This window comes from Dendropsophus ebraccatus, chromosome 12, assembly GCF_027789765.1.
Source record: "Dendropsophus ebraccatus isolate aDenEbr1 chromosome 12, aDenEbr1.pat, whole genome shotgun sequence".
In the NCBI taxonomy this organism is placed as follows: Eukaryota; Metazoa; Chordata; class Amphibia; order Anura; family Hylidae; genus Dendropsophus; species Dendropsophus ebraccatus.
This window is the reverse complement of record NC_091465.1, coordinates 14,573,455-14,645,543: the sequence shown is the minus strand read 5'-3', so window position 1 is coordinate 14,645,543 and position 72,089 is coordinate 14,573,455. Positions and strand designations below refer to the sequence as shown.

The 72,089-nt window shown below is 46.2% G+C and overlaps 1 protein-coding gene and 1 long non-coding RNA gene across 5 annotated transcripts; one reads left to right on the top strand and one right to left on the bottom strand.

The window, feature by feature from the left end:
* The first annotated feature begins 18,934 nt into the window (after window positions 1-18,934).
* Window positions 18,935-63,838, top strand: ADAMTS15 (ADAM metallopeptidase with thrombospondin type 1 motif 15). Its single transcript, XM_069948547.1, has 8 exons — window positions 18,935-20,520; window positions 45,147-45,279; window positions 50,578-50,745; window positions 53,199-53,482; window positions 56,073-56,250; window positions 57,642-57,817; window positions 59,707-59,882; window positions 60,199-63,838. The coding sequence occupies exons 1-8, from the start codon at window positions 19,561-19,563 to the stop codon at window positions 60,938-60,940; spliced, it is 2,817 nt and encodes a 938-aa protein (XP_069804648.1). The 5' UTR covers window positions 18,935-19,560; the 3' UTR covers window positions 60,941-63,838.
* LOC138769849 (uncharacterized) lies at window positions 36,199-55,776 on the bottom strand. 4 transcript variants are annotated; one of them, XR_011359327.1, is made up of 4 exons: window positions 55,597-55,776; window positions 41,958-42,038; window positions 39,505-39,625; window positions 36,199-36,854 (listed from the first exon to the last, which is right to left on the bottom strand). It is a non-coding gene; the product is annotated as an uncharacterized lncRNA (long non-coding RNA). The 4 variants fall into 4 exon arrangements; XR_011359330.1 differs by lacking the exon at window positions 55,597-55,776 and adding an exon at window positions 53,595-53,921; XR_011359328.1 differs by lacking the exon at window positions 55,597-55,776 and adding an exon at window positions 44,031-44,075.
* Window positions 63,839-72,089: the final 8,251 nt, after the last annotated feature.

Here is a 72,089-nt window from a genome sequence, read left to right as displayed (position 1 = left end):
GCTGCACATCCCATCTATGGCTGATACTAATGCCGCTAGGCCTATTTTAAAATTCAACACCAGAGTGTCTGTATATAATTTGATCAAACCATAATAGCCCCGTGTACCAACGTGCAGGTCTCCTGATTCACACGGGTCCCTACGCTAGATCCACACCGTGTCGGTCAGTGTCCGCCAACCCTGCAAAGCGTGCACATGCAGGGAAGAGAGGCCATGGAACGGCCCTGCAACCCCCATGTCACAGGACCAGACCCAAAATGCCCCACCAGAACCCGACCAGCACCACCGGCAGGGAAGGCTGCCCCCAAACCACACAAGTATGAATAAGGTATTACACTCACCACTGCTGCTCACACAGAATGGGGAAGACATAAGGTACTGACATGTGAGCACAGGCATATCCTGCTAATTTTGGTCATGTGGATCTTATAAAGGAGTGCGAGCTGTTCAAAAAAGGGAGAACACGACATGGAGAGAAAGGAACGGCTGCACATCCCATCTATGGGTGATACTAATGCCGCTAGGCCTATTTTAAAATTTAACACCAGGGTGTCTGTATATAATTTTTGGTGGGGCATTTTGGGTTTGGTCCTGTGACGTTGGGGTTGCAGGGCCATTCCATGGCCTCTCTTCCCTGCATGTGCACGCTTTGCAGGGTTGGTGGTCACTGACCGACACGGTGTGGAGTTAGCGTAGGGACCTGTGTGAACCAGGGGACCTGTACGTTGGTACACGGGGCTATTATGGTTTGATCAAATTATATACAGACACCCTGGTGTTGAATTTTAAAATAGGCTTAGCGGCATTAGTATCAGCCATAGATGGAATGTGCAGCCGTTCCTTTCTCTCCATGTCGTGTTTTGCAGTTCTCCCTTCTCACCCTGGTGTTGAATTTTAAAATAGGCCTGGCGGCATTAGTATCAGCCGTAGATGGGATGTGCAGCCGTTCCTTTCTCTCCATGTCAGATTATATTATATGCTCTCTGCAGATGATATAGCATATGTTCTACGCAGATTATAGCATATTCTCTCTGGAGATTATAGCATATGTTCTATGCAGATTATAGCATCAGCTTTTTGCGGATAATTCATTCTGTGCATTTTACAGTATATGTTCTGTGCAGATTATAGCATATACTCTGTATACTTCAGTTCCATTGAAGTGAATGGAGCTGAATTGTAATGCCACACACAACCTGATGACAGGGGTGGTGCTGTTTTTGAAAGAAAGCAACTGTGCTTGTCTAATCCTGGATTTCATTATTTCTACCAGTCTAAATTGTTTGAATCATCCTTCGGTGTAAAGGAGGCAGTGATTAAATTTGTTCGTATGTGGTTGATCACATTTTTTTAGCTGACCTCAAAATCATTGTTAATCGTTCTCAAGTCTTTCAGTGTAAACACTCACAGTATATAGATATGAACGCAACTACGATTTATCTGTTCTAAACGCCTATTGTATAAAAGAAAAATCATCACTTTTCCTTCGCTAAACGAGCCCTTAGCAATTCATCGCCATATGTAAAAGGACCCTTATGCTACGTTTACACAAAGCGATAATTTGCCCAATTGATCGTTTAACGATTTTGAAGCAACAATTTGGTTTTTATAAAGATCAGCGTTTAGACGAATAAATCGTTAGAAAAATCGTAAGGAAATTCGTAAGAAAAATCGTTAATGCGATCGTTTTTAAGATCGCTTAAGCCCATCTTTTACAAAGGGTAAATCGGTGAAAGAATGTTTACACAAAGCGATCTGCGAATTTTTAGCGAACGATGAACGACGATTTGAGAACATGTTGAAAGATCAAAATGAACCATTTCTCGCTCATCGCTTGATCGTTGGCTGTGTTTACACGGAACGATTACCGCTCAAATGCGATCCTTATTGCGAAAATTCGAACGATAATCATTCCGTGTAAACGCAGCATAAGTTTGATATCTCTCTAACCTTGTGGTTTCCTCTGGGTCCTAGTGTCTGCCTATTGTTTTTGTTAGGGTAAAGCCCCTATTACACGGGGCGATGGAGAGCTGTCAGTGCTTGCTTGCCCCTCGTTCCCCACTCACTGCTATTACACGCGTCAGCAGCGAGCGGATGAGTACAGGGGGTGCCGCGGGGGGCTGTGCGGATGATCGCTTGATCATCCGGGCAGCCCATAGCAGATAGCAGCGGTCTGCTGCTGCTGCTCCTATTCTGTGGAGCGATGGCAGCAGATCGCTGCTAAATTAGTCGTTTGTCTTTCAACATGTTGACATTGTTTATGATCGTTGCCGAATGCAGCCGATAATCGTTTTGTGTAGTAGGGCCTTAAGTTTTACTCATCAGGGTTTTCCCACAGATCAGCGATAAAAGATTGCAAAGGAGCGCTTTTGAGAATGTCCTAAAATTATTCAACTTCATGCACAAAATGATAGTGGTTAGTTACATACACACAGAAAGATTATTACTTAAATTCGAGCGATATAACGATTTTTCACACAATAATCCCCTGTATAATAGGGCCATCAGTGTCATCATTCAGCTTTCCTTTTCCTGACCGCCATCTTTATCATCCATTTGTGCCATCCTCCATCCCATCATCATTCTGTCCTGGAGACTTTATCCTGTTATGTAGACGATGCTTTGTAGAGTATTCTGCCCATCATAACATCCCTCCAATTACCCCCATCGTCCCCTCTCTGTAATCCGCTGTTACGTCTCCTTTATCTTTAGCTTATTCTTCATGACATAACAAAGTGAGAGATCTCTACTAATCCCCTTGTTATATTTTGGTTGGTAAGCGTTCAAGAAAAATTCCGTTTCCCATAAGTGGAAGGCGTCCGTCATAGTCACCGCACTACTTATCTCCTCTTAGGGGCCCTGACTGACTGATCTAATGGAGAGATTTATGGGAAGACCCCTGATCTAATAGTCATTCTTTATAACATAAAATAATTCTTGTTTATGTAATAATGGCCATATCTTAGAAGAGCAGAAATCTAAAATTCGGGAGGGTCGAACTCCATACACAGCAGCTAAGGAGGCTCTCAGACGTGTGAGCGGTCGGTTTATTTTACATTGGTGATGGGAGATTTATCCAGTCTCTAGGTTTAGGCCCTTGCAGAGTGATGAGCATTCTAAAGGCCCTATTCCATGGAACGATTATCTGATATCGTCCGCTACGGCCAATAATTGTCCCATGGATTAGAAGGCAACGATCAGCCGACATTGTTCATGTCGGCTGATCGTTGCGTCGTTTGTCTTTCAAGCATGTTGATTAACAAACGACTGGGATAGCAGCCATCTGCTGCCGTCGCAACGGGGAATAGGAGCGGCGGCAGCAGACCGCCACTATCCTCTATGGGCTGCCCGGACAATCTAGCGATCACCCAGGCAGCCCCCCTGCACCTCCCTGCGGCCCCTCCTTCACTTACCCGCTCGCATGGAATAGCGGCAGCAGCAAGCGGGGAACAAGGAGAAAACAAGCGCTCATTTGCTCCTCTTAGTCGCCCCGTGGAATAGGGGCTTTAGGAGCGCTTGTTCTCGATAAAGGGCCATCGATTGCCCAATAAACAAGCTAATTGGCTTCCTTGTCAGCTGATAGTATCTTGTGCCTAGTGTATTGCTATGAGGAAGGTGGGGTTTAGGAAAATATCTAATGTCCTGTCTAGGGATGAGCGGATTTACAGTAGGAGCGAAGCGCTTCCATACTATCTGTATTCCGCTCATCGGGCTGCGGGGCTATGAAGCTCTTCGCTTCATTCCTACTGTAAATTCGCTGATTCCTAGTCCTGTCTTATCACTTTCTCTAGAAGGGGAAAAACATTCCTTCATATCCTTCCCTTTTTTTAAATCTTACGTTATAGCTGATTCTCTTTTACAAGTGTAATAATACATGTATTGTTATGAATCTGATCATGGTACCTAGTATACAATGAAAATATCAATTTTATTTTCATTTGATAAGTTACAGTTTGGCATTAACCCTGTAAGCCCATGGAAAGAAAAATCCATTAGCCATGGTTCCCTAGAGGTTTCCTCCACAAAGGTTTTTTCCTCTCTTGAGTGCTGGAGGGATATATGTGTGCCTAGTGTATTGATATGAGGAGGGTGGGGTTTTAAAATAGATATAATGTCCTGGCTTATCACTCCCTTCTCTGCTTTCTCTCAAAAAGATCTGTAGAAAAACATCTGCTTCCTGCCCTCCCTTTTTTATTCTTTACTTTTAACAGGTTTCTCTTATGAATCTGATCTGATTGTGCATGGTACCCAGTATACAATGACAATATCAATTGTATTTTCATTTGAGGAGTTACAGTTTGGCATTTACCTTTTAAGCCCAAGGGAAGGGCAATCCTTCAGTCATGGTTCATTAGAGGTTTCCTCCACAGAGGTTTTTTCCTCTCCTGAGTGCTGGAGGATGATTCTTTGTCGAAGATTAGCTTTGTTTAGCAAATTTTCTGCAAGTTACAAGTTTTTGCCTGGAATTGAAATTCCTAATTAGAACTGTCACAGGTTTAGTTTGGCGGTTCAGGAATCAGGTATAAGTTGCAGACAAGTTATGGTGGACTCATTTTAATGTCGTAATGGTAATGTCACCTAGGAGCAGTCATTGTGCTTAATCACAGGATTTTCAGTAGGGTCATTGGTGCTCTTAAGGTGTTTTGGTTCTAATGGATGGCAAGTCAGAGAATACCACCCCCTTTATTGCTGTCTGGCTGGATGCTTTATGTCAGACAGCTGGGGATCTTGTTTTCGTGAATCTAAGTTGCCCAGCACTTCACCTGACACCTGTGATTGTTATAGTCCTATGATCTAAATAAAACTGTGGTCATTTTAACACCAAACAGTACATTTTTTGCATTCATTACATAGTTTGTGTTTATTGTAGTTGGAGTTTTAAGGGAAAGCGAGAGTCCAACCCATATGCAAAAGTCATGACCGCTCTAGGCTTTCCCTGTACAGCAACACTCCAGGTCTCTCCGCCCCATTTGTATCGGATTATACTTCAGTTTCCTGAATGGCAGATGGTAAAGCCGCACTGTATTGGGAAAAGAGTGACTGTTACTCAGCACTACATCAGTGTTATGGCCCTTCATTCTCAGGATCAGTGGAGGTTACAGAGGTCAGACCCCCTAGCGTAATAAGCTGATGGTATAGTATATCACAGAAATAGAAAAACTTTAATCTTTTTCTCCACAATTGGCACCTCCATTGAACTGCGTCTCCAGAAGTTGAAGGTCCAGCTTCTAGTCATTTCAGATAAGACAGGGATGCACTTCTTGTGGTGCTGCGACCGGTCACCAGTTGTTCCGGGTGATGTCACTTCTAGGGTGGTTGGTCGGTGGAATATAGCTCAGCCGCTTAGGATGTAGTCATGATGCCAGTGCTGGTTCAGCACATAGGTGTCATGGTAGACCTGCTTTTAGTGTGTGGCTGGCTATATTGATCCCCAATGGTCGGTGACCTGCCGGGTTGTTATGGGTCCCTTGGGGTTATATCACGGTGGTCCAGAGTGAAGAGATGACCCACCCTGACTGTCGGTACCACCACCCACAGAAAGGGGAAAATGACCCAAGGATGGTGTAGTCTGTGTGTATGGGTGCTGGTGCAATAATCACTGAGTCCCAGTAGAGTAAATAACGTGATCTTTACTGACAAGTCTCTTGTAATACAGGATAACGAGTGACAGTTGAGATACAGACTTGCGTTCACTGAATCTGTGCTGAGAGATGTTGAAGTAGGGAGGTTTAGTAGGGAGTGCTGGTTTAGTTGAGTAGAGAGAAGAGTGGAGAGGAGTTTGTCGGGAGAGCCCCAAACCAGTTTAGTAATGTGCTCTACCGGAACTTGTAAGAAGAAAGACTTGAAGATACTTAAGAAGAGAAGAATACTTGTGCCCGTGTTTCGACCTTTGTTGCTATAACCACCTTCTGCCCTGCAGTGTTGGGGTACCCATCCTATGAGGGTGACCCAGTTGAGCAAAGTTTCCATGTGTGTCCCGGTGTCACCTGCGCTGCAAGATAGAGTACGTAGGCCTTGACTATGGCTGCTTTGCTCTATCTGGGTCAGTTCCTCAGTCAAGGATACCGCCCTGCACTGTATAGAGATGTTCACGGTGTGGGTTGAGGTGTTCTCTGACTTGTCCTCCCTTAAGTGTTTAGCACTGCATCTTGACTATAAGTTTTACTTTGAGGAAAAGAATCTCTGTGTTCTCCATACATGTCTGTCTACTAACATAGCTGGTCTGTTCTGGACAGGTAACCTGGCAAAGCCTGGCTCCTGGCTAAGTTCAGCAGGGATGCCTGATCTGTGTGTATGGCTCCACTGAGTATCAGAGTGTGGTCCTACACTTCCTCTCCCCATGTGACTACTTCCTACAGGGTGTGTGTAACGGCCTCTTTGAGTGGTGGAGAAGAGAGTGTATAGAAGAGAAGAGAAAAGAGATATGTAGAAAAAGAAACAGAATTACAAAATACAACAGTAACCCTTGAATGACTACAGCTGTGCAATATACAAAATAACACATAGTAACATCTTGTGGTAAAACCTGAGAGTACAACTTTTTTACCACTTTACTCTACGGTAGCGGGCTTTTACGACAGGTGCCCAAACTAGAAACACCTGTGGGATACCACATTCTTTTTTTAAAACATTTTTGCTGTCGATCTGGAAAGTTTTCACTAACATCATTATTTGAAAGTGCCCTTAAGGGCACTAATATCTGTTCCTCTTGTTTCCTGCAGGTACGAATGATCATTAAAGTCCATATTAAAAAGAAAGATTATTGTACGAAAAAACATTATATTATATTATTTGAATCGATAATCTCCCTTTGTGTAGGCCGGCAAATATCAAACGATTAACGAAAATTCATTTTTATGTCATTAATAGCATCTTTTAAGCTGACCATAAAATCATCGTTAGTTAATCGCTTGCAAATCCTTCGGTGTATGTACACATCAATTGTCTGTTATTATGATTGTTCGTATACTTATATACTAGAGTATACAAATGATTGTTCTATTGTTCTGTGTATTGTGGCAAACGATTTAAAGTCATTCCCAAAATCCCTTGTTTGCGATCATTTATCGTTAATTGAAAATTGGAGCTAAACATTACATCAGCCGGCAGCAGATGTTGGATATTCCTGGTGGTCTTCAATAAACATAACAACCCATCGGCCATCTTCTTATGACAGGTTTGACAAATGAAGGTTCGGGAGTAGCAGTGACATCTCATTGCCTCCAACCCATGGATTATCAGCCGGACCCCCTGGGCGTCATTAGCCGCTGATATCTTCTCCCACACTCCCGCTATATTTTTTATATTTGGGATATTACCTGTTGATCGTAGTAGTTACTACAGTATTACCCCCTATTACAGATATTTCTATATTCATGCACTTTGCTGGGTTTAATACAGAAAAAAATTAGTTTGTTTTCAGGAATAACTTTTTCCCCCACAGGTTGATGAATTTTTAGTCTGCAACTAACCCGAAACGAAATCACATAGATTATCCGGGAATGGAGCTCAGGGAGCATCGTGAGGTTTGTGTACTGTCAGCAATAATCACATCTGACAAAGTGCAGGACGTGATTTATAAGCTTAACATTGGCAGCTGTATGGCTGTACTCCATCATAAGAGCTCTATGAGCGGTGATTTATGGCTCCACAAGAGCGCAGAGCTATAAATTATACTGTGTCTGAATGATGGGTTAGAAGGTAATTACTCCGCAGCTTTACTGTCCTTACAGTGGGATGTCTACCATCATTGCGTAGCAGAATCCAAAGGGAGGCCCAGTGCACGAGGTTACGTATGGGTAAATGGAGCCTAAACCAGATCAAGGTTAGCACCCAGCTGTCCTGCTGGGGAGACTTTTGTTAGGCAGTTTATGTCTATTGGTGCGTTTACACAGACAGATTTATCTGACAGATCTTTGAAGCCAAAGCCAGGAACAGACTATAAACAGGGATCAGGTCATAAAGGAAAGACTGAAATCTATCCTCTTTTTAAATCCATTCCTGGCTTTGGCTTCCAAATTCTGTCAGATAAATCTTTCTGTGTAAATGCACCCTAAAAAAAACACTGAGATATAGTTGAAGCTGTGGTCTAGGGGTAACTCTCCTCTCTAGAGACCTGCCAGCAGTTCATTCTCTGGTTCAAATCCCCTAATGGGAATGAAATAGAGGTCTTTATTTATTTATGTTTTCCTCATTATTGTATCATTTTTAAGGCTAGGTTCACACACAGTATTTTGGTCAGTGTTTTGCAACCAAAAGATTGAAAACACAGAAAGGCTATGTTCACTTACAGTTGAAATTTTGTGGATGGCTGCCATTTTATGACAAATAATTACTGTTATTTTTTAAACAACGTCTGATATTTGCCATTAAATAACAGCCATCCGCTTAGTCTCAACAGTGTGAGAACATAGCTGTTCTGTGTTCTCAATCCACTCCTGGTTTTGGTTGCAAAATACTGACCAAAGTACTGAGGACTGATCTGCAATCAGAGACACTGGCTGACGGCTGAGCGAGCAGGAGGCAGGGCAGCATTGATTATTCATGAAGAGGAGGGAGGGGAAGGAGTGGAGAGGTGTGGCACGAACAACTCCTCTGTGACTCTTCAGTACAGTAGGAGACATAAGATTGTACATAATCCGCTGCACGTAAAATTACCAAAAAAGCACCATGCTCACTAGGGGGATGCCAGCTACAGCACACTGCCAGCACCTCAGGTAGGGCCCAGGAGCTGACAGATTCTCTTTAAAGGAGAAGTTCGGCGATTTAAAAACTTCCATAGCTGGCAGGGGCAGGTGGGAACATGATAAACAATCACTACCTACCTCTCCCCATGTCCCTGAAGTGAATGGTCACAGAGTTCCAATGACTTCACGACCGTGGGAAGAAATACCCATCCTGCCCCAGTCACAAAAAATTGTATTGCAGAAATCAATAGTACAGGCAATTTTAAGAAACTTTGTAATTGGTTTTATTAGCCAAAAAATGAATTTTTATCATGAAAAAGCAGTTTGAAGCTCTCCCCCCTGTCTTTATGGTTTTCCTATGGAGAGAGAAAGTAGAGGCAGCAAAACAGGACAACAAAGAGTTAATTTACATTCACATCATGGGCTCTCTCCTCTGCAGTCACCACTGACCTCTCTGACCTCTGAATAGGGCTCTGAATAGCTCCCCTGCTAAGCAATCCTTTGTTCTCAGCTCTCAGCTGCCCACTAATCTCGCTCCTTCCCCCTCCCCCCTCCCCTCTTCATAGAACAGACAGATCCGACTGATGAAAAAAACAGTCGAGATTTCCTGATTCTGAGGAGTGGATGACAGAAAGGAGAGGAGGGGGGGACCTGGGAGAAGGCTTTTTACATGCAGATAATGGCAGATTTGTCTAACAAATCCAATTACAAAGTTTCTTAAAATCGCCTGGACTGTTGATTTCTACAAAAAATTTTTTAACGACAGTGACACTTTAACCTGCATTTTGTCGTGGCCTGGGGCACTGGATACTGGATTGTACCAGCCGGTGGGCTCTGGTGTTTTGGGGTGACTTGTCATGGTGGCCAGGAGTGCTAATACCCACACACAGGCACCGAACCTTTGGTTAGGACTAGGGTGAGGTGCAGCGACAAGGAGAGGCACTGCTTAAACAGAAACTTGAACTTTACTTGAAGGCTTTAGTGCAAGACAAAAAAATACAACAGTGCTTTAGGTACTTGCAAAAATGTCAAATAAGGAGAATAGAGGTGACTTGAGATAGAGAAGTAGAAGAGTAGACAGGGGCCAGATAGGAGCCCTCACCCGTAGTTGAGCATTGTCACTAGAGAGCGGCTAACTTTCACTGTGCTCTACTGTGGATCAGTCCCTGTTCCTGTGCTTCAAGGGGGTGATTGTCCGGAGGTTAAGATCCTCGGCATGGGCAAGAATTCTCCTACTGTCCAGTTACCCCTTAGTAAGGTTCTAGCACTGCACACTGACTGTCGGTCTAAGCATACAGAAGAAAGGTATGGTCCCCGTCAAGGCTCTGTCCTTAGCCAGGCCTGCTTAGTTACTGCAGCAGAAACTCTGGTCTGTGGTCTGTCTCTCATACATGCTAACTAAAAGACTCCCTCCTGACAGGAAATCTCTATCTTATATAGGACTGTGTGACAGGATGTGTAGGTGAGAGAGAGTGGTGTACAGAGTGTAGGCACAGTTTAGTTAACACACAAGAACATACTGTAGCTTAAAGGGGTGCTTTGGCGGAGGGGCACTTTTTTGGGGGGACCCGCATCACGGCGCTCCAGTGCCCGGTTCCCGGCCGCTTCCGGGTGTCTGACGCGGGCCCGAGACGTGACGTCTCAGGTCCGCTCAGCCACTCAGTGAAGGAGGCGGGATCCGTTTTAAGTCCACTCAGATCCCGCCTCCTTCACTGAGTGGCTGAGTGGCCCTGAGACGTAGCGTCTCGGTCGGCGTCAGACACCCGGAAGCGGCCGGGAACCGGAGCGCTGTGATGCGGGACCCGCCGCTGGAACCGGGGAGGTAAGTGGACGTCTTTTATTTCAGCCACCTCCTCCCCGATCCCCCCAAAAAGTGCCCCCACGCTGGAGCGCCCCTTTAACCTTATACATAAATTGCAGCTGTGAACAGGGGGAGTGAGACACCTAGTGGCTGCAGTGGAAATAACACCATACAGTACTTGGTGTGACACCTGAAACGTTTTCTCTTTGAGCAGAGAGGAGCAGAACGATGAACAGAAAGAAACTACAAAATCTGACCCCAAACTAGCTTTCCCTGGATCTATCCTTTAACACTGGTTCTAACACCAGGCACCACTAATATTTACTGTCCCTGAAATCATCCTTATAATAAGCCTGATCTACAAACTGACTATAATCCGCACCGCAATGCAAAAGCCAACAATCTTTAGACACTATTCAAGAAGGCATCCCAGACTAAACTAGTCCAGAGCAGAGCAGTCATGACCAGATGATGCAAAGTAATAGATCAGCTGTGATACACTAACATGGCAATTCAAGAAAGTAGCTGTGTTTTTTCTAATCCCAGATATCCCCTTGAAATTCGTCAGCTGATTGCAGTCAGAATATCTGAATCCATGTCGTCATTCTTCTATGTGACTGACACATACTATAAGATGGTACAGGATGGGTCCGTATCGGTGGGAGCCTGAGCAGATCTCATCATATAAGCTTCAGGTTCAGGCAGCGGCAGGATCCTCTGTATCTTCAGTATTCTCCCCCGCATCATCATTAATGATCTCCAGCTGTTCTGGATGCAGCCCCCTCATCCTCGCGCCTTATCCTGGGCCCCTGTTATATTTTGTCATAATTACAGAAAAACGTTTATGGTCATCATCAGGATTAACATAATAGTTCATAAACGGCTTCTTACAAAAAATGATGGTAATAATCATTTTCCACCTTCCTCCCGTTTCTGGACAGTAGTGGTTGTAAACTTTCACTGCTTCCTGGCGTGAGGCATGCCTGTGGTTTCAGCCTGATGTTAAAAAAACTACAATCCCCAGCATGTAACACATCCGTTTTAGGTTTACAGCTCCACTCATGTACAGTAAGCCTGTAGTACTGGGTGATAAACCAGCGCATGTCCAGGATTTGTCATCCCCCGATACCTTTCGCTCCTGCTGACATCCTGTACATCCTGCAAGAATCTTACTCCAGGACCATTTTTTATCTGTTTTTCGATCCTGGAGCATTTGGTATAATTTTATTTTAAAGCGCTATCACGTAAGTCACATGGGGCCAATTATCGGTCAAAACAGGTGGATCTTGCCCTCTGTAACTCTAGACTCCTCTGCATCCCCGTCCTCCAGACTTCTTTGCCTTCTCCTTCAGAGACCTCTGTTCTCCCCCAGACCCTTTTGTTACGGCCCTATTACACAAAGCTATTATCGCCCGCATTTGGCTGATTATCGGAAATTACGTCCGTTATTCACCTCAAGTAATAAAAGGCAACGATCAGCTTACATGCCCAATGTCGGATGCTCGTTGTCTTTTAACATGTTGAAAGACGAAAGACAACGATAGCAATGCCATTGTTCCGTCCAACAGGAGCGGTGGCAGCAGACCACTATCTCCTATGGGCTCCCCGGATTCATTTGTCTCCAGTCTCTTCTGGCCATTGATCTCCCAGAGAATGGATGGATTCCATGGAATCCATCTGCTCAATCCTTCTCTCCCCTGGTTGGAAGCAAGTTGGGAGGCCTCTGTAGATTTTCCAGTGAAATCGGCATGGTGTCTGGCACATATCTAATGTGTATGGATAGCTTAAAGGGAACCTGTTCATGCTGTCTGAACCATGAGTCGTCCGGTTTTACCCTATGGCTTCTTCCTGCCCCACCGGCCTTGATTGATAGACTTCTCCCTATATGCGAGCGGAGAGAGATATATTAACCAAGACTGGTTGAGCAGGGAGAAGCCACCAGCGGACTCATGTAGCATAAAAGTGCTGAGATTTTGCAGGTAGTTGGTTGGTGCCGTCATCTACGTGAATAGCAATATGTGACTGACGTGGTCATGACTGGGGTATCTGGAAATACTATAACATTATTACTCAGTGAATGTTACTTAACAATCCAATGTCACATATCACACGGCATCGCCTTCTCTGAGCAGGCTGTAATGCCTCAGTGTGACCTGTAGGTGGCTCTGTGGTTTCCTTGCAGAGCAGTAAATAAATACATTGAGGTTTTCCTATAGACTGTCATAAACCAGTGTAATAATGCAGAAAATCTAACTACACAATGACTATCCATCACATGTAATGGACTTGTCTGCTTATGCAGGACGGGGGGTAAACATTGCATTAATTCTAGTTTTATCCGTCTCGCTTCGGTGTAGTTCTGTGGATTCGCTGTTGTTTTTGCTCTTGGCTTCTTGCCCTATCTCTGCGCTGTCTAGAGCGACTCCATATTTCTCTGTGAACCCGCCGGTGACTCTATATTGTTCTGTACTTGGGGGAGGGCAGGTCTCTAGGTATTATTACACATAGTATCTGTAGGATATATAGGACATGTGCAGAGGTAATTTCACAAAATTGAGTTTTTCACATCTGGGAAATGTGTGCTATTCGTGGAATGCTCCTTGTTTTCAGTAATGGACATGCTCTTCCCGCTCCTGGCTCTTCCACGTGTTGCGCTGTCTGTGCAGTGTACGCTCACGGTAGATTTATAGCTGATGGGGGGACTGACCGTCACGCCTGATTTATAGCTGTCAGCTTCCCAGAACCTGAGCACCTGATGTCAGCTCCGAAGGCTGCACAAAGCAGTGACGGACCGGCAGATTTCAGCGGCCTGTCACTTATGTGTGAACGTGCCGTCATTTTCGAGAACTCAGTTTAATTGTTCCAGCGTTATACCAGAGCTGAGTCAGGAGTCCCATCTATTCAGGATGAGTGACAGCTGCCTCCATAATATTCTGCATAGAGAGAAATCTGTCAATCATCAGCTGGATGACGGAGGAGCGAGCCTATCATTTATACACCGCACACTGCGAGTCCTCTGAGTATTTTAAGCCAAAACCAGGAGTGGAACTGACACAGAGAAATCTCAGAAATCTGCACGTCCGTCAATGCTTTATACTGCCCTCGGAGCTGACATCAGGTGTGGGGATTCTGGGAAACACACAGGTGTCCTTTAAAACTGCCTTAGGCCATGTTCACACCAGCAGAAGAAAAACTGCATACAGTTTACTACTACAGTGATCTCTATGAAGTCTAAAAGCAACTAATCCCATAGAACTGTAAATAGAATGTAATCATTCTTATAATCTATGCTTACTGTCAGTGAATGGGATCAATTCTCTGTTGGGACCCCCACTGTTCAGGACAATAGGGGTCCTTTGTCCCCCCATATGTATCAGTCCTATAGTAAATAAATAGAAAAATGTTAATTTGCTGCTGTACTATTTCCTACGATCAGTGGGGGTCCCAGCTGTCATGTGCCCACCGATCAGATGCTTATTACCCAACCGGTGAAGAGGTAATGTTATAATCTTGGGATAACCCCTTTAAATGTTCATATGTCATACGGACGCATGAAAAGTTTTGATGGTCGGGAAACTAACTGGGAGTCACACGGGATATCACATTTCACTCCTTGGCTCACAACGATCTCTGTCCAGGTGGCTCCAATAGAAGTCTATGGGTCTTATTGAGTGATGTCTCCTCTCATTAAGTTAAAGGGAACCAATCACTACTGTAATACATATAATGCTAATAATAGAGCTGCTAAAGCATTCTTTTACTTTGCGCGTCGCACTCCGTTTATATAGGGGAAAACATGGTTTTATTCCGGCGTGTGCTGCAGGGAGAGGGGCGGCAACTAGTCATCTGGGCTGTGACTAGTCAAAGCTCTCTGTCCGTCAGTGCACTCTGCATGGATGATTGACAGGCAAAGGGGCTTCTAACAGGTCTCTCTGCCTGTCAATCATCCCTGTTGAATGCGCTCATAGGCAGAGAGCTTTGACTAGTTTCTACCCTAACGGAGAACGGCACACTAAGTATGGTGAGAGAACGCTTTATCAGCTCTATTAGGAGCTGCTGACAGCATTATATGCTACTATACTACTGATTGGTTTCTTTTAAGAGTCCAGTGGGTGGTCCTAATCAATAATTGACAGCCTTCGTGGATAAGCATGTATGCAGCGATAGCAGCTAGTTACTGATAGGACCTCCCACTGGACTCCTAACCCGGAATAAGCAGAGACAATAGACCCAAATAACTGTCAGTCTGCTCTTCCTTCCCTATAACATGATGCCCAATGTAATATAAAGTCAGAAAATGGGACTTAGTTCTGCTAGCACAGCTGAAGGTTAGATTATATTAGCGTATGTTGTAAGGTGTAGGCTCCATAGACTTTAAACCCCTTCACAAGGGTCCATAATAGTGGGCGGCTCATGGAGTGTCTTCTGTGGGTTTCACAGACTAAAGAGGAACTGTCAGCAGGTTAGAGGAATCTAGCTCCTTAGTGGACATGTGGCGCTAAGGATGAAGGTATGACTGTTATCTTTATCCTCAGCGTCACTCCCGAGCTGTTAGCCCGCATTCACACGTTCTGTGTTCCACATATGGGATGCCTGTGACAGAGTCCTCCCCCCACCCGGGCAGCATCTGTGATAAGATGCTGGGAGCAGGGGAACTGTATGAATATGCGCTGTGCTGTAATAACAGAGCTGCACGGCTGTTTCATTACATTGCATATTCATACAGTTCCCCCGCTCCCAGCATCTTATCACAGATGCTGCCCTGGTGGGGGGAGGACTCTGTTACAGGCATTCCACATCCGTGTTCTGTGCGGAACACGGAAAGTGTGAATGCGGCCTTAGTTGTGCCCCATTAGGAGCATTGTGGGCGTAGCTACGGTCCCTGGAGGGGGCCGGCCAGGGCTATGGCCTCTTGATTGGATCAGTGCTTGGAGGGGAGGTTGCCACGCTCCCAGTGCTCCTAACGGATGTTGAAAGACCACGATCAGCCAACATTGTTGTACATGTCATGTACAATTATCAACCGGACCAGCTGGTATTTGGACAAGTACGGACCATAATCGTTTGGTGTAGTAGGGCCTTAAGATTTTCTTTTGTACAGTCAGTGTGTAAAGGTTCCTATAATTTACTTAGAGCCCTATTCCCTAAAGTGATTATCAGCCAATATCATTCTGTCTAATAGGAACAGCAATCTCTTTACTGGCTGATTGTATTTGTCATCCACACACCTGTGTAAATGGTGATGAATGTGAAGGGCTGCAAATATGATCCAGGGATGGTACTCGCAGTGATCACCGCATGATAGCTCAGCGCCGAGCTGTGAAATTAGCGTTTGTATCAGGGACAGGTTGGCTGCTCTAAAGAGTCTTTAGTGTGTAACGTTTTCAATAGTACAGTTGGTGCGTGGTTTCCTATAGCACATCAGTGTGTAAGGTGTCCTGTAGTACAATTGGCAGGTGATTCCCAGTCAGTGTGTATAGTACAGTTGGTGTGTGGTTTCCTTTAGTACAGTCGGTATGTGGTTTCCTATAGTACAGTCGGTGTGTGGTTTCCTATAGTAAAGTCGGTGTGTGGTTTCCTATAGTACAGTTGGTGTGTGGTTTCCTATAGTACAGTCGGTGTGTGGTTTCCTATAGTACAGTTGGTGCGTGGTTTCCTATAGAACAGTGTGTGTGGTTTCCTATAGTACAGTCGGTATGTGGTTTCCTATAGTACAGTCGGTGTGTGGTTTCCTATAGTACAGTCGGTATGTAGTTTCCTATAGTACAGTCGGTGTGTGGTTTCCTATAGTACAGTCGGTGTGTCGTTTCCTATAGTACAGTCGGTATGTAGTTTCCTATAGTACAGTCGGTGTGTGGTTTCCTATAGTACAGTAGGTGCGTGGTTTCCTATAGAACAGTGTGTGTGGTTTCCTATAGTACAGTCGGTGTGTGGTTCCCTATGGTACAGTCGGTGTGTGGTTTCCTATTGTACAGTTTTTGCGTGGTTTCCTATAGTACCGTTGGTGTGTGGTTTCCTATAGTACAGTCGGTGTGTGGTTCCCTATGGTACAGTCGGTGCGTGGTTTCCTATAGTACATTTGGTGTGTGGTTTCCTATAGTACAGTCGGTGTGTGGTTTCCTATAGTACATTTGGTGTGTGGTTTCCTATAGTACAGTTGGTGTGTGGTTTCCTATAGTACAGTCGGTGTGTGGTTCCCTATGGTACAGTCGGTGTGTGGTTTCCTATAGTACATTTGGTGTGTGGTTTCCTATAGTACAGTCGGTGTATGGTTTCCTATAGTACAGTCGGTGTGTGGTTTCATATAGTACAGTCGGTGGATATAAATGGAGTATAAGATGTTATTAATTAAGTAACGCAGAGGCTTATTTCTTTCCATGTGAAAGTTGAGGGAGTGGAGGCTGACATAGCCTTTTTACGCAATTGTAGGTGACAGTATTCCCATGTAGGATTCCAATAACCATATTCAATAGTAATGGTATAATGACAGCTGGATGATAACTTGTTACCACTGAGCAACCGTATAATGGAAGGACCGTTCATGATCTCCTCAGCTATGTGGGTCTCTCGTACTCTCAAATGCATCTCAGGAGCCCTCATAGTCTCTTCTGCACCTCACAGCACCTCATACTCACCTCTGCATATCAGAACTTCTCATAATCTTCTCTGCTCCATAGGACCCTTCATACTCTCTTTTGCTCCTCAAGGCCTCTTATTCTCTGCTCCTTAGGACCCCTTATACTCTTCTATGTTTCTCAGGGACCCTCAGACTCTTCCCTGCTCCTCAAGGGCCCTTATACTTTTTTCTCCACCACAGGGACCCACTTATTCTTTTCTGCTCTTCGGGAACCCCTTAGACTCTTCTCCACTCTTCGGGTTTCCTCCTACTCTCCTCTATGCCTCATGTCCCCTCAAACTGTCCTCTGCTTATTACAGTTCTCCCTTCTCCTCTTTCTAGTATGTTCCCCACCAATAGGCGGTTAGACTCGTTCACCCCTATATAAGTGAGTTACTTCCCAGTGGGATGGTCTTTTGTCCAGTTGTCTGCAGGGAGGAGATACATAGAGAAAGTTGCTGCTGTGGTCTGCAGACAGGCCTGGTTTAGGCCAGGACCTGGGTAGCGTTTTTTGTGTTTAGTCAGTAGTAGAGTTGGTGTGAAACAGAGACACAAGTCCAAAGGTGGGCTAACTGTCACCTAGGTTCATTCTTGCTTATGCCAGGGATCCTTCTAAAAAGTCAGGACAATCTACAGTACCAGAGATTGATCCGCTGTGGAACAAAGAGCCTAAGCTGACGTACTCCATTGACACTTGCTCGGCCTTCTCAGGAAACCTTGAGAGGTTAGCTTTGCCCAGTAGTTAAAGCCTTGTGCTACCAAACCTGACATTGGTTTGGCAAAAGGCGGTCTTCTTCCTATCCTGTCTGCTTATCTTAACCGTGAGTATGAGGTCTTCTTCTCCTACACCAAGTTATTCTACACACTATCATGGCAAGGTCCCCAAGGCAGTCCCTGAACCTATCTAAGTAAAGCAACACATCTTCTGATTACTTACTAGCTGCTACTTCAAGCACTACCAACACCTGTACCTGCACCTCCTATGTGTATTGCACTGAAGTTCTCAAGTAAAAGTCACCTTCTGTTTAAGTGCTGGACTCTGTGCTCATTTTCCCCTGGTGCCCCTGCACCCACACATTGTGCTACCCTCTACAAAGCCCAGTGCCATTGTGTCCAGGGGTGGGTGTCACCACTCCTGCCCACCATGACAAGTGCCCAAGTAAACACCAGAAACCCACCTGCAGGTGATGGCAACTTTCTTAAGCATCCCAGACCTCCTCATACTCTCACTGGCTGCACATACATTAATCATACACAGTGTACAACATAAGTGTTCCATACTTGACTGATGGTGTTACATAGGACTGCAGGTCACACCTACTTCATTATCTGTGCCCAGTTACCTGATCGTTCCTGGCATACACACAGATTATCGCTTAAATTAGAACGATTTAACGATTTTTCACACAATAATCTTTTAGTTTATTAGGGCCCTTACAGTTACCACTCTGTTACTTATGGTGTTACATAGGACTGCAGGCATCCTATTTTGCAGAGCATTACATAGAAGCTATATCTGCGATATCAGTCCATAAAGCCTGGTATTTCAGCGCTTGGCTGTGCGGAGCTGTGGGCGGAGTATTATAATATTGGTGATAAGGATAGTGGTGTCGGTGCATGTAGTAGTGAGTCACAGCCGCAGCGCTGGACCCTTTGCTTTGGTTATATGACTTTCTTTTTATTACAGCTTTAACTTGCGTAAAGTCCCGGCCGGAGTTTCATACGTATATATCCGGCCGCGGATAATATGCGGCCGGACATATACGTAGTGTGAACATAGCCCCCGGACAGAAACTGAGCAGAACTATGTAAAGTGCCTCCCGCTGCTGAGTGCCATCTACATTAGGACAGCGCCTGGGAGAGGACATGACACCAGCTCCGCTATCACAGACCCTGGGGGGACATCCGGCCATCATCCTCTTACACAATGCAGATTCCACTGCTGGGAAATCTCCTGCACCTCTGTGTCAGCTCTAATCGCTGCAGAGGAAGAAAAAGCCTGGAAACCCTGCCAGTGCAAGAACATGGAGCAGGCAGCCAGGGAGGGAGAGAACAGCTGCTCCAGAACAGATGATGTCGTTTCTGGCTCTTTAAACCCTGCCGGCTATGGGGAAGGGAGGCAGAGTATATGTGTGAGAATGAGTGAAGGCAAGTCCAATGAGTCTGCACAGCACCTCCCAGAAAAGAAAAAAAGTGTTTGCATGGGACAGGGATGTATATAAAGGCGTCCGGGAGGTTGATGCTGCCTGTGAGCTGACAGGTAGCGCAGCAGAGGGAGGCAGGACAGAGGGCAGCCCAAACATCTGCTGCAGGACCGCCACCTCTGGCTCACACTCACTTATACACTCATTGGGTTTTGCATTCTGTCAGCTCTGGATCTATGGGTTCCTGATCTGCTCTTTCCCCTTTAAGGCGATTCTTTCCAGTTTTTGGGCTCCGGGTGAGTCACGGCCACCATGCACACACATCTGGCTGTCACCTCGCTGCTCGCTCTGGATATGCTTTTTCTCAGCACTTCTCTTTGTTCCTCTCTGGACGGGGTCCTGGTCACCCCTAAAAGGCTGGATCCTGATATCAATGGAAGGCAATACTTCAAGGAAGGCAATGAACAGACTAAAGACACTGGAGTCATTTTCCAGATCTCTGCTTTCCAGGAGGATTTCTATCTGAATTTGAGCCCCGATTCTCAGTTTATTGCACCAGCTTTTTCCATGCATTTCCCTGGCGCTCTCCCCAAACCTTCTCCGAGTGTCAGACATTGCTTCTACTCGGGAGATGTCAATTCTGACCGGGATTCTTTTGCAGCGCTCAGCCTCTGTGGAGGACTTCGAGGGGCTTTTGGCTACCAAGGGGTGGAATATTTAATAAGCCCTTTGAGAAACAGCACATTGGAGTTACCAAGTAGCCAACAGGGGCCGCACCTGCTGCAGAAAAGGAGAGCACTTTTCCGGTCATCAGACACCACCTCCAGGTGTGGGGTCAGCTCTGCGTTGAATCACGGCATCATGGATGCTCTGCAGAGATACAAGGGTTCCAAGCGCCACAAAAGCCACGTCAATGGTACCAAGGCCCGAAGTGGTCACCGCTCTAGACGCTTTGCTTCCATTACCAGATACGTAGAGACATTGATCGTGGCAGATGAGTCCATGCTCAAGTTCCACGGGGACGACTTACAGCACTATCTTCTCACTTTGATGGCCACAGCCGCCCGATTATACCGTCACCCCAGCATCCAGAACCCCATCAACATTGTAGTGGTAAAGTTTATGGTTCTGACTGATGATGGGAAGGGTCCAAAAGTGACCACCAATGCGGCCATGACCCTGCGGAGCTTCTGTGCCTGGCAGAGGAAATGGAACAAACTGAGTGACAAGCACCCGGAGTACTGGGACACGGCCATCCTCTTCACCAAGCAGGTGAGTGCTGATAGGTGTGAGTGCTGATAGGTGTGAGTGCTGATAGGTGTGAGTGCTGATAGGCGTGAGCGCTGATAGGCGTGAGCGCAGATAGGCGTGAGCGCAGATAGGCGTGAGCGCTGATAGGCGTGAGCGCTGATAGCCGTGAGCGCAGATAGGCGTGAGCGCAGATAGGCGTGAGCGCTGATAGGCGTGAGCGCTGATAGGCGTGAGCGCTGATAGGTGTGAGTGCAGAGTATGCACGCAGGGTGTACAACTATCACCAGGCTGCACTGAGAAATTACCTGCAACTTATACCACAATGAAACCACTTCGAACATTATAAAAGTGAATCTTGGGCAATTTTTATTATTTCAGTGTTCCCCAACCCGTATCTCTTTAATAGTTACAAAACTACAACTCCCATTATATCCTGACATCCTGCAGTCTACCCCATTCTGGTATCCTATTCCCTAACCTATGACTCTCCAACTGTTACAAAACTACAACTCCCATCATTTTCTGACATCCTGCAGTCTACCCCATAATGGCACCCTATTCCCTATTCTGTAGCTCTCCAGTTGTTGCAAAACAACAACTCCCATCATATCCTGACCTCTTGCAATGTACTCCATCCTGGCATCCTATTCCCTATCCTGTAGCTCTCAAATTGTTGCAAAACTACAACTCCCATTATATCCTGACCTCCTGCAATCTACCCCAATATGGAATTCTATTCCCTAACCTGTGACTCTCCAGTTGGTGCAAAACTACTACTCCCATCATTTCTGGGCACATTCCACCAGTGCATCCTAGTCCCTAACCGTTGGCAATCCAGATGTTCCTACTTAGTTCCTATCATGTCCTGACAACCTTTAGTGTTCCCCATTGTGGCATCCTGTTCCCTAACCTGTGGCTCTCCACTACACCTTCCACCCTCTCTAGCTGTTACTAAACTACAACTCCCAGTATGCCTGCAGTGCATCCTACCTATGGATGTTTTTTTTATCTGTCAGAGCCTGCTGGCTGCTGTAGTTCTACAATAGATGGTTGGAGAATGCTGCTTTGCATCCCCTCTCCCTGTATATAATTCTGCTCATACATCCTCCGCTGACCCATAGACGTGCCTTCTCTTTATCTGGGACATCTTTATATTACTGTCCAGACAGAATGTCAATTAACTTGCATCCTCCCTATATGTCTTCCCTGCTGATATGAAGTCTTGCAGAAGTTGGATAAAAATCTCTATATAATTTAATATGAAGGGGTCTGTCTCCCACTCTTCTATGATCATGCAGAATTATTTATAATAAATAGTAATGAATGGTCCTTTCATTGAATCAATCCGTCCAGCACATGTAATATCCACCCCCATTGCTCCACTAGCCCTCACTTTTAGCTGCTTGTCCAGTAGAAGAGTTCCCTCCTATGTACAGAGGATTGGAGTTTGAGGCTTATCCTTTGAGGAAGTGTGACCTTCCAGTGCGGGGTATCATCTATTCCAGAGGTAGGAAACCTTGGCTCTCTAGCTGTGGCAAAACTACAACTCCCATCATGCCTGGACAGCCAAAGCTAAAGCTTTGGCTGTCCAGGCATGATGGGAGTTGTAGTTTTGCCACAGCTGGCGAGCCAAGGTTCCCTACCCCTGATCTATTCTCTAACCAATCTATGTCTCTCCGGCTGTTGCAAAACTACAACTCCCATCATGCTTTAATGTGAACATTTAGAAAAATTGTACTGTAACATTTTGTAACCTTTACATTTTTGTGACGTTTTGTCAGGTTAGGGAATATAAACTATTGTCTCACTGTTGGTGGTCTCCAATCTCAAGTGTTTTAGTGCTTGAGGTGCGAAGAATCACTACACAGTAATGAACTGGAATGAATGAGAGAATCTTTGTGTCTGTGCATCCTTACATGAGATACCGTGCAGTATAACACTATATACAGACAGGATTCTGCTTCAACATATAGAAACCTATACAAATACTAAAGGGGTACTCCGACAAATATCTTTTCCTTTCAAATCAACTGGTGTCAGAAAGTTATATTGATTTTTAATTTACTTCTATTTAAAAATCTCCAGTCTTTCAGCAGTTATCAGCTGCTGTATGTCCTGCAGAAAGTGGTGTATTCTTTCCAGGCTGACACAGTGCTCTCTGCTGCCACCACTGTTCATCAGGAACTGTCCAGAGCAGTAGCAAATCCCTATAGAAAACCTCTCCTCCTCTGGACAGTTCCTGACAAGGACAGAGGTGGCAGCAGAGAGCACTGTGTCAGAGTAGAGAGAATACACCACTTCCTGCAGGACATACAGCAGCTGATAAGTACTGGAAGACTCAAGATTTTTAATAGAAGTAAATTACAAATCTATATAACTTTCTGACACCAGTTGATTTGAAAGAAAAAGATTTTCGCCGGAGTACCCCTTTAATGTTACAAGATGTTACTGTAGCAGAATGTGGATAGTCGTGAGGGCTCTTCTATATATAAGCAATTACTGCAATGTACAGACTGTAATCACTGACATCCTGTTACCAATATGGGGCGCTGTGTAGCTGCAGAGGTGGCCGTCATCGGTCCCATTATGGGGATTAAAACCAATTACACCTTATTGTTCTTTGCTGGGAACTTTGGAAAAAGTTTCTATCATGGAGATAGTAAATTGTTTATCTTGGCCGGTTCAGCTCTTGGATGTTCTGTATAAACTTCTCATGAGAAGCCAGGGAAGAACAGACTGTAGTGACCGCCGCTGCAGGGACACTCAGTAATGGGCGGGTCGGATCAGGACATGGACCCAGATATAATGCAGATGATAGATGAAGCTGATGCTCTATTTAGCTGGTGTATATGGACAGGATATAAAGTAATGCTTAAAGTTTCACTGTCGTATATATATATATATATATATATATATATATATAAAAAATTTTTATTTTTTTTGGCAGAGATCAATAGTACAGGCGATTTTAAGAAACTTTGTAATTGGGTTTATTAGCCGAAAAATGCATTTTTATCATGAAAAAGCAGTTTGAAGCTCTCCCCCCTGTCTTCATGATTTTCTATGGAGAGGGGAGGAGTGGAGGGAGATGAGGCACCAAAACAGGAGAACAAAGAGTTAATTTACAGCTACATCACCGGGCTATCTCCTCTGAAGTCAGCACTGACCTCTAAATACCGGCTTTCACACAGGTCCAGCTGTGTAATCATTTGTTCATTGCACACTGCTGCCCATCCTTCTGTGGTTTATTTGTTTTTGATACTCATGCAATTTTTTTTTTATTATTTTTTTGGGCCTCTGATACTGAGCATCGACCGCTAAAGATCTCGATAGAAGTTGTCAGCTGAACCTGACTATTTTCGTGGGACAGGACAGCTATCTAATGTGAGGCCCCCTGACTCTACATTGATAAATGATGTTGTGGGAGGGGGAAATCCTGTACTGTACTTCCCCTGTCTCTATACAGAACACCTGAACCCTTGGCCGAGCCAAGTGTTGAGAGGAGTAGTAGATATAGTTATCAGCTATAAGGCTATGTTCACACAACCTAAAGGCCCTATTCCACGGAACAAATGTCGTTCGTATTCGGACGATATCGGCCGCTACGAACAATAATCGTCCCGTGGAATAGAGTGCAACGATCAACCGACATCTTTCATGTCGGCTGATCGTTGCTGTCGCTTGTTTTTCAACATGACTGATACAGCAACGATCTGCTGCTGTCGCTCCGTTGAATAGGAGCATCGGTAGCAGACGCTGCTGTATCCTATGGGCTGCCCGGACGATCATTGATCCCCCGAGCAGCCCCCCCGCAGCTCCCCGCCGCCCCTCCCGCACTCATCCGCTCGCTGCAGCCGCATTGAATAGCAGCAGCAGCGAGCAGGGAACGAGGAGCAAACGAGCGCTGAGAGCGCTCGTTTGCTCCTCTTAACGACCGGTGGAATAGGGGTATAGGTTCTGTGGGAATCACAGCCATTGTTACAACGGCCGTGATTCCCACGTAACTTACGTAGTGCTCCCTTCTGAGGGAATCCCGGCCGGAGTGTATACACAGGGTATACACTCTGTCCGGGATCCCTAGCAGTGCCGTAGAAAACTGACATGTTAGTTTTCTGCGTCCGCTTTTCAGTTAATAATGGCCGCAGAAAACTCTGTCAGTGCAGACTATAGAGCGAGCAGCTCCGGCCGCACGCTCCATAGTGTGCTGTGGGGAGTTCTGATGCGGGGCGCACGGATGAGCCCGCATCAGAACTCTGTGGCGATAAAGATCATCCGGCCGGTACTGCAGTACCGGCCGGGATGATCTTTTATGAGGCCGGCCATTCCATGACCCGGTCGCGGGTCACAGAACTGCCAGTCTCTTACGTAGTGTGAACATACCCTAAAGGTGTATATTAAAGGAGAAGTCCAGCGGCAGCCGGCAAGGGAAGAGGGGAAATGGAATCAAGTAACAACTTACCTCTCCATATGCTTGCGGTGAGTGGCTGGAGCAGCCTTGGGACCCCCACCGGATGTAATTTTCCCCTGAATTGTGATGACGTCATGTCTCCGGGGAAAATTCAGGAAGAAGGCAGATGGCTAGGGGTCTGGATACTGCTGAAGGGGAGCTCCATTAGGGGCTCCTTACACCCCAATAAGGAAGCTATTGTCCCATGAAGGAGCAAACACTCACTTAATGGCTCATCGCTCACTTTTGACATGTCAAGAAAAGAAGAACCTTCTGTGGGCGGCACATCCTCAATTACCCAGTAAGATGTAGCTAACAGCTGATTAATGATAAGGACGCCTGAACAGCCCTGGTAGCACAATTATCAGCTGCTGTATGTCCTGCAGGAAGTGGTGTATTCTTTCATGTATTCATTGCTCCCACTAGCCAGAAACCTACTCCACACTGATGAGGGGCAAAAAACCCTGAAACAGCTGTCTGTGGATGGATACCTTGCTGAGGTGGTTTCCTTGACTGGAGAACGCCTTTGGCTTGGTTGTTCCTTCCCGGAGGGAAGGTCTGGCTAGTTCACTGACGTCGAGACATGTGATGGTGTCTCTGCAGTGTTCTTTTGCGTATTTGATTTCCCAGGGGGGCAATGTTCTAGAATACATTGAAGTTGAGACACGTGATGGTGTCTCTGCGGTGTTTTGGTTGATCTCTCTGAGGTCAACCAGCGTCCTTGTGTATTCTTTTAAGTCTGACACAGTGCTCTCTGCTGCCACCTCTGTCCATGTCAGGAACTGTCCAGAGCAGCAGCAGCAAATCCCCATAGAAAACCTCTCCTGCTCTGGACAGTTCCTGACATGGACAGAGGTGGCAGTAGAGAGCACTGTGTCAGACTGGAAAGAATACACCACTTCCTGCAGGACATACAGCAGCTGATAAGTACTGGAAGACTGAAGATTTTTAAGTAGAATTACAAATCTATATAACTTTCGGACACCAGTTTATTTTAGGAAATGAAAAAAAATAAATAAATATCCAGAGTCCTGTCTCGGCCACAAATGTCAGCAGAGAGCACTGTGTCAGACTGAAAATAAAACCTGCAGGACATATAGTAGCTAATAAGTATGGGAAGACTTGAGATTTTTTAATAGAAGTAAATTACAAATCTATATAACTTTCTGACACCAGTTGATTTTCGCTGGACAACCCCTTTGAAGGGAAGCGACCTCCAAAAGGTGGCTCTGGAGAGCATGGTCTTGCACTGGAGAGGGAAAGATACTTTGCATAGTTTTTTCCATGGTAATTTGCCCTTATGCCAACTTGAAGAGAAATGATACCCTTTGTCCTATGTAGGGTTCCCTTCCCATGGGTCTCCCTCCTATTCCTACTCTGTTCATGAATCAGGTGGTCCTGGATGAGCTAATCTGTAGATCCCTGCTACAGAGGAGGAGGACCCCAGCGTCTGGAATTGTGGGCGAGCGCAGATGGAATAAAATTGACATGGAAAGGTAAATCCGTAAGATGAAATAAACTCCTGTAACGGGGAAGGTGTCCGTGCCAAAATGATCCAAACTCAATGTGTTCCTGTGGAGCAGCCGTACCGGTTTATTTCTCACAACATCTATAAAAAACCCAAATGTGAGAAAATTAAAACCTTTCTAATGGATTTTTCATGAAGTAAGTAGCATTGGCGCTGACAGTTCTCCCATCTGGCCGAGTGTAAATACATGCGGGCGTCCTCCGGCCCCGGCCCTGCCTCCACTCCAGGAGATTTTTCCCAGGGAACAGTCTGAGGCTTCCCCGGAGTTCGCGGAGTTCAGTCTCTTACCTTTCTCTTGTCCTTGTTTGCCCTCCTGTCCAGATAAATCCTCGTACTCAGGAATAAGGACAAGTCAGTTCATTTCCTCTCTTCCTATACGTTCCCCTCTCAGACAGCTGCTGGTTTTCCAGACCGTCTGCTTCTCTGAGATTCCCGTACGCCGGTGGATGGAGGCAGCCAGCAGTGGGGGGGCTCGGTGGCCCCTGATATCTTGAGAATATTTAGTCCCGGCTCATCGACATCTGCTCCATTGTGACAGATGTGATGATGTTTTCTTGGCTGCTGATTTTTATTGCTTCTATTGCAGCATTTAGCTTGTCCCGCATTCAGCCATGTAGTAGCAGACGCCTATGTGAGAATATTATAGAAGAAAACGGGTCAAATCGGAGCAAAACCTTCTGAAATTAGTGTGGATATCACCTGTTCCTGCCACTCAGATCCCAGATAGCAGGCCATAACCAAGGGACGTGTTAATGTTCATATTCAACTGGGAACATTAAAAGGGGTACTCCGACTGGGCCCACTTTTTTTCAGAATGCCCAAGAAGGGGTTGGCTGAAAACAATGACATCCACGTACTTCCCTGGCTCTAGAACCGCCGCCTGCATTCCGACGCTCCGCTCCCGCAGTGCCCGCCACTTCTTGGTCTGAGACAGGACTTGAGAGGTGATGTAGCAGGCCCGCTAAGCCATTCAGCAGCAGAGGCAGTACACCGCTACAGCCTCCGAGTGGGCCTGCCATGTCATAAGTCTAGTCTCAGACCAGCGTCAGGACACCGGGGGACCAGACCGGCATAAGAGTGGCAGCTCATGAGCACGGAGAGGTAAAAGGGGGCCTGGCTGGAGTACCCTATTAAATATTTCTATAAATACCAAAAATTTGGTTGCCTGGGCCAGTGACAAGGCCTATTCATTTATTGATCCCTATTTTACAGTGTTCATTTACAATTAAGCTCCAATAAAGAGAGGGATCCCTCCAGAGCTGTGCTCACTATTCTTCTGGTGGAGTCACTGTTGGGCTCCATATCTACAAGGTACAGTGGAGGGTATTAGGTTAATTAGTCCAGAATCGAAAGCAATTCTCATTATGACTGAGAGGGTTATATGTGTTAGAACCAGGGAGGAGAGGTTTAGCAAGTACCTCAATACAATCTAGGACCTATTGGGCTTCGGGCCAGGCCTAGCCATCAGAGTGGCAGAGTAAGCTACCCCAAAACTGCTTGCACCATGCAGCCTATATCATTGCAGGGGGACTACCAGTCTCAGGAAACCTTCTAGGAGTTAGTTGATGTGAACAAATCCAGTTTGGTGAATGGTTGTAGACCTGTAGTATTCAAGAGGATAAGCAGAAAAAATACAGAGACCCCCACAATACATTACAGCCTGATGTCAGGGTGTTCTTCTTCTCCGGTCATCTACGTACAAGAGTGGGATTCGTCTTCTCTATTAAAAGCAGATGGACTGTCTCCATTTATTTTCATCTATTGCATCTGGTGTTTTATATGCACATCACCACCAGCGACCTACAGTAGGACCACACCTCACATCTTTAATATGGAATGCAAAAGAGCAAAAATAACACCAACCATATCAACCATAGTGTGCCCCCCCCCAAAAAAAAAACCCTTCACTGGCCCTAAGAAATTAAGGCACACCTGCAGGACCCTCAAGCTCCTGACTAAGATCGTGGCACTGACTGCGAGCACTGCCCCTCTAGGTGGCGTTCTCCTTGACTCCCAAGGTTGCACACTCACTATTCTGTAGGTTTCAGAGCTGGAATTTCTGTGATACTTTGGCACCTGCACAGGACTGGATGGATGACAGACTAGCTGCCCCTTGTTATAGGAGCTCAGCTAGGCTAGTATCTGTATGTGCCGTTCACAGACCAATCCACATCGGTTCCGTCTTATATCTGTATGGTAAGATTGATAAGAGTCCCCTGAACAGACTGTGGCCGCGCCTCGGAAACTCCTCCTCCGGGGTCAGACATCTGTTCAGCTCCCCTTAAAATAACAAGTTATTGTCATATGACATTTTTTTGTGGGGAAAAGCTGAGATTGCCCAGGAATGTGCAGAGTCTGGACCGGGAGCGTTTCTCAGATTCTTCAGCTCCTTTCTGATGCAGGATGTGATGTCCATGTCCTGAGGAAGGGGTCACCGGCTGCAGATTACCTCGAAGTCATCACCTGGTTCTATCCTGGCCTACTGTATTAGAGATAGATACAAAGATAGATATAGGATAGATAGGTAGGTAGATATGGTAGATAGATGATAGGAGATAGAAAGAAAGATAGATAGATAGGAGATAGATAGATAGATAGGAGATAGATATGGTAGATAACTGATAGATAGATGATAGATAGATAGATAGATAGATAGATAGATAGATTTTTCTTTATGTTAAAAGGGGCTATGCAGTAAAATTTATGGTAAATCTCCCCACCCCCCAGAGACTAATAATTAATTCTATATATGTCTTTACCGTTTCTGTCTCCTTCCCTCAGTTTTGAGCAGCTGCTTTCTGCTAAAGACATAGAAAACTGTATCTGAGCAGTTCAGTTCATCTCTGCCCTCAACCCCCTCCTCACCCCTCCGTTCTGAGAGGGCTGATGTAAACAAGTCCCTATCGGGAACATTTTAGCTCCTTTGTAATGCTGGAGGGATAATCTAAGTCAGTGTTGAACTGGCCCACCAGAAGACTGGAGAATCCACCGGTGGGCCCCCAGCTTTAGAACCTACACAAACGTTGACTGACTTGTTGTTTGTCACTGGTTCTTCATTGGTGGGCCCCCCAGGATCATTGCCTCTGGTGGGCCCCAGATACCCCAGTCCGACACTGATCAAAGTGAGTGCATCAGCAACTTGACCTCAGATTAACCCTTCTAACATTACAAAGAAGCTACAAAGTTGCAGATATAGCCAGCCAGGGACTTGTTTACATCAACCGTCTTGGAAGGGAGGGAGGAGACAGAGAGAAACGCTCACATACTGTTTTTTGTGTCTTCAGCAGAAAGCAGCAGCTCAGAACTGGGGGAAGGAGACTGAACAGATAATGACATGTATAGAATGAATTGTTAGTCTCCAAGAGGGGGGTTGATTCAACATATATTTTACCTGACGAATAACCCCTTTAAAGGGGTTATCCAGCGCTACAAAAACATAGCCACTTTCCCCCTACTGTTGTCTCCAGTTTGGGTGGGGTTTTGAAATTCAGTTCCATTGAAGTAAATGGAGCTTAAATGCAAACCACACCTGAACTGGAGACAACAGTAGGCGGAAAAGTGGCCATGTTTTTGTAGCGCTGGATAACCCCTTTAATCCCATTTATAATGGTTGCCGATTCATGGTCAGCTATAGTTGCTATAACCGAGGAGATCATACCCTTCCTTGCAGAAGCAGCTCATTGCTTTACAGGACACCCATGGGACTGGCACAGCAGAGGGTGATGGGCACACGCGTTCCATACAGATCAGATGTATAGAATCTCTCTTGTTATTACATATGTGTAGCCGCTGTTACCAGGACAGAGCAGAGATGGAATTACAGTGGGACTATGACCAGGGGGATTGGTATGACGGGTTAGACCAGGTGAATGTGCTGAGACATGATGGCACCTTAAATGCAGTACAGCATCGGGCAAACTTGTGCGTGTTCTTGGCTTCATCTCAAGTGTTCACCAAGTGCAGGATCAGGCAGGTGAAACGAGAGATGCCATGCCGGTCACTGTGCCAGCCTACTGCAGTGCGCTCGGCTCTCGCTTTATAGAGGGTCTGGCACCATTCACTGCTGTATACAGCTTTAGTTGCCACATCCATACTGATAAATGTATAAAAAAGTGTATCCCCCTCCTTAAAATAAACCCACATCCATGAATAGTGAGACCTTCTTCAACTTTCTAACTGATCCATGATTGTGCTTGGAGTATAGGGGAATAGTGATTGTTCAGGGTGACCTGATAGGCCCCAATGTGTTTTCAGGGCATTTTTAAAGCTTTGGGTTATAGTAAGAAGTCTGAGTTTCTGATGTATTCCTGAGTACTGGTACAGCTCAAGGATGGTCCTGAAGGTGGAATAACAGATTATGGAGGGTGTTAGTCATAGTGTCAGCCTTGTGGTTAAAGGGGTATTCCCCCAAGAGCTAAAAAATTAAAATGCTCTAAACCTAGCTAGTCTTACTCACTAAGTCCCCCTGAGTATTTTGAGCCGTCTCCCATCTGTCTAGCTGCTTCCGTTCCATAGTTACAAGTTCTTTAAAAAGTCGATCTATATCCAACATGGCGCCGGCCAGAAAACTACATCTCCCATCATGCAATGCTTATGCCTGATTGGTTCATGATGTAGCAGAGCTAGCGACATAGCAGAGTTGAAGCAGCGACAAAGCAGAGTTGAGGGAGCGAACTATCACCTTCCTATTTTTGGCAGATCCGCAATTTTGTTGTTAATAACAACTACGGACATAATATACGGTCCTTGGTTCTTAAACCCAATAAACTGAAATACAAATATCAAGCTGCTGGAAACAGCAAAGTATACAAGTAGAGTAAGGGATCCAGCAAGCAGGGATTTTGAATATGGGGAAGCTCTCTAGATGTAGTTTTCACTATATGCTATTCTGTATATATGGACACTGCACAGTACCACTTCTCCTGCCCTGTATGCTGTGTGTAATCCTCAGTATCTGCTCTTATTCTGTATATATGGACAGTGCACAGTAACACTTCTCCTGTCCTGTATGCTGGGTGTAATCCTCAGTATCTGCTCTTATTCTGTATATATAGACAGTGCACAGTACCACTTCTCCTGCCCTGTATGCTGGGTGTAATCCTCAGTATCTGCCATTATTCTGTATATATGGACAGTGCACAGTACCACTTCTCCTGCCCTGTATGCTGGGTGTAATCCTCAGTATCTGCCATTATTCTGTATATATGGACAGTGCACAGTACCACTTCTCCTGTCCTGTATACTGGGTGTAATCCTCAGTATCTGCCATTATTCTGTATATATGGACAGTGCACAGTACCACTTCTCCTGTCCTGTATGCTGGGTGTAATCCTCAGTATCTGCCATTATTCTGTATATATGGACAGTGCACAGTACTACTTCTCCTGTCCTGTATGCTGGGTGTAATCCTCAGTATCTGCCATTATTCTGTATATATGGACAGTGCACAGTAACACTTCTCCTGTCCTGTATGCTGGGTGTAATCCTCAGTATCTGCCATTATTCTGTATATATGGACAGTGCACAGTACTACTTCTCCTGTCCTGTATGCTGGGTGTAATCCTCAGTATCTGCCATTATTCTGTATATATGGACAGTGCACAGTACCACTTCTCCTGTCCTGTATGCTGTATGTAATCCTCAGTATCTGCCATTATTCGGTGTATATATAGACACTGTACAGTACCACTTCTCCTGTCCTGTATACTGGGTGTAATCCTCAGTATCTGCTCTTATTCTGTATATGTGGACATTGCACAGTACTTTATTTTTAATTCTATATGTGACAGAGACAAATGCATTATCCCGGGGAGGGATGATGCATCTGTCTCTGGTTCCGGCCCTTGTGGCCCCTGGTATTCGGCAGCTGGTGCAGGTGCCGGTTGGGGTCTGTGCAGAGATTACCAGGCATCAGGCCCTGACAGCTGTGTTCCGGAGCCTCATCGCTGTCCCTTCTCTCCGTACAATGAGCATTAGCTAGAGACTTTTCTGCGGCTTTTGGGAAAGAAAACAAATGATCGTGTTCTCCAAATAGCTGCAGGCGGCGGGATCACCGCGAATCAGGAATGTCAGGAATCTGCGCAAGAGGAGGATGAGCCTGCGCCCTGACAGCAAGGTGCCAAGGCCGGTGTCACCATCCGCCACCATCAAATCCATCTGGTAGTGACTGGTCATCGTCACAGTGTCCTTGCCCCATAATATGTGACATCTTCCTCCATTATAGCTTCTCCACACTCCTGCACTACAACCCTCGCTGGTTGGGAAGTGATGCATAGGAGTCTGGGCGACAGATCTGTTGTCACCCTATCCACATTTGATGGATAGGATCTCTTGCTGTCACCATCCGGTCACAGTCACTGCATCTAATAAACCTGACGCCAGCAGTTGTCTGCACCGGCAGTAGTCAGGCCCCCTGATGCCCACCGTCTCTTCATCTTGCTGCTAGCGGTGCTCTTGTCTTGTCATATAGCTTATAGCTCAGAGGTGGCAGCTCAGACATCAGAGAACAATGTGCACTGGAGGAGAAGGTCGGATACCAGACCCCACTACTAATCACTTGTCCTTGTCTAATGAATACCTGTAGCTGTGTTCCCCAACCTGTGGCTCTTCAGCTGTTGCAAAATATCACCCGGCATGTTGAGAGGTAAAGTTTTGTAACAGCTGGAGAGCTACAGGTTAAGCAACCCCGACCTATAGGCTCTGAGTCGTTCATGGGGACTTTGGCTGCCAGGTTGTAGCTAAACACACTAAAGGCCCTATTCCACGGGTCGTTTAGAGGAGCAATATCGTTCGTATTCGGCCGATAACGGCCGCTACGAACGATATTCGTCCCGTGGAATAGAGTGCAACGATCAGCCGACATCGTTCATGTCGGCTGATCGTTGCACTCGCTTGTTTTTCAACATGTTGAAAAACAAGCGACTGATATAGCAGCGATCTGCTGCCGTCGCTCCGCTGAATAGGACCGTCGGCAGCAGACGCTGCTATATCCTATGGGCTGCCCGGACGATCAGCGATCCCCCGGGCAGCCCCTCAGCAGCTCCCCGCCGCCCCTCCCGCACTCACCCGCTCGCTGACGCCGCGTTGAATAGCGGCGGCAGTGAGCGGTGAACGAGGAGCAAACGAGCGCTAATAGCGCTCGTTTGCTCCTCCAAACGACTCGTGGAATAGGGGCATTAGGGCCCTATTCCACCGTATGATTATCGTTTGCATAATCGTTAACGATTAACGATCGCAAACGACCGCTATTGTGAAAGACCTGAAAACGTTCACTCATTTCCATGGAACGATAATCGTTACTTATGATCGTAATTGCGATCGTTTTTCTTCGCCACTTATTCGCTATTGCGTTCGTATCTATTGCGAACGACTGAACGCAGTCTTATGGCCCTATTCCACGGAACGATTATCGTTCGTTTTCGGACGATATCGACCGCTACGGACGATAATCGTTCCGTGGAATAGAGTGCAACGATCAGCCGACATCGTTCATGTCGGCTGATCGTTGCAGTCGCTTGTTTTTCAACATGTTGAAAAACAAGCGACTGATATAGCAGCGATCTGCTGCCGTCGCTCCGTTGAATAGGAGCATCGGCAGCAGACGCTGCTATATCCTATGGGCTGCCCGGACGATCAGCGATCCTCCGAGCAGCCCCCCCGCAGCTCCCCGCCGCCCCTCCCGCACTCACCCGCTCGCTGCAGCCGCGTTGAATAGCGGCGGCAGCGAGCGGCGAACGAGGAGCAAACGAGCGCTAATAGCGCTCGTTTGCTCCTCTAAAACGACCCGTGGAATAGGGCCATTATTCACTGCAAACGATTTGCGAACGTTTTGCGAACGAGCAACGCTAAAAATAGGTCCAGGTCTTATAAAGCGATCAACGATTTCTCGTTCGGTCGTTAATCGTTAACTGCATTTCAACCGAACGATTATCGTTTAGATTCGAACGATTTAACGATAATCTGAACGATAATCATCCGGTGGAATAGGATGATAATCACAGTTATTGATAAACACAGTAAACATTCATAGGGCAGGGAGAACAAGTAAACCTCTTTGGAGTTCCCTGGATTTCTGCATTACTTACTAATAAAATTCCATCTGTATGTATCTAAGTCACAGTCACACTTATGCTACGTTAACACGGAGCGACAATTCGCCCAATCGATCGTTTAATGATTTTGAAGCAACTATTTGGTTTTTAAAACGATCAGTGTTTAGACGAGTAAATCGTTAAAGAAAAATCGTTATTGCGATCGTTTTTAAGCCCATCTCTCACATAGGGTGAATCTTTGAAAGCCAGTTTACAGTAAGCGATCTGCGAATTTTTAGCGAACGTCGATTTGAGAACATGTTAAAAGATCAAATTGAACGATTTCTCGCTCGTGGCTTGATCGCTTGTTGTGTTTACACGGAACGATTATCGCTCAAATTTTATCGTTGTAGCGAAAATTCATACGATAATCGTTCTGTGTAAACGCAGCATTAGGCTATGTTCCTACAGTGTCTTTTTTAGGAGAAAAAACATCTGTTTTTTTAAAAGACGGACGTTAATAATGTTTATGATCGTTATTCACAGACATCATTATAAAGTAACAACCATTATTTTGCCTTAAAAGACATAGTTAGAACATAGTCTTATAGATAAACACAATGGGGCCGATTTACTAATGTGTTTCTGGTGGTAAAATGATGGGGTTTTGTCCATTTTCCCTGTCGGTTTAGTATTCCAACATATTTAATATTAGTTGTGGAAACAAACAGGAAAAGTACAGCTGTAAACATCCACAGGGCAGGGAGAGCAAGTAAACACATCCACAGGGCAGGGAGAGCAAGTAAACCCCTTTGGAGTTCCCTGGATTTCTACTTTGATTACTAATAAAATTGGGGTTACCGCATCCTTACTAAAGGTGTGCAACAAAAATTTTCAAAAAACCCAACAAACATGTCCATTTTGTCCAGAAACGCGTTGTGTCATGGGCATGTCCTTTAAAACCCACCACGACCGACAAATTTATTAAGCAAATCGTTATTTTTTGTCAGATTTTCTATTCTAAAAATCACCTGCTTCTGGTGTAGTGGGGTGGTCGGATTTAAGTTTTTTCCTGTGTAAAAAAGGACACATTTACTAAGGCCAATGGGGCACATTAGTGCATTTCACGAAAAAAACAAACAAAAAAAAAAAACAACACAACCAACAGCATAACGGCCCAGAAATGACTGATTGTTCGTAAATGAGGCCCAGGTTAACCAACCTGATAACACACATACAGCTCATTCCTTTTGATGAGTAAACATCCACAGTGCAGGGAGAACACATGGGCCCTTTGAAATTTTCTGCATTGATTAGTAATATAATATAATCAAGAGTGTGGACAAACACAGTGTAACTGAATTGATAACACCGACACTTGTACTGTTCATTCCTGTTACTGAGCACAGTGTAGGGAGAAAAAGTAAGTGAACCCTTTAAATTTCCCTCACTTTCTGCATTGATGACTAATAAAAAGTGGCCTGATCACATTGTTGTGGCATATTTATTGGTTGTTTCATACAGGCTAGGCTTTTTCGAGCTATTTATAGGTGTTTTTATGTGTTTACATGGAAAAAATGAACCAAAGGAAGCTGAAAGAAGTGCATAAAAGTGTAAAAAAAAGTTTCCATGTGAAATGACATATTTTGTCACTTTAACTAAACTAGTCACACACAGACAGTTGTACTGTTCACGTCTTTTATTAAGCACAGGTTGGGCTCATACAATAGGCATCTGTGGGGGGGCTGGTATCCCTATATACAAGACTATGGAGGGTTTAGTATTGTGCAGAGGAGGGTGACACATAATGGCGCTGTCTGTGCTGCGATTTTACGAGCGGATTCTTATAATTAGTCGTTGATGACTACTTGCACCAGGGGGTTGGGCAGAGTGGTTTGTGATGGGATTTGATGCTTGATCTCATTCCAGTCATTCTGTCCTATAAATCCCAGAACCCGCTGTTAGACCTCATCAGGGTCAGTGGACCAGGGCGGGTATTGGGCATCCAGCCATAGTCCTGTCATCATGGACAGAGCCCCTCTGTGATGGCTGCTCTGCTACGGGCAATGGGCTCCTGCAAATTGGATGTTTGGGTTTCTTATAGTTACAATAGGATTTGTCTCTTTCATTTCTTCACATCAAAGATCAGCGCTGAGTGTTGTGTCCAAGGGTCAGTCTGATGCTGAGAAGAAGGGGTCAGGAAGCGGGCGGTGCATTACAGCCGAGCACGCTCACAAGGCGGGGAGATTAAGTCTCTGGATAGTTCTGTCTGTACGCAATAATAATCGGGAATCGGGAAAGAACATAGAACTTTGTTCATCCTGGGCTTTCTGATTCACAAATGCCAGAGCTACAGTGAAGGAGGGAGAGTGCAGGGTTAATATTAAAGGGGTACTCTAGCAAAATTGTATTTATTTCAAATCAAATGGCATAAGAAAGTTATATAGATTTATAATTTACTTCTGTTTAAAAACCTCATGTCTTCCAGTATTTATCAGCTGCTGTATGTCCTGCAGGAAGTGGTGTATTCTTTCCACTCTGACACAGTGCTCTCTGCTGCCATCTCTGTCCATGTCAGAAACTGCCCAGAGCAGAAGAGGTTTTCTATGAGGATTTACTACTGCTCTGCACAGTTCCTGACATGGACAGAGGTGGCAGCAGAGAGCAGTGTGTCAGACTGGAAATAATACACCAATTCCTGCAGCAGGACATACAGCAGGTGATAAGTACTGGAAAACTATAGATTTTTAAAACAAAGTAAATTACAATCTATATAACTTAGAGGCTTTCCTAAGCTCTTAAAATGACTCTAACACCTCCTCACCCCTCTCATCCGTATCCGTGTCTCATTGACAGTCAGGGCTTCCAGGTGAGTGTCAGTCAACCAAGGACAGGGCTGGGTAGGTTGACTTTTGTTTAAAGTCTATAAAAGCCTTTAGGGCATCTTAGTCTGGATCCAGTGTTATCGGGGAAGGTGTACATAGAGAAAGCAGTATCCCATGGCAAAAATGCAAATGGGGTCCCCTTCTGGGTGCATGTTCACACCCACCCTGTACTGGAGTTGTCAGGTGTCAGGGCAGCCGCTCACCTCATCGTACATTGATCCTGCTGTACACGGCTGCTGACCCCAGATCCTTGAAGCGGCGTTCTGCCGTGTAGCGTGACAACACAATAACATAGGAGGAAATTCTATCGTATAATTGTGTATGTAATTGCTACAATGTAAAACATGCTTCCACAAACATCCCCGGAAAGCTGCAGAGCATCTCACTGTACGGGAAGGAACCACAGAGAGAAAGTGCTGACAGGTCTGGAGTGACAGCGCTCCATGCCTCAACCTGTCCACCTCCAGTCTTCCTGTCATCCTTCAAGGATACAAGAGCCCCTCAAGTCAATCAAGGGTCATGAGCAGGCCCCCCATCCTGCCACTCCTCCCGACAGTCCTGGAGACAATAGTACTTTAACCCTTCCTAGAGGTGCTATACAGAATAAGAAGACCCTGCAGAGGCCTCCTCCTTCTATATACTGTGCATCGTGCATGTCCAACATGACCAGGACAAGGACCGGAGAGCAGCCACCCACCATGCCCGACCTGACTGAGATCCTGCAGACCCTCGTATGTATGAATCAGCCAGTAAATATAGAAGCGGAAGGGTTTGTTTCTATACTAAGGCGATGCCTATGCAAACAGCTTGATGTGGTGAGACCTCCCCGGACAGAGCTCCTTCCCGGCTCCCTGTGGTCAGCGAGTGGACAGCTGTCTTCATGCCTTAAAGGGGTATTCCCACACATATGGGGGTTTCCACTTAATTCAGTTGTTTCCGAAGCATCACTAATCCTTACATGATGTCAGAATTGCCCCAGAGTGCTATTCACATTAATGGATCTGTGTTGCCATTCTCTACACTAGGTCAGGATTTGCACTGGAGAGACCACAGTCCCTTCATTATTGGCATTGGTGGGGGTCAAAGTAGTTGCATTGCCCCAAAGAATTCCTGAATGACATACCAGCCATTGATCCCCCCCCAACCCTTTTACGTCACAGTCATTCACCCCCCTCTACTCTGGTAATGTGTACGATGGCGTCTCAGAATGGCTCCAACCTCGTTACGTCTCAGTAATTCACCCCCTTCTACTCTGGTAATGTGTATGATAGCGTCTCAGAATGGCCCCAACCCAGTTACGTGTCAGTCAGTAGACCCCACTTTCTTTTACATTTGGCTGTGACTGTAGCCTCGTCCATTCTCTGTGAAGACCCAACAGCTATGGACGTCCCCTGTTTTCCGTACTACTCCCAATATCCCATCCACGTGCTTGTGGTTTAGCACCATGAGCTGAAATCCCATTTAATCATTCCTGACATCCCAGAAACTCAACTATGTGTGAAGGACATAACGTAATGGGAAGAGATGAGTGAACTGTCCATATATATCGTACAGACCCCATCAGCTGCTTTTCACCCAGAGGCCACCATAGCCTCATCTTCTCCTATTGTGGATGTAAAGAGAGGTGGTTCTGTGCTTATAAACGGTGGACTCACGGGTTACGTATTCTCAGTTCCCTGCGGGTGTCGCATCAGACGCCAGAGCTGCTTCTACGGCAGGTCCACCTGTGATCTCACCCCTTTATGTCTTAGACCCACATACCCGGGAACCAGATTTGTCCGATTATTGCACTGTGTAATAGAGAGAACGATTAGCCGATCAATCGATGATCAGCTGATCGCTTCTTTAGGGCCAAACCTAAAATATGATCATGCATCGCTATTCGTAATAGCTACTTTTAATAGCTACATGTAATAGCGATGCATGGCTGCTGGTTAGATAAACTGTTCATGCATTAACCCTCTCCATGCTCCTGGTCTCCTCCTTCCTTCTGGTCTCTTCCCGGCATCGCTGCAGCTTCTCTGAGCTGACAGGTCATTCAGCCAATCACTGGCCGCTACTGCTGCAGCAAATAACTGGCTTAGCGGTCTGTCAAGAAGAAACTTTTGTACTCACAAAATAACTCTGCAGATCTGTCACATTATACCACAAGGGACACATTCAGAAGCAAGATTACTGTCTCGGACTGGAGGCTTAAAAAGCAATGCCAGGGGACCCTTGAGCAAATTTTCCAACCCTGTAAAAAAAAGGTTGTAGAATGTAGAACTTATCCTTGCAGTGTGGACTGGAGTAGTGACTTGCTTGTAGCAGTTTCAAGGCCTTGGAGTGGCTTATTTGCTTATCTATTCCTGTCCACTGTTACTGAGAAATGTTACAGCTGAATAGATGACTAATAGCCCTATTTCACGGAACGATTATCGTTCATAGACTCGCTCCAACGACCGCTCATTAACGAGCACTTAACGATTTTTTTGAGCGAACGATAACACATAATACGTGAGGGAACGTGAACGATATCTGTAGTGTAACGATTTCTTTGCGGTCGTTACATCGTTACATGGTCGTTTAAAACGTGGGGAAATGTAGGTAGACATTTCAAGAACGACTGAGGTTTTTTATTCAATGAAAAGATTAGAGAATTATTGTTGAAAGACCGACGATTTTTTTTCGACATGTTGAAAAAAATAGTGAACAACTCAACAACGATTTCGCTGTTGTCGTTTGCTCGTTTACAGCTATTCCACAGAACGAATATCGTTAACGAGCGGTCGTTTGAACGATTTTATGAACGATAATCGTTCGAAAAAGTTCCGTGGAGTAGGGCCTTAAAGGGTCTGAGTTAGCAGACATGTGCTCTGGCCAAAAACTAGGTTCAGACTGCTTTAGACTAGTTTTACATCCACTCCTATTCTAGGTTAATAGGAGCTGGATTAGCCACTGCATTCATAAGTTGAGGGACATTATGTGACCAAAGCATCTTACTTCCATACATGGGACACTAGGTTTGGTAAAGGCACAGGAGAAACGTTGACACTTGCACTGACGATATACTTCAGCATATGCTGTTAAACAGTATACTGTATAGCAGTGTGAAAACTAAATTATCAAGTAAAAAGTATATACTAAACTATACACAAACACACAACAACCATACTACAACCTAGTATGTAAAACAACAGGACGCTGCACAATGCCCTATGTGACCTGACGTTATGATGATGTTGTTCATCCCTATCCAATAAAACATTCCGATTCTGGAAAAATCGATCTCTCTGAAATGAACCTGTCACTATGTGATGACCTCATTTACAGGCAGCTGATCGTGTCCTTTTGGGATCATTATTTTGCTGCTTTCCCCTTCCAGATGGTAAATCACATTTGTTTCTCCACCTATAACCGAGTCCTGCACCTTCCACAAAGCTGCCGGAAATAGGACACGAGAAGGAGATCAGAAAGTTATTATCCCCATGTGCTGAGCATTATAACACTATACTGCAGGAAAATAGGATTATGCCCATCATAGACCTGTAAATATGATGTCACAGCTGAGAATTTCTCATACAGGATGTAACTCAGGATCAGTACAGAATCAGTAATGTAATGTATGTATGTACACAGTGACCCCTTCAGCAGTGCAGTGAGTGCAGCTCTGGAGTATAATACAGGATGTAACTTAGGATCAGTACAGAATCAGTAATGTAATGTACTGTATGTACACAGTGACCCCACCAGCAGAATAGTGAGTGCAGCTCTGGAGTATAATACAGGATCAGTAATGTAATGTATGTACACAGTGACCCCACCAGCAGAATAGTGAGTGCAGCACTGGAGTTATAATACAGGATGTAACTCAGGATCAGTACAGGATAAATAATGTAATGTAATATACACAGTGACCCCACCAGCAGAATAGTGAGTGCAGCTCTGGAGTATAATACAGGATGTAACTCAGGATCAGTACAGGATAAGTAATATAATGTATGTACACAGTGACCCCACCAGCAGAATAGTGAGTGCAGCTCTGGAGTATAATACAGGATGTAACTCAGGATCATTACAGGATAAGTAATATAATGTATGTACACAGTGACCCCACCAGCAGGATAGATACATGAATAATTTGCTCTTTGGAGATATGATTGACTGTGCTGAAAAATTCGTTCTCTGTAGCAGAACAGCCTCTGGTGTTAATTCTTTAGTCTTAAGAATAATTGTCTCCTTAAGAAACAACGGCCTCCAGCTGATACAAGTGGATTAGTCGGCCATGTTCTGTCCTGTTTACATGGAGGGGGTGGGGGGTGCTAGGACTTGCTGCCATGAGGAATGTGTTACCTGCAGAGGGTGGGGGGTGTGGTAGGACAGGTCGGGGAGGTCAGCCAGAGGACAGCAATAGGTAGAGAAGGTGGAGAGAACCCAGGTAGATTACACCGCCAGGGGCATCCACCCAGGGGAAGAGAACTAGGAAGTGATATCATAGGAGGCATCAGACAGGAACTAAAGCAGTGTGAAATACACAGAAACAACACAACACTTACAGGATCAACACTGGGGAAAGCCTCATTACTTACCTGGTGCTGAGTTATTCCATGCCTTACACTACGATCACATTCAGTGCTGCACTATTACACTATACGAGACCGTATTCACCACTACAAACACAGAAAACAAAAATATAATGAACAATCCAAACCATAATAGCTAACAGCTGGAATAAGATTTAAAGTGACTCTGTACTCACAATCTGTACCCCCCAAACCGCTTGTACCTTCGGATAGCTGCTTTTAATCCAAGCTCTGTCCTGGGGTCCGTTCGGCAGGTGATGCAGTTATTGTCCTAAAAAACAACTTTTAAACTTGCAGCCCTATGTCAAACTGGCGTGGCCTAGATTGTGTATGCACTAGGCTGGCACCACCCCTCTGTCCCTCCTCCCCGCTCTCCTCATCATTAGGAATGCTCCAGGGATATTTTTAGCTGTGTGAATACTGCACATGGGCTGGATTGTTAAGGCACCTGAGCAATGTTCAGACAGGAGAAAATGTTCCAGTGGCATTACTTATGATGAAGAGGGTGGGGAGGAGGGACGGAGATGTGGTGCAAGGTTAGGGCATGGATACTCTAGACCACGGCAGTTTGACATAGGGCTGCAAGTTTAAAAGTTGTTTTTTAGGACAATAACTGCATCACCTGCTGAACGGACCCCAGGACAGATCCTGGATTAAAAGCAGCAATCCGAAGGTACAAGCGGTTTGGGAGGGGGTAATATGGTGGGTACAGAGTTGCTTTAAAGGGGTTATCTAGTGCTACAAAAACATGGCCACTTTCTTTCAGAGACAACGTGACTCTTGTCTCCAGTTCAGGTGTGGTTTGCAATTAAGGTCCATTCACTTCAATGGAACTCAGCAGCAAAACCCCGCCCAAGCTGGAGACAAGAGTGGGGCTGTCTCTGGAAGAAAGTGGCCATGTTTTCTTAGCGCTAGATAACCTTTTTAAAGAGAAACCACCATAGCTACCATCCTATCCTGTTAAATCTAGAACCCATAACTTGTAATATTAGATTATTCAAGGAAAGCATCCAGGTCTCCCTTAAACTTCTTTATGACATAGTGGGGGAGATTTATCAAACATGGTGTAAAGAGAAACTGGCTCAGTTGCCCCTAACAACCAATCAGATTCCACCTTTCATTTTCCAAAGAGTCTGTGAGGAATGAAAGATGGAATCTGATTGGTTGCTAGGGGCAACTGAGCCAGTCTCACTTTACCCCATGTTTGATAAATCTCCCCCAGTATGTAGAGAGTGAGAGTACCTGACTAACCACAGCAGTCATTTCTAATTTTTCTTGTTTCTTTATGACTTAAACATAACTCAACATAATAACATAATACAACAATTGCTCTACCCCATAGTATCATGTTATTCCATGTTTGGTGACCTCTAGGCCCTTCCTACCTACTACTGGCCAGAAAAACATACCTAATAGCTAAAGTGGCATGCACCATCCCTCCGCCTGGTCCCTCTCACTACCTACTCTGTCCCTAACCAGAATTGGGGTACATCACCCAGCATGCTCAGTATGTAGGACATGGGTCTCCAAACTGTGGCCCTCCAGCTGTTGCACAACTACAATTCCCATCATGCCCAGACAGCCAAAGCTTTGGATTTGGCTGTCCAGGCATGATGGGAAATGTAGTATTGCAACAGCTGGAGGGCCGCAGTTTGGAGACCCATGATGTAGGGCATGTCATAAGAAGAACTTCTCCACAAAAGAGACGCCCTACTGCACCCAGTCTGTCATACTCAAAGACTTGATGTTCCCGAGGTCACCAGTGATGTTCCCACAGACCTCTATCTTAGAGACGACTTTCCACTGTGTAGATAGGCACTAAGCTGATTAAAAATAGTCTGTCTTATATCCTGGTATCACCTTGTTTTAGGAGGGCAGCACTTTCTATTGATCCAGGTGGTCCGCACTTACTAATAATCTAAGTCAAGACTCCAGTTCCCATCATGCCTGGACAGCTAAAACTTTGGCTGTCCAGGCATGATGGGAATTGTAGTTTTGCAACAGCTGGAGGGCCGAAGATTCCCCATCCCTCATCTAGGTGGTCAGCACTTACTATTGGTCCAGGTGGTCAGCACTTACCATTGGTCCAGGTGGTCAGCACTTACTAATAATCCAGGTGCTCACCATTTTCTATTGGACTGGGCGGTCAGCACTTACTATTTGTCTGGTTTGTCACTATTTGATGTTGCGTCCTGATTGGTTGTTGATTCCAGCTTTTTGTTTGAGGGGGAGAAGGGTTCATAATGACTGTTGTCTTCCCCTCCCCCACTTTATAGACTTATAATGGGCCCCCGTAGGCTCAGACATGTTCTCCGAAAAATTCCGTTTTCAGAACTGGCCCCCAGCCACAAATAACAGAGATTCTGCCAAGGAACAGAGGAATTCACACAATGAACCTGGCAGAAATCAGATTGCTTTGCTCCGTAATGTCCACTGCCCCAGACGACACCAGTCTGCTTTATTACATAGGAAGAAACACCATGACAAGATGTACATGTATGTAACACGCCCACAGAGATCAGTCACAAGTAGAGATTCGCTAGGTTCATGAATTTTCGGCATAAAATTGGCAAGCTTGTGTGAACTGAACCGTAACAAATCACACTAAAACAGATGAACTATTGTTTAGCTATTTCACTGCAGTTTTGGTGTAATACTTACCTGTCTATGCACCCCCGGTGTCTTCCTCTGTGTCTTTGTGTCTTCAGCCGCCCCCAGCCCACTCAGCCAATTATTGAGATGGAATAACACCGTGGCCAGTGATTGGCTCAGTGGGATTTCACTCTCCAGACAAGAGGGACAGCCTTGAGGCGGCTGAAGACACCAGAAACACTGAAAAGGACACTGGGACAGGTGAGTATTGCCCCAAAACTGCACTACAACTTTTTTTGAACTTTGCTCATCTCAAGTCACAAGGTCAGGTGATATACAGTGATGCATAAGAAGGTCACATGATGTATGTGTAACACACCTGCAGAGGTCAGTGTTGTGTGTGAGGGTGACATAATGCTTGGCGGTGGTTCCATGGAACACATTTGCAGAGGTCATAGATTGAAGTGTGATATAAGTAAGGTGATGATGATGGTGTGTGAGAGTGCAAAGTAAAAATAGTAGACAGCAGACGTGTTGTTGTTCTCTGGTATCAGCCTCTAAAGAACTCAGCAGCATCTCCCCCTCCCCTCTCTCTTTTTTCAGGACCTATGCGGCGCCTCCACCTGCGACACTCTGGGGATGGCGGATGTTGGCACCATGTGTGATCCGAAACGCAGCTGCTCCGTGATTGAGGACGACGGCCTCCCCTCAGCCTTTACTACAGCGCATGAGCTGGGTGAGTTTCCAGATACTAGGTGCCATGTATGGGGAGTGCGTGAACCTCAATAATAACATTTTCCGTGAATTATCTGCATTATTATCTGCATCCAGAGGCTACATAATATAGGGAGGTAAGTGCTCGGCGCCCCATGGAGAGATGGATACCGTGGGATGAAGTAACCCTGCAGCCATTGACATGAATGGATACTGGGGATTATGCAATGATCTGCAGCCCGTGGCTCTCCAGCTGTTGGGAAACTACAATTTCCAGCATAATCGGACAGCTTGGGCATGATGGGAGTTGTAGTTTCACAACAGCTGGAGATCCAAACATATATGGGAGCGTATGAACAGGGCTCATCTCCATCTCAAGTAGATAAGAAAATCCCGGCACTCACCTATTGAGGTTATGCTTGTTTATTTATGTGCAAAACATAGTAAAGTACAGGAGGACGCGTTTCAGCATATAGCCTTCATGTTTTGCACATAAATAAACAAGCATAACTTTAATAGGTGAGTGCCGGGGTTTTCTTATCTACTACGTCTGGGACGCCATCCCGCCATGAGCACCACCACCACAGAAGTACCGTCTCCTTTACAATACAACATCTCCATCTCAAGGCGCCGCTGTGGGCTATGGCTTCTATCCAGTATCTAGAAATATCTCAGTATGGCGGAAACCACTGTCAGGCAAGTGGCACTTTTGTGTTAGCCAAAGCCGTCTGACCCCCAGGCCGAGGTGAAGAAGCACATCCTATTCATCACACCCATGTACAGAGAATAATGTAACCTGCACAGACCTACAGTAATACTCACAGCTGATGATTTGTTACAATTGCATCCAGTCTAGTATGACTGATACATTGTGATCAAAGGACAGGAGAGATCTGTCGTCTGGACTGATACATTGTAACAAGCCCTCAGCTGTGAGATGTATTCTTTCTGTATTGGGGAGAGAGAATGAGTTACACAGTGACCTCCATAAGGTAACAGGGGGGATGTCAGGATGGATCAGGCTGGATGCAGCCTGGTGGTTCTGTTTGTGCTCCATCAACAACGCTTCTATGATGATTTCCAGATTTACACCCCCCCCGCCCAGTTAGGGTCACATGACTTGGAAAAATGAGCTGTGAATCCGCAGCAGAAAGTCCAAGGATAGCCTCACCGAGTACTTGGATGCAGCTTAGACCCATTCAACAGGTTTAATCCCCTTCCTGGATTTCTATACACACATAATAAGTAACATATCACTTATTCCCAGGATTTCAAATATCGCGCCAAAAAGTCCACGTGTGCATATTCCTATAAAAACATTGCATGTGGTTGTCATGTAGTAAGCACCAAGTCATGCTGTATCCCCTAATCCTAACATATCAGACCAGTCATATCATCTGCTTTCAGCCGCTACTTACCATGCTCCTCTCATAAGATGTTCTGCAGCAGCTGACATGATTCTTTGGATCTTTTCCCCTTTTTTCCCCTGATGGGCGAGGTTCCTGTTCTTTCCAGTAAATGTTACAGTTCGGGAGGATGCGTCATCTAATGTTTATACACCAGCACTCAGTCCAAAATGTAGAACAGGGTCAGAGATTAGTCTCGGTCTGGACTGATCCATAGATTTGGCTTCAGACGCTATGACAGCAGTATGTGGGGAATGGTGCCTGAAATGGTGTATTCATAACCCAGTAGAACATTACCATTATCAGTGGTCCCATGTATTGTCCACCATGTGTCATGATGGGGGGTGGGGGAATGATGGACGGGCAACGCTCCTGATACCATTGTGTCATGGAGATTGCTGATAAATCATCGTCGTGAGAGATCTGCAAGGACCACTGGAGACAAATTGGGGTATCCACGTCCACATAAGGGGGCCTCTCCTACACAGTGACATAATGGGGGGTGAATACTTATGCATTGAGGTATGGAGCCTTTCTGCTGTAATCCACAGCCAGGGGTGTAGCAAGGATTCACGGGACCACATAGCAAAAACCTGTATGGGTCCCCATGTATCCCCCCACCCCTACACATACTCACCTTGCCCTCCGCAGTCTCCTGGCGTTCCTTCTTTCTCCCAGCTCTGAAGCATATGAGTGATGTCAATGGTGCACTGGGGAGCTCTTGTGGCTGCTGGTGTAATATTGCCCCCAGCCAATGGCTTCAGTCAGACGCTGCAGCGTTTAAGTGTGAATGTTCATCGCAAACGCTCACAGTTAAAGGGCCCCCTTAGTGCCTGGGCCCTGTAGGAGTGTTGTGGTCTGCCTTTATGGTAGCTACGTCACTGTCCACAATTTGCTTTAATTTGCAGACTGTGGAGTAAGCCAAGGTTTTCTGCCATGATCCGCAGCCTGTGGAGTGTGCAGAGCCTTCACATCATGATCAGCAGCCTGGGGAGATATTGGAGTCTTCCTGCGATAGAGTGAGCGGAGCCTTTATGACATAATCCACAGCTTGTGATGCCGCCTCATCACAGAAAGGAGCACATGGAAAATAGCAAATAACGCTGAGTCACAGCTCAAGGTTTGGTATTTTTACACAGCGGAGAATCTCTGTAACACCTAACAAATACAGAGACACCTCCATGTTTCCTCATCTGCAGCCATTGCGGCTTATTTTACTGCTCGGATCCTGATCCCCAGGAATTTACCCTTTATAAACACATCATTGAACTGTGTAAATCTGTCCTGAGAAGTTCAAGAGAATCTGTCACTGGACTCTCCATCACATATCTAATGTTCATTGCAGGGCAGATTTCAAACATGGTGGCCATGGTGGTGTATGAGGCCTGCCCACTGGGAGTATTTTGCCTGTCCTTATAGGATAGTTCTCACAGGGGCCTGTAGGTGCAGTGATGCTGCCCCCTGCCTCACAATGGTCTTAGAGAATGTCCAGTGCTCTGTGGTCATGCTGATTGCAGATTATGTGGTCCCGCCATGGGTCCATTCACACCCCTGATGCATGCTTCCTAGTTTACAATGCAACTAAAAAGAGTCCCAGCTGCTTAACTAGCAACAGCGCATCTCTATGAGCCCCCTACCCACAGTAAATCAGGGGGGAGTGAAGCACCAATAGACATTGCTAATAGTAATAACATCACAGTCATAATATGCAATGCCGAGAGGATACTAATATTATTATCACAGGCTTTAAAGGATTTCAGTTCTTTCATGCTTTATGGAGCTATTGATCATTCTTCATGAATTTTCAGCAATTTTTTAAAGTTAACATGAGCTGCGACTACTCCTGTGACATGATCTGTAGGGGGGTGGGGTCAGTTCTGGTTTTCATGTCCAATGTTTGCTACAGGTACTTTTTGCTACTTTGCTCCTTGTACTCAATGTATATACTGTAGCAGTTCTCCATATTACTTCAACCAATAGATACTTATAAATGGTTTATATTTATGTATAAGTCACTGATCATCGATAAATAATACTGATAATACCAATAGATGGTCTATAACAGGGAGCTATGTGGGTCCTCGCGTAAGCCAACGATAATTGATACAAATGATACCAAACACCTGGTAAGATACAGGATATCTGTCTGGTTGCCACATTTTGTTCTAGTATATACTTTTTTAATTGAAGTCACATTAGATACTTGGTTTTCCCAGTAAAAACTTTATTGTACCAGTAGACACATTATTGTCCCTGTAAAAAAAGAAAATATTGTACCATTAGATACTGTACATTATTGTCCCTGTAGATACTTTGTTGTCTCAGTTAAAACTTTATTGTACCAAAAGATACATTATTGTCATGGTAGATACTTTGTTGCCCCATTAAATACTTTGTTGTGCTGATTAAAACAGATTGGATTAAAGAAAACAAACAAAAAAAAACACTTTGTTGCCCCATTTGATACTCTGTTTTCCATGTTTATCCTTTGATGCCCCTGAAGATATTTTGTTGTTAATATTCTGTTGTACCTGTAGACACTTTGTTGCCCTAGTAGATACTTTATTGCCCCTGTGCATACTTTGTTGTCTTTGTAGATATTTTGTTGTCCCAGTTGATATTTTGTTGCCCCAGCAGATACTTTATTGCCCCTGTACATATTTTGTTGTGCCAGTTGATACTTTGTTGTCCCTTTAGATTTTTAGTTGTTCCAGTTGATTCATTGTTGTCCTTGTACATACTGTGTTGTCTCACTTGGTACTCCATTGTCCCTGTACATACTGTGTTGTCTCAGTTGGTACTCCATTGTCCCTGTACATACTGTGTTGTCTCAGTTGGTACTCCGTTGTCCCTGTACATACTGTGTTGTCTCAGTTGGTACTCCATTGTCCCTGTACATACTGTGTTGTCTCAGTTGGTACTCCATTGTCCCTGTACATACTGTGTTGTCTCAGTTGGTACTCCGTTGTCCCTGTACATACTGTGTTGTCTCAGTTGGTACTCCATTGTCCCTGTACATACTGTGTTGTCTCAGTTGGTACTCCATTGTCCCTGTACATACTGTGTTGTCTCAGTTGGTACTCCATTGTCCCTGTACATACTGTGTTGTCTCAGTTGGTACTCCGTTGTCCCTGTACATACTTTGTTGTCTTTGTAGACACTTTGTTGCCCCAGTTGATATTTTGCTGTCCCTGTACATACTTTGTTGCCCTAGCTGATCCTTTGTTGTCCCTGCTGATACTTTGTTGCTGCGGTAGATATGTTGTTGCCCCTGTGGATACTTTGTTGCGCTACTTTGGTGTCCCTGTAGATCTTTTGTTGCCCCAGTTGATACTCTGTTGTCCCTGTAGATACTTTGTTTCTCCTGTAGATACTTTGATGCCCCTGAAGATACTCTGTTGCCCCAGTAGATACTTTGCCAAATTATTGTGTTGAGGGAAGAGAGGTGTTTTGGCACTGATATTAGTTCTTCCATGCTACATGGGCCATGTTCGGGGTCTGATGTGGCTCAGTGATTGTCAGCTCTGAGGTCCAGAAGTGTAAATGCTGTCCTGTCTATGTTGAGTTTCCTCTGTGTTTTCGGACTGGTCCCCAGTACTGTGTGGAGGCTGAGTAGTCGCTCATTCTCTTGTCTTTCGCACACACTTTATTGTCCTAGATCTGCAGTATGGACTCATCACTCCCCAATAATGTACAGAATTCCACTGGTCTCCTAGAGATTCGCTCCCCTTCCCCTCCTCCACATCAAATGCTTTGCAGATGTTTGTACAATCTAAGGAATAAAATCACTGCGGGATGAGAGGAGTAAATCACAATTGCTCAATATCCCATCTTGTCAGATTTCCAGTGTCATAAATAAGGCTGCTGTAAAATCCTCCTGTCTCCTTCCCTGACTGCGCTCTCTCCTGCCATAGGTCACGTCTTCAACATGCCACATGACAACGTCAAGGCCTGCGAGGAGGTGTTCGGCAAGCTGAAGGAGAACCACATGATGTCGCCCACACTGATACAGATCGACCGCGCCAATCCATGGTCTGGGTGCAGTGCCGCCATTATCACCGATTTCCTGGACAACGGGCATGGTGAGGATCAGATTGCCACATAGATGAGATATCCAGTGCTGGAAAGGGGCCCAGGGCCTGGACCCATGATGTCACTAAACCACATGTGCACTCAGGGAAGAACCAATGGTCATGAGAGTCAAAGATTAAAAAAAAAAAAATTATGTGATCATATGTTATACTAGCAGTTCTATTACCGACCCCCACAGCCCTTCCAACATGCTATTACAAGGGGCCCCATAGCAAAAAAACTGTACTAGGTCCCATGAATCCTGTATGCCCCCCCCCCCCGCATACTCACCCAGCGTGGCACAGTTTCCCGGGCTGGGACTGCCCGTTCTGAGTGAGTATGTGTGTGGGCTCTTCTGGCTTGAGGTGCAAAGCTGCCTCTGGTCACAAGAGAAACTGGGGTGGGTGCTGGTGTGAGCGTCAGCTGCCAGTGGCATTCTATGAAGGCAGACCACACTTCGCCACGCCCCTGAACCCCCTTACTGCATTGGACCTATAGCAGTTGTGTGGTCTGCCTTCATGATGTTTGGGTAAAGTATAAAAAAAAAAGATTATACTTACCTGTTCAAGCTCCCCTTGTGTCCTGCTGCCTTGTTCCTGTGTTCTCCACTCCCCCCAGCCGCCTCTGGCACTTCTGAAGAGACAGGCCAATTAGCCAATCACTAGTCGCGGCATTGTCCCATCTCGGCCTTTGATTGGCTGTGTGGTCTGACACTTCAGAGATGGAAACAGAAGTCCCCGAAGCTGCTGCAGTGAGCGAGGAACACAGGAACAAGGCTGGAGGGCACTGGGGGGAGCCTGGACAGGTAAGTATATATCTTTATTATGTTTACAAAAGAGCAAGCATGGGCATCTCTAATGATATATATACAGCCCTGCTGTACCATAATCGAGCCGTGCCTGGAAAACATTGATACAGCCATAGGACTCGTTAGGGCTGCATCCAAATTCTTTAGCCTCCGCTAATCAAATGCTGCACGCTCTCGTTGTGCTCATCTCTAAAAATTATATATAGCAGTCCATGCAGTGTTGTCAGGCTGCAACCATCTATACAGATGTGTATACAGGACCTCATATATTCTGTGATGTATGATTGTATATATACCAGTCCAGGCATAGTTGTCAGGGTGTAGTCATGGAGGGGGGTCTGGCTGAGGCGTTAGGGTGCAGCATAGTAATAGTAGTATCTCTACAGCTGGCCAGTAGAGCAAACAGACAGCTGGGTCGGGTCTCTAATGGTTTCTCGCTGAGCGCTGCTGTCCCCTCGCTGGCTCCCCTCTCACGCCTCTTTAAACAGTTTACTCCTGGCATCCGGTTGCATTTGTAAACTTAACACGAGATTGGGATTTACCCGCTGACAGGAGGCGAATGGACACTGGGCGGGGGGGGGGGGGGGGGGGGTCTCTGTTTTATTGTAGGGGCCGCCAGCTTTCAAGGTGGTATTAGTAGATTATCTCTTCCACTTACCAATGGTAAATGCACACATTAGAAAAAAATGGTTGTATATACATACATACAATACATTCATACAATAATAGTCCAACACTGGTTCTAGATCATCTCTGTTCTGTATTGTCATATTATACACAGAAAAACACAAACACTAGTTTTAAATAATCTATGTTCTGTATTGCTGGCATATATATAATATGTCACATTATAAGTATAGAGTGGAGTGTAGAGTATAGCCAAGCAGCATGTGGAGTATAATGTATAGTAAGTGCATAAGAATGAAAAAAATCAACAGTTTGTAGATACAGGATGGAGCTGCAGTGTAGTATAACAGGCTAGAATAGAGAAGCAGGGCTGCTGTCAGAGGTCTGTGTGGTCACATGATCACAGTGGGGAAGGGCTGTGTGTTCAGCATGGACCAATCAGAAGGTGAGAATCACAGAGCTGTGCAGGAGGACAGTAACAGATACTTTAAATACAGCAGTGTGTATAGCTGAGTGTAAGGGCAGGCACATTATAGCAGCATTGTGTATAGCTGAGTGTAGGGACATTATAGCAGGAATGGAAAGTTTGGTTAACACAAGGGCTGGCAGAGACTGCAGGGGGCACAAAGTAGGAAGGAAGTGGATCTGCTATGATTTGGAAGGTGAGGGAGACTTCCTGGGTCGGAGTACAGGGCTGTAGACCCCGCTATGCAGACCATGCCCCTCCTCCACTCCCTCCTCCCACCCAGTACAGGGGGCTCTTAAACCAAAGCAATGCTCTTAAACCAAATCACAATTTTGAAAAACTGTAAGCTCTTCTTGCAAAATGCTCTCAATTCAAGTTACTCGTAAACCAAGGTACCACTGTATATAGAATAACAATCAAACACTAGTTCTATATCATCTCTGTTCTGCCTTGCTGGCTATATACATAGAATAACAGACGGATACTGGTTCAGGATAATTCCCTGTTCTGTAATGCAGGGTTATATCATCTATTACATTTTTCCCCTTTCTCCATCGGTTTAGGCGAGTGTCTCCTCGATGAGCCGGCAAAGCCAATATCATTGCCCGATGAGCTCCCAGGGGTCGGCTACAGCCTGAACCGACAGTGCGAGCTCGCCTTTGGTCTTGGGTCCAAACCGTGTCCTTATATGCAGTACTGCACCAAGCTGTGGTGTACGGGGAGAGCCCGGGGACAGCTCGTGTGCCAGACCAGACACTTCCCTTGGGCAGATGGCACCAGCTGTGGCGATGGGCGGTTCTGTCTGAACGGAGCTTGTGTGGAGCGACACAACACTAAGCGATACAAGGTGAGCTGCGACTTACACACACAAAACCTAAAATACCTTATAATAACGTATATCATAATAACCTTCTATACTGTATAATAAACTTTTATAATATACCTTATATATATAATACCTGTAATGTAACAAGAGGGTTTGTTGCATTACTGTAGGGGTTCTCCCTCGGCCAGGACTCTGTTACACTGTGTCAGATTAGAGCCATGAGCAGCGCGTTCTCGTATTGCGGTGCTGACGTTGATCGATAAGGTTGGATACAGAGCGGCAGCCCCCGTGCCAGCTTCTGCCATTTCTTGTGATATATTGTGAGAACGTCCTGCAGGGAGAGGAGCGTCCCCCCGTGTCTTGGCTGAGCACACCGTGGTAATCGCTGTCCGGAGACGCAGCTGTGTGCAGGGATCATCGCCCTCCGATACATGGGAACAACACGTTTATTGTATCCTATGAGCAGAGTCCAGCAGAGCCGAGTGGCGCGTTGCTGCAGTATAGCAGAGAGATAAGCGGCAGCTGATCCCAGGGTCACAAAGAAATAGATGGGTGAAAACCCTTGTTACCCCAGCTGACTCCAAGGACATCCGATGGTCGACATTAGACTGCATTAGACATTAGACTGTCCGGACTGCAGCTGACTGTATATATTGGTAGTTACTAAAGGTGGAGAAGGTGATCTGTGCGGTCGCATGCAACATTTATAATATGGGACAGGCAGGTTATCTGTATGTCAGATATGTCACATATAATGCACACGTATGACTCATGAGCGGCCCCACATCTGGTAGAGTTTTCGGTGAGGGTCATTAAGATGACGGATGGCGGTTGTGTAACACCATGACACTCATCCTCCCCATCCAGAACATCAGACGTGACCATGATGCAATACATGCGTGTCAGGGGGTACACATACTCACATACTTACCCCGGGATAGTGAGGTCATTCACACACTACAGATACCCCTGGAGATACACAGATGCCCCTATATACTGGATATACACAGCACAGATACCCCTGGAGATACAAACATGCCCATCTATACTGTATATACACAGCACAGATACGCCTGGAGATACACAGATGCCCCTATATACTGTATATACACAGCACAGATACCCCTGGAGATACACAGATGCCCCTATATACTGTATATACACAGCACAGATACCCCTGGAGATACAAACATGCCCATCTATACTGTATATACACAGCACAGATACGCCTGGAGATACACAGATGCCCCTATATACTGTATATACACAGCACAGATACGCCTGGAGATACACAGATGCCCCTATATACTGGATATACACAGCACAGATACCCCTGGAGATACACAGATGCCCCTATATACTGGATATACACAGCACAGATACCCCTGGAGATACAAACATGCCCATCTATACTGTATATACACAGCACAGATACGCCTGGAGATACACAGATGCCCCTATATACTGTATATACACAGCACAGATACCCCTGGAGATACAAACATGCCCCTCTATACTGTATATACACAGAACAGATACCCCTGGAGATACACAGATGCCTCTTTATATATACACCACAGTTATTCCTTAGTGATACACGGTACAGATACCCCTGGAGATACACGGTACAGATACCCCTGGAGATACACGGTACAGATACCCCTGGAGATACACGGTACAGATACCCCTGGAGATACACGTACAGATACTCCTGGAGATACACGGTACAGATACTCCTGGAGATACACTGTACAGATACCCCTGGAGATACACTGTACAGATACTCCTGGAGATACACTGTACAGATACCCCTGGAGATACATGGTACAGATATCCCTGGAGATACACGGTACAGATACCCCTGGAGATACATGGTACAGATATCCCTGGAGATACACGGTACAGATACCCCTGGAGATACACGGTACAGATACTCCTGGAGATACACGGTACAGATACTCCTGGAGATACACAGTATATCACATACCCCTGGAGATGCACAGTATATCACATACCCCTGGAGATGCACAGTATATCACATACCCCTGGACCCAGGAGACACATAGCACATTTACCCCAGCAGACACCCTCTACATAGGGGGTTCATAGGGTAACATTATAGACTCCCGACATACTGTGGAGGTACTGGGGTGGTCCCTCCTTGTACAGAGGCTTCAGAGGGACATGTGTCTCCTGTGTGGATTCTCCTGGCGCGGCTCTGTCCTTCAGGTTATAAGGCGTTGGATTCCTGTATAGATTCTGCGTTCTTTTCCTGATATGGTCTGGTACAGAGAGTCCTGTGTACAGGCAGAGCCCAGGTATTACCACATCTCAGATCATCACGTTCTGTTCTTTGGCGTCCTGAGACACATACCTGAGCCCGATCCCAGGGGCCCGTCCCCTCGGCACCCTGTGCTTTGTATGTAATTGTGATATATTCCCAGCATCACTCACTAATCCTGCTATAAGGCGGATGACGCTAGCTCAGTACCATACAATACTTACCTAGGGCGCAGTGTAGGATGTGTGCATAGTTCTGTACGCATTGTATACAGATGTGGTATCATTTATTGGTTTAATCTTTTCCTTGGTTTTCTTTATCTCTCCCAAGGTGGACGGATCATGGGGCAAGTGGAGCCCATATGGGCAGTGCTCCCGAACCTGTGGTGGGGGGGTGCAGCTGGCGAGACGAGAGTGCAACAACCCCGAGCCGTCCCATGGAGGGGCCTATTGTGAGGGTCTACGAGTGAAATACAGATCATGTTCTCTCGACCCCTGCCCCGAAACAGGTGAGTAATCACCCAGCACTGAGTATATACATAGTGGTATACAGCACTGAGTATATTACATAGTGGTATAAACACTGAGAATATTACATAATGGTATAAAGCACTGAGAATATTACATAGTGGTATACAGCACTGAGTATATTACATAGTGGTATAAACACTGAGAATATTACATAATGGTATACAGCACTGAGAATATTACATAGTGGTGTACAGCACTGAGAATATTACATACTGGTGTACAGCACTGAGAATATTACATAATGGTGTACAGCACTGAGAATATTACATAATGGTATAAAGCACTGAGAATATTACATAGTGGTGTACAGCACTGAGAATATTACATAGTGGTGTACAGCACTGAGAATATTACATACTGGTATACAGCACTGAGAATATTACATACTGGTATACAGCACTGAGTATACTACACACTGGTGTACAGCACTGAGTATACTACACACTGGTGTATAGCACTGAGTATACTACACACTGGTGTACAGCACTGAGTATACTACACACTGGTGTACAGCACGGAGTATACTACACACTGGTGTACAGCACTGAGTATACTACACACTGGTGTACAGCACTGAGTATACTACACACTGGTGTATAGTACTGAGTATACTACACACTGGTGTACAGCACTGAGTATACTACACACTGGTGTACAGCACTGAGTATACTACACACTGGTGTATAGTACTGAGTATACTACACACTGGTGTATAGTACTGCACAAACAAGGCAAGAGGCGGCACTCCAATTTAAAGTGAACAAAAAGTGGTGTTTATTCACCCAGTATGCAACGTTTCAATCTACTCGTTGAGATCTTTGTCAAGCTTGACAAAGATCTCAACGAGTAGATTGAAACGTTGCATACTGGGTGAATAAACACCACTTTTTGTTCACTTTAAATTGGAGTGCCGCCTCTTGCCTTGTTTGTGAATTACCTTGGAACCTGGGTCTGGAACCTTGGGGCAGAGCACCCGACTTGAGCCTTGAGCCACACAGTGCCGTTTAGCAACTTTACAGATTTCCGGTGTATAGTACTGAGTATACTACACACTGGTGTACAGCACTGAGTATACTACACACTGGTGTATAGTACTGAGTATACTACACACTGGTGTACAGCACTGAGTATACTACACACTGGTGTATAGTACTGAGTATACTATACACTGGTGTACAGCATGGAGTATACGACACACTGGTGTACAGCACGGAGTATACTACACACTGGTGTACAGCACTCATCACATACATACTGTTCTACAGCACAGACTATACAATATACCAGTGGATATCACCTGGTATATATGTTTATGTCCTTCGCCGTGTGATGTCGCAGTGATGGGAATCTGTGATGTTCTCTGTTACAGGTAGAAGTTTCCGGGAGGAGCAGTGTGAGACCTTCAATGGCTTCAATCACAGCACAAATCGTCTGACAACCACTGTTGGATGGGTCCCCAAATACTCTGGGGTGTCACAGAGGGATAAATGCAAGCTGATCTGCAGAGCCAACGGCACTGGCTACTTCTATGTGCTGGCACCAAAGGTCAGTATGGCTGCGGTGAGCTCTGTAGAGCACTCTGCACTGGTACTTGGTCTGTACAGCTGCGCAGGATAAGGAACCTATTAGATGGCCGAAACCCACTGAAATGGCACTTATTTACAGAGGCTTTACATGGCTCAAGACATTGGCTCTTTCGACAGCTGATCGCTGGCCAATGGTCACTTTGTAATAGAGCATTAACAGAAGACTGTAAAAGTAACTACTGCCCAGGGTGGGTCTTGTCCCTAATTGTAGCTACTGGGAAAGGTCTTGTCAATGACTGTAGCTTCCCAGGGAGGGTTTGTCTCTAAGGGCCCTATTACACCAACAGATTATCTGACAGATTTATTTAAGCCAAAGCCAGGAATGGATTTGAAAAGAGAAAAAATCTCAGTCTTTCCATTGTTACCTGTTCTCTGTTTATAGTCCATTCCTGGCTTTGGCTCAAAAAAATATGTCAGATAATCTGTTGGTGTAATAGGGCCCTATGTGTAGCTCCCCAAGGAGGGTCTTGTCAATGTCTGTAGCTCCCCAGGGACAGTTTGTCTCTAAGTGTAGCTTCCCAAGGAGGGTCTTGTCTCTGATTGTAGCTCCCCATGGAGGGTCTTGTCTCTGTAGCTCCCCATGGAGGGTCTTGTCTCTGCCTGTAGCTCCCCAGGGAGGGTCTTGTCTCTCATTGTAGCTTCCCAGGCAGGGAAGGTCTTTTCTCTGAGTGTAGCTCTTCATAGAGGTTTTCGTCTCTGATTGTGGCTCCCCAAGGAAGGTCTTGTCTCTGAGTGAAGCTTCTCATGACGGGTCTTGTCTCTGACTGTAGCTCCCCATGGACAGTCTTGTCTCTGACTGTAGCTTCCCATGGAGGGTCTTGTCTCTGACTGCAGCTCCCCATGGAGGGTCTTGTCTCCGACTGCAGCTCCCCATGGAGGGTCTTGTCTCTGCCTGTAGCTCCCCAGTGAGGGTCTTGTCTCTCATTGTAGCTTCCCAGGCAGGGAAGGTCTTTTCTCTGAGTGTAGCTCTTCATAGAGGGTTTTGTCTCTGATTGTGGCTCCCCAAGGAAGGTCTTGTCTCTGAGTGAAGCTTCTCATGACGGGTCTTGTCTCTGACTGTAGCTCCCCATGGAGGGTCTTGTCTCTGACTGTAGCTCCCCATGGAGGGTCTTGTCTCTGACTGCAGCTCCCCATGGAGGGTCTTGTCTCTGACTGTAGCTCCCCATGGAGGGTCTTGTCTCTGACTGCAGCTCCCCATGGAGGGTCTTGTCTCTGACTGCAGCTCCCCATGAAGGGTATTGTCTCTGACTGTAGCTCCCCATGAAGGGTCTTGTCTCTGACTGCAGCTCCCCATGGAGGGTCTTGTCTCTGACTGTAGCTCCCCATGGAGGGTCTTGTCTCCGACTGCAGCTCCCCATGGAGGGTTTTGTCTCTGACTGCAGCTCCCCATCGAGGGTCTTGTTTTCTGTGGAGACACAAATTTTTTCAAATATTTTTCTCCTCCTAATACCTCTTATTGTATTCTTATTCTCTCACTATTCTGCAACTCTATTGGCTGTATTCCTATAGACTTTATCCCTATATGCCGTATTGCAGTGTCCTGTATTCTTATAGACTATATCCCAATATCGAACCAGTTGAGGTCAAACCTGTGCCCCGGAGCGGATGCCGCCGTGCAGGGGGAACATTCTGTCACATTAGCACGTTGTTCCTGTGCCCTCTCGCCTCTCAATGTACCGTATTTCACATAAATATTTTGCATGTTTTTGGCAGCCTCTGCAGATACCTCATTTATTTCCCTGCGTCTCGTGGCACGCTCTGCTGGCAGCTCCAGTCTAACCGCATTAGGATCTTGGATGTGTTTATAACCTCAGCCCAGAGTGACACTGTGATTCATCCACCACACAGGTCGTCGATGGGACCCCATGTGCCCCAGACTCCACCTCCATCTGTGTGCAAGGCAAGTGCATCAAAGCCGGCTGTGACGGCCAACTGGGGTCCAAGAAGAAGTATGACAAATGCCGAGTATGTGGTGGAGACAATAAGAGCTGCAAGAAGGTCTCTGGACTTTTTACGAAACCAATGTGAGTATACAGCATTGGCAGAGTACTTCTCAGGGGGTTGCACTGTGGAGGGATGGTTCTGTGACAAAAAACAAAATAGATCCCCCCCCGTCACCTATATAAGCGGCACTGAGATCCATTTCACAACCCTCTTCCCTACCTCTAATCATCTGAATGGGGAGTGGATCTTACAAAATTAGGGAATGGCTCCATGCTGTGGCCTACCCCCTCCAGTTTGGTCCAGGATTTGTTGGTACTTTCAAGTCTTTTTTGCTTCTTTGTATTTCACAGCCTGCGGCTATTCCTCAATGACGCACCTCTTGTCTTTTCTCCGTAGACACGGGTATAATTTTGTGGTCACCGTTCCTGCCGGTGCCAGTAATTTGGATGTGAGACAACGTGGGTATAAAGGACTTATCAATGACGATAACTATCTCGCAGTGAAAAACGGACAAGGCCGATACCTGCTCAATGGGAATTACATTGTGTCTGCGGTGGAGAGGGACATCCTGATACGTGGGAGCCTCCTGAAGTATACGGGCACTGGCACCGCAGTGGAAGCCTTACAAGCGGTCGGTGCGATCCATGAACCGCTGACTATAGAGGTCTTATGTGTTGGGAAGATGACACCTCCGCGGCTGAGATACTCATTCTACATCCCAAGGGAGAAGAAAGATAGTAAGACCGTACAAGTAATAAGCAACAGTCTGGCTGCTCTTGCACCTCCACCTCCCCGGCCCAGACCCCAATCTCACTGGACGGCAGGTAGCTGGGGGTCTTGCTCAGTATCATGTGGTGATGGCCAGCAGACTCGAAAAGTAGAATGTCGCGATCCATGGGAGCAGCTGGCAACTGATTGCCCAACCTCTCTACGTCCACCTGAAATAAGGACCTGTGGTGACCCATGCCCGGTGTGGGAGGCTGGAGAGTGGACAGCATGCTCAAAGACCTGTGGTCGGGGATTTAAGAGACGGCAATTACGTTGCAGTGCTGGAGGTGGAGTAACTTTACCAAGAGAGCACTGCACACTGAAACGGAAACCTCAGGAACTAGACTTCTGTATTCTGGGCCCATGTTAGCTTTAAAAACAAGGGACTAAATAAGAGATGAAGAGCTGTGCTCCGCACAGGATAATAGGGATGTGCCAGGCACCAGCCCCATGTGTTGGTGACTCACATTTCATGACCAAAGGGACTGCTTTTACATTGTGACGTCAGAGTGGAGAAGGTTGTGGACATTTGAAGGTTACTGCTTTGCACTTTTATGAGTTGCGTTCTTGTGTTCATTGTGTTTCTGGATAACCCTGCAATGTGTGCGTCATGCTCGCCACCATTGGCTTTTGTTGTGGAGTCAATGGATGAGACGGTAAAAAAGTTTAGTTACTGCGTAATCAGTCACGTCTCTAGGTTTTACCAAGTTAGAATCTGGCCAATGCTAGAAAAGGAGGCGGTAATAAGTATTATACGGCAAGATGACGGAGGGAGTGCAAGGGTCTCCGTACTATGTCTGCTATGTGGCTCGCTGGACTACAGACTCCCATCCTAGTTGGTGACATCCTTCCTAATCGTATGATTAGAAAATCGAGTTTTTATAAAATTTTACACATTTGAAGGCCCTACAGTGATCCCCCCCCTCTTCTAGCACTGCAACATTACCAAGTAAAAGAGGGGAGAACCGTCCCAAGGGTCACAGTCATGGCTATGATGGGTGCACCTGCTGTAGGACATTGGGTTGGGCTTGGGTAATGAGAATTAGGAGGAGGTTCTATTTCAAAATCCCTTAGAGACGTGACTGTCCCAGCAGTGTCCAGTGTTATATGAAGGAGAGTCATGGGTCAGGCCCAGTGCAGCTATATAATGGGTCATGTTGGGTCATACATGATGGAAAAATGATTGGTCTTCAGAAATAAGGTGAAGATGAGGAAGAGTATAAGGGGATAGATCCGTAGGATCTGTGAAGTGTTACATGAAGGGGAATGGGAGCAAAGAAACAACAAGGTCCTCTCGCCACTGTGAGAGTTTCGCACATGGACTAAAATTGCACAAGACTGTTACACGTCAGTGACATTGTACTTTCCAACTCCAGATCCACGTCAGTGGCAGAGAACAACGGGGCCAGCACAAGGTTAAACAAACCTCCAGGTAAATCTACCTCTATGTATCACCTGTACAGGATGATGGAGAGGAGGAGGCGCTTTATATCCATATTGGTATCAGTAAATTCACACTCGGTGGCAATGAGCCCTCGTCACCCGACGCATTTCACTTTCTGAAATAACAAGGGCTGCAATTTGTCAAATACTTTAGTCTTTTAGATACTGATTTACTCTAACAGGTGCTAAGACTTGGGAGGGGGGGGGGCATCCTGGGTCCTCTGGGTACATGGCAGCTAGAGGGAACTCCGGCACCAGCTGCTTGGCCGGGACTAACTGGTCTGTAGAAAGGGACATTGCACTTCACAAGTCTATAAACAAAGTACAAAACTAGAATTTCTGAATGATCCTAGAAAATCAGAATAATTACATAGAGATATCTAATAGAGAGGGCAGTGATAATCTGGTCCCTATCTAATAGAGAGGGCAGTGATAATCTGGTCCCTATCTAATAGAGAGGGCAGTGCTAATATGGATCCTATCTAATAGAGAGGGCTGTGATAATCTGGTCCCTATCTAATAGAGAGGGCAGTGATAATCTGGTCCCTATCTAATAGAGAGGGCTGTGATAATCTGGTCCTACCCTAATAGAGAGGGCTGTGATAATCTGGTCCTACCCTAATAGAGAGGACATTGGTAATCTGGCCCGTACTTAATAGAGAGGGCAGTAATAATCTGGTTTCACCCTAATAGAGAGGACATTGGTAATCTGGCCCGTACTTAATAGAGAGGGCAGTGATAATCTGGTCCCTATCTAATAGAGAGGGCAGTGATAATCTTGTCCTTCCCTAATAGAGAGGGCAGTGATAATCTGGTCCCTACTTAATAAAGAGGGCAGTGATAATATGGATCCTATCTAATAGAGAGGGCAGTGATAATCTGGTCTTCCCTAATAGAGAGGGCAGTGATAATCTGGTCCCTATCTAATAGAGAGGGCTGTGATAATCTGGTCCCTATCTAATAGAGGGGGCTGTGATAATCTGGTCCCTATCTAATAGAGAGGGTTGTGATAATCTGGTCCCTATCTAATAGAGAGGGCAGTAATAATCTGGTTCTTTCCTAATAGAGAGGACATTGGTAATCTGGTTCTTTCCTAATAGAGAGGACATTGGTAATCTGGTCCCTGCTTAATAAAGAGGGCAGTGATAATATGGATCCTATCTAACAGAAAGGGCGGTGACAATTCGGTCCTTCCCTAACAGAAAAACTGTGATAATCTGGTCTTTACTTAATAGACAGGGCGGTGATAATCAGGTTATTCTCTAATAGAGAGGGTGTTAATAATCTGCTCCCTCACTAATAGAGAGGGCAGTGATAATCTGTTCATTCCCTTATATAAAGGGTACAGATTATGTTATCCTTCTCTTATATGGAGGGTAGTGACAATCTGGTTCTTTCCTAATATTGAGGGTAGGGACTTTGCGCTCCTTCCATAGTATAGAGGTTAGTAACTATCTGGCCCTCCCTAATATAAAGGCTCTGGAGATTATCTGGCATTTCCCTAATGCAGAGGCTGAGATCTATCAGTAGAGAACCCTTCATATTAATGACAGATGTGGGATTACTAACCTCCTGACACCAGGCTTCTCACCACCACACCTACTCTGTAAGGACCGATGTTCCTGGGATGTAATGACGCTGTGGGGGACAGGGCTGATGATACCCATAGGAGAGATGTCAGCTCTGTATAATGGTTCTTTTTGTACATTTATTTTACAATATTTTTGATAAAACAGAAGACAAGCCAAAGTAACGGCTGCAGAAACCTGTATACTGTGTATACTCTGTATAGGCATGAGTGATCAAGAATAAACACTTACAGAAACCCCTGACTGCTGCTTCTTTAGTGACTGCAGAAATGTTCCTGGTATGAAGAGAACAAAGCATCTGATACCTCTGATCCCAGGTTACATTACATTACTGATCCTGAGTTACAACCTGTATTATACTCCAGAGCTGCACTCACTATTCTACTGGTGAGGTCACTCTGTACATACATTCATTACTTATCCTGTACTGATCCTGAATTACATCCAGTATTATACTCCAGAGCTGCACTCACTATTCTGCTGGTGGGGTCACTGTGTACATACATTACTTATCCTGTATTTCTTTTATTAAAATTTTAAACATAACAATAAATAAATACAGAAATAACACACCATATCTGACCAGAACAAAACAATAGAAAATGAAACCATAACATAAAGCACCGGTCCATCCCCACACTCATTCTTCCACACATACAACCTATATACCTATATACAATATATACACAATATAAACTATTTAGCTAAACATATTAATAAACTATATACACTACAAACCTATATATACTACTATATACAATACACTTATAAACACATCTATATACAATACACCACTATATACTATACCTATAAACACACCTATATACACTACTATATACAATACACCTATATAAATAACTAAATGTGAACCCCCTGGCCCAGTTGCATTGTGCACAACCTAATACCACAGACACAATTCTACTCAACCCAACACCAACTAAACAAGACATCATTACACAAATAAACTAAAACTAAACAAGACACGATACAAAATAATAACCTACAACTAAACAATACATATAATTTTTTTTTTTTTTTTTTTTTTTTTTTGGCCCTGAGCTGGTCCCGCATCCCATGCCCCCAGTACATGATCACGGACGTCCATGAACCAGCCCAGGATTTTTTATATATATAAAAGTCCCCACAAAGTCCCACAGAAGCCCCCTCCCCCCTTTTACCCACCACCCAACCTATCACTAAACCCGAACCCCAGGTGCAAACAAAACATATATAATATACAGTATATACAATTTATACAAACATATAATAGACACAAATACGCAAACTTTTGAAAAAATATATATAACTTACTAAACCCAACAATAATGAGACTTCTCAGCCCCACACACAGCCCGAAAACCCAAGTTCAGCGCCTGCAAGCCCTATACTCCAGTATCTCTACAGCACAAAACAAAAGACTACGGTGCCAGCATCAGCCCACCACCAGGAGAGGAGACGCAGGCTAAGGAACCTTATAGGCAAAGCCCCTCCAAAGACAAGAGGCCCTACCAGCCCCCAGCCTCTCATACTCCAGAGAGCGCACCTTCACCAGGTCACCGAGTGTGCCCCTAACCACCTCATCCACAGGGAGGATTTTACGCTGCGTCGACACTAAACACCGTGCACTCCACGTGTGGTACCTGACCACTATGCTGACTAGGAATAAAGTGCTCCGGTCCCAGCCACCAAGGTTTCTGAATGCTCCATAGGCCCATTCCGCATAGGAGAGGCGGGCCAACCTGGGCCACCCGATGGAAGCGCCCACCCTGTTGTAAACCTCTGTATTAAAGGGACAATGAAGCAGAAAATGCTCCATGCTTTCCAGCATGCCTCCACACTCCTCCCGGGGACATCCCCGATCCTCAGAGCTCCTGCACTTCAGATTGTCCCTCACATACAGTTTCCCATGGAAGCAGCGCCAAGCCAAGTCCCAAAACTTCAAGGGGATCCTGATGGAATTCAATAGGCCCAAACCAACCTCCAGATCCCGGCTTGGGCAATCCTTGAGCGCCAGCGGTTTTCGGAAATGGGATGACAGGACTCTATTGTCAAGGAATTTCCTCGACAGAGTCCTAATCTCCCACATCCCCAAACCCCACCGACGAATGACCTTCAGAACCAGGGTAGCATAAGCCGGAAGATGCCCATGTGGTGTGCGGAGATCCTTCACTTGCCCTCCTGTCTCCCATTCCTGGAAGAAAGGCCGAAACCATCCCCTACAGGAGAATACCCACGGAGGAGCCCTCTCTTTCCAGAGGTTTGCAATGTTGGTCTTAAGAAAGGTATTCACCAGGAACACCACGGGGTTGACCATACACAACCCCCCTTGTCTCCTCGTACGGTAAGTAACCTCCCTCTTGACTAGGTTCAGTCTATTCCCCCATAACAGCTGGAAGAACACACTGTAGACCCGAGTCCAGAGAGGCTCTGGCAAAATGCAAACACTGCCCAGATATATCAGCAAAGGGAGCAGGAATGTTTTGATCAGGTTAACCCTTTCCCTGAGGGTCAAAGACCAACCCTTCCACTGATCCACCTTCTGAGCGGCGATCTTAAGCCTGCTGTCCCAGTTTTGTTTGGGGTAATCCCCTTGGCCAAATTCAATGCCGAGAACTTTTGCAAACTCCTGGGGCTCTGGAAGGGTGTCCGGGAGATCAAATCCAGGATCTCCACCTCCCAGCCAGAGACTCTCACACTTTCCCTGGTTGATCTTGGACCCAGATGCCTCTGAGTAGCGCTCCACCTCTGACATCACACACTGCACCTCCTCTTGCGAGGAGACGAATATGGTGACATCATCGGCGTACGCTACCACCCTCAGAGTGGAATCCGGCACCGCAGGGTCCATTCTCACCCCTGCCAACGGTCCACAATCAATCCTCCTAAGGAAAGGATCAATTGCAAACACATACAACAGTGGGCTCAAAGGGCAACCCTGACGGACACCAGACCCAACCTCAAAAGAGCGGCCAATCCAACCATTCACAAGCGGGAAACTCTCTGCCCCTGCATACAAGGTCTTAAGCCAATCAACAAACCCCCCCGGCAGGCCATATCTCAGAAGAACAGACCAGAGGTACTCGTGGTTAACCCGATCAAACGCTTTTGCCTGATCCAAGGACAGCAAGTACCCCTTCCAGTGACCTGCCCTACCCTGCTCCACAGCCTCCCGGACACCGAGCACAGCACTAAAGGTACTGCGGCCTGGAACAGAGCAATGCTGGGCCCCCGAAAGGAGCTGGGGCGCAAACTTCACCAGCCGATTAAACAGCACTTTTGCCAGAATCTTTCTGTCCACACTGAGAAGCGCTATGGGACGCCAATTCTCAATGCGGGTCGGGTCTTTACCCTTTGACAAGATGATCAAGGCTGACCTCCTCATTGACCTCGGCAGAGTGCCCGAGGAGAGACACTCATTAAATACCTCAGTCAAGAGGGGTACCAAAGTGTCCTTAAAGGTCTTATAAAACTCAGATGTTAAGCCATCTGGACCGGGTGACTTCTTGAGGGCAAGACCATCAATAGCCACCCTGACTTCCTCTTCTTGGATCATCTCTGTCAAAACGTCAAGAGAGGGGTCTACCCCTGGTTCAGGGACGGTTTCAGTCAAGAAAGCTGAGGCCTTATCCCGATCTAGATCCTTCCTCCCCAAGAGGTGCGAGTAAAAGGATCTGACGACCTCCAGGATCCCTGATCTGGACCTTTTCAGGGATCCTGTACTATCAATCAGTCCTGAGACGATTTTACTATTCACTGACATCTTGCAGTTTCTGTAAGGGTCGGGCGAGCGGTACTTCCCGTAGTCCCTCTCAAAAACCAAAGATGCGTGTCTATCGTACTGGCACCTCAGTAGCAAGGCTTTCACTCTGGAGATATCATCACGACTACCTCCAGTCGAGACAAGACGTTCAAGTTTCTTCCTCAGGCCCTGGTACAGGCGATACCTGTCCAGACTCCTGAGGCTCGAGAGCTGGCGGAAGAATCTCGCAACCCTTTTTTTGAACATCTCCCACCACTCTGACTTACTGCTACAAAGGCCCAGCAATGGTACCTGGCTCTGAAGAAAATCCTCAAAGGACTGTCTTATTTCCGCTTCTTCCAAGAGAGACGAATTGAGCTTCCAGTAGCCTCTACCCATCCGGGGGGTCTCTGTAACATTCAGAGAAAACAAAATTAAACAGTGGTCGGAGAACTCCACCTCAACAACGGACACCGCTGAAGAGACGGCTTCCTCCTTTAAATAAAACCTGTCTATCCTGGACCTACAACTACCCCTATGATAGGTGAATCCCGCGTGGCCTGGTGTATGCCGGATGTGAACATCCACCAGGCGAGCCTCACTAGCTATACTATTCAGGGCGACGCTATCATAAGTCAGCTTGTCTCTGGAACCTCCCCTATCCTGGGGCCTCGTGACAGCATTGAAGTCCCCTCCAAAGACCACCTGCCGACTTGTAAAAAGATAGGGCTTGATCCTCATAAAGAGACACTTCCGATCCCACTTGGACTGTGGACCATAGATGTTAATAAGGCGAAGTTCTTGTCCCTTCATGAGGACATCTAGAATCAGGCACCTCCCCATTTCTAACTCAATAACCCGTCGGCATTCTACCGGTGCGGCAAAAAGTACCGCCACCCCGCTATACGGCTCGGCCGCAAGAGACCAGTAGGAGGGCCCATTCCTCCATTCCCTTCTGGCTTTAAATATAGATGACAGGTCTGTTAGCCTGGTCTCCTGCAAAAAGAAAATATCAGCATTAATGTGGGCAAAATAATCATAGGCCGCAAATCTAGCCGTATCTGACTTAATGCTGGCTACATTAATGGAAGCCAGCGTCAACGGAGAGGGTGCCGCCATCATGGGTGATTGAGTTAGACGGCTTTCTTTTTCCCACTATCCTTTCCATCCTGCCCGCCACCTTCCTCATCTGATGATGGTTTACCTCTCTTTAGTGAAATGGATGTATCCATGTCCCCTTTATTTACATTTTCCTCGTCCCCCGACTCTGGGCAGATCCTCCCCCCAAAGGAAATACGTTCCCCAGGGAGAGAGGATTCGACGTCCCCTGCAGGCCCCTCCGTCACTGCAACAACCAGAACCTCACCCTGTGCCTCCTGCACCTCTGAGGAGGAAACATCTTGGAGGGTTTGGAACCGGTTTGAGAGACCAATCAGAGGGAGGATGGTTGTACCTTCCTTTGGCATCTGGGGGGTGGGAGAAGATCTTACATCCCCCCTTTTCTTATTCTTTTTAGTACCCCGCTTGTGCTCCACCCATCTCCCACTATCCTCATCCGCGCTCTCACCATGGGAGGACAGTGAAGAGATGGCACCTTCTTCTTTCCGAATCCTCCAAATCTCCTCATCCAGATCACTGTCCCTCAGAGCCTCAGCAGTAAGATTGGCCTCAGGGATGAGATCAGAGGTCACCACAGTTGCGCAAGGCTCCTGAGACTCCCCCATCTCCCTCTCCCTTTGGCGCTTATCCCGACGCCTCAGTTGGGCTGGCGTCTTTTGCTTACTTTTCCTCCCTGGCTCTTTTACTCCTTCACCCCCGCCAGCTGCCCCCCCAGTAGATTCCTCCTCACGACCTTTCTCCACCGGGGTAACAACTGCGTTGGCAAAGGAACGAGGGCAGCGACTGAATGGGTGACCTAAGTCACCACACAGGTGACACCTAATCTCCACACAGGATGCAGCGAGATGGCCTATTTCCCCACACAATGAGCACTTCATCACTGTACACCTAGCACTGAAATGTGTGGGGTCACCGCACCTGTGACAGAGCTTAGGCTGACCCTGGTAGAAGACCTGGATTCGATCCCTTCCTAGGAAGGTGGCAGATGGTATATGGGTAACGGTGTTTCCTGAATACCTAAGTTTGACCATAAAGGTCCAAGCCCCTGACCAGATGCCATATTCGTCCCTGTTCTTTTTTGGGACTTCCACCACCTCTCCATACCGGCCAAGCCACGTCATGATGTCAATACAAGAGAGTGATTCGTTACGGGTTAAAACGGTCACTCTCTTGACGTTATTTTGGCGAGACACCACCTGAATGGCAAAGTCTCGCCAGCCGGGCTCATCCCTTACCAGCTCATAGTTCGACCAAAAAAGCTCAAGCCCCTCCGGCCGAACAAAGCTGATATCGAATTCAGGGGTACCAAAGGGATGTATCAAGGCAAAGATGTCGGCTGCCTTGAAGCTCATCCTCAGCAGGAGCTCAACAACTTTAGATCTTGGGGGACATGTATCACTGCCTCTCCACCTCAGACGGACCACATTCCTTCGGACACCACCCGGCCCGGCTGTTGGGAGAGACCACACAGTTTCCCTACCCCTTTCCTCTCGGAAGGCTGCAAGGCCATGCCTTTCTATCAAGAAAGACAGATCAACCTCCCTACCCTCTACATTGATTGTTCTCTCCCCTCTCTTTAAGGCCTGCAGGACACGTCGATGCAAGTCACCATCCCCAGGGCCCGAGGACGAGGAAAGCACCCCACTTCCCCCAGCGGCAACATTTGCATAGCTGCGTACAGGTGCTGCAGCCGCTGGGGGTGCAACTGGACCAGGCCCTATGCTCCCACCACTAGTCTGTGCCCCTTCACCACCCTCCTCCACATAATCCATACCTACACCAATACCACATGTCACACTGCCCCGACCACCCTCCAAAGCCCCAGACAGATTCCTCCCCACATTCACTCCTGCCTTCCCCCCAACATTAATTCCCCCATTCACACTGGGTGGACCGGTGTGTTCTGGGACAGAAAGAGATTTTGTACCATCAGCGTCATTGGGTACCAGGACCGGAGCCACCTCCACAGGACAGGCCACTGGTCCCTTTAGAAAGGACCGAACAGCCTGCCTGGACTGTTTAGAGGCAGCCCCTGCCCTATTTCTGCTGGTACCCTCTGCCTCATCAGTACTAGACTCCTCCGCACGATCTGGTCCAGCAACACCAATACAAAATAAAGGTTTAAGTCCAGTCTTTCTCTTGGGAGGCGAAGGCATCTTAGCCCCGGCAGCATCCCGACGATGACACCGCTGCCCCAAAGGAACAGCAGCGCCAGCGCCAAGCGCCACCGGAGCTCCCGCAGCTGACACCGGCACACACCCGCTCCCCCCTCCCGTCAGGGAGCGAGCTGATGTACCAGTGCCTTTAACGTCACTGCCCACCGCTGGGCCACCTCTCCTGCCACTGCCCGCCACTGGGCCAATATCACTGTCCGACCTTACGGCCGGTTCCTCACCTGCTCCACCTCTGCTACTGCAAACAGAGATGGAGCTTACCGCCATACTAGACTCCATACTCTCCCCATTCTCCTGCACTGAGTCCACAACAGAACTCAGGCTGGGCTGAGATATGGGGTTCACACAGTGAGCTGACCCTGAGGCCAGTTCGGGGGGCACAGGGAGGGGGGAATATACAAATGTTACCTGCTCCTGAAGCTTGGTGGTCTTTACCTTGGTCTTTCTCCCAGGTGCCTCCTCTGGTAACTCATCTCCGAATACGAAGTCCTGGAGGCGCCCTGGTGACTCCAGGAGCTGGATCTGGGCCATCAGCGCCCCTCCCTGGTAACTGGTGTTGCTTTCATCCCCCGAACCGCGGCTAGATGACAATGCTGCTTGCCCTGCAGGGAGCCCACTGTATGGGGTCTGTTGTTGGGGACCCCCGGGTGGATTCGGCTCAACATCACGTACCTCCGCAGCGTCTCCTTCCTCCTCCACCCGGCTCTCTGGCTGGAGCCCTCTCAGCCTTCTCTGCCTTTCTCTCTCTGTTTGAGCAAAACGATCATCATTCTGAAGTTTCTCTTTAAACGGCCCACTGTTCTCCAAAATAAAAGTTCTCTTTTTCACAATCTTTTTGATGTCAACTTTCAGACATTTCATTTTCGCTGTTAGCTCAGCCTTTTGCTGCTTAGCAGCAGTGTCCATCAATGCTTTTACAGCACATACCTCCTCCTGGAGCTTGTACAGCTGGTTTCTGGCTTCCTCATACCCACAGAGGCTTGCAGCAATCCGTAGGCCATAGGTCTGCCCCGTCTCTTGGGACCGCTGCACCCCCCAATCTTCCTCCACACCTTCATGGGCAGACAGCCTTGCTCCAGGAGGAGTGTCACTGCACAGATTTTCCTGGCTGGTTTCCACAGTTATTCCAGAACTTCTGGCACTTGTAGTTCCACAACTTGCTGTAGCCTTGCGGCTACCCTTTGTTACCTCAGGTTCAGGGGCGGCTGGAGAAGCATCGCTGCACCTCCTAGTAGAACGCCTCAGCCCTGGGACCTCTGATGGTATTCCCTCTGTTGGTCGCTGGATTCCTCTGCCCCCCACGGACCTGGTTCGGGGGGCAGGAGTTGGGACTCTCCTTGGCTCGCTCATGCCTGAAAACCTGCTCCCTCCCTGGGGAGGAGAGAGCAGGCCCAGGGGCAGATCTTCCTTGCCTGGAGCTCAGGAGCAGCAGCCTCGCACAGCCTCACACAGCAG

Bases quoted from the DNA above. Each gene is read 5' to 3' on its own strand.
- ADAMTS15 (XM_069948547.1), top strand. From the start codon at position 19,561: ATGCACACACATCTGGCTGTCACCTCGCTGCTCGCTCTGGATATGCTT. The intron at 20,521-45,146 runs GTGAGTGCTGAT...CTCTTTTTTCAG, and splicing joins CCATCCTCTTCACCAAGCAG to GACCTATGCGGCGCCTCCAC. The intron at 50,746-53,198 runs GTGAGGATCAGA...CCATCGGTTTAG, and splicing joins TTTCCTGGACAACGGGCATG to GCGAGTGTCTCCTCGATGAG.